Source organism: Vigna angularis, chromosome 4, assembly GCF_016808095.1.
Source record: "Vigna angularis cultivar LongXiaoDou No.4 chromosome 4, ASM1680809v1, whole genome shotgun sequence".
NCBI lineage: Eukaryota > Viridiplantae > Streptophyta > Magnoliopsida > Fabales > Fabaceae > Vigna > Vigna angularis.
The window spans coordinates 1128260-1182260 of record NC_068973.1 but is presented as its reverse complement, the minus strand read 5'-3'; the positions used below and the strand labels follow the sequence as shown (position 1 = coordinate 1182260).

Sequence of the window (54001 nt, the reverse complement as noted above, 5' to 3'; positions counted from 1 at the left end):
TAATCTAATTTCCAAATATTATAAAAACTATCTCATAATTTTATTTTCAAAATATTTCTATCAAACATATCAAAATTAAAAACTATACTATTTTTTGTAAATATTATATTATGTACAATGTTTTCAAAGTTCAGAAAAAAGTAAAGTCCTTATCTTAGGTTTTGAAGAAAAAACATCTCAATTTTTTTAATATTTATTTTAGGCCTAAAAAAGTGAGAAATTTGTTGTCCTTGATGTCTCAAAATTTTTATGATGTCTAAATAAATGAAGGTACAAAATTATATGTTGTAAAGTTAAGCTAGAATATTACTAAAATCGATCTAATTTTTTAAATGTTGTTATTGTGCAAAATATGTACTTTTCAAATAATAATTCACTAATATGTCATATTAATGGATTAAAAACATAATATAATCTATTAATATTGTGATACTTGGAAATTTAAAGATGTTATAAACAAATTTAAGGGAAATATCTTCCCACTAAAAAAAAAATTTATGGTTTGTGATACTCCAATTCAATTTAGGTTAAAAAATACATTATCAAAAAATAAAAGAATATTACTTTAACTCCAAATTAAAAATACTCACAATTAATTTTATTTTATTTTATTTAATCAAGTTTAAGTTAAAATACTTTATTTCAAAACTAATTACGTAAACATAATTTTTAAAAAAAGTGATGTTAAAGATAATTATAAAGTTTGTTATTTCAACTCCCAATACATATGTTATAATTTAAGTTTAGAAAATTTATTTTGGTTGAAGTAAAATTTAAATTATTTTAGTTAAAATCAAGTTAAACTTGATTGAAATATGACCAAATGAAATCTTTTTGTTGGTATTTGAAAAATATTTTTAAGATATCATGAATGAAGTGAGATTACATGGATTGAAAACTTTAAAATAAAAAATAAACTCTAACAAAATCTAGAGTTGAAAATTTTCAAAATCAACTTGTATTTTCCAGATCTTTGATATTTTAATAAGGGTGTAATTGGATTATTAGAGTTGTACCATAAGATCTTTGGATTTACTCAATAATAAGATCATTGGGAAAGCAAGCTTGTGAATGTAATTTAATACTTCAATTTTCAGTTTTATTTATGAACAACACACATTGTGTTCAAATTTGCTTCATAGATGAAAGTAATTTAAATTTAACTTTTAGATTTGTTTAGTTCAAAAATTTGTTATTATGTTTTTGTTTGACTTATTTAACTTTAGTATTTTATCATTTATTAAACACCAATCCTAACATATTAAAGGTTTTTTTTAATAAGAGTAGATGGTAAAAATACACGTGTTATAAGTATGCATAGATAAAAATTTGTAGCAAATAATTAGTATCCATAAATTTTATTATTTGTTCATAGCATATAACAAGTATTTTAATATTTCTTAATAAATAGATAAAACGTTGGTATCATACTATTCATATTTGTGAAAACAAAATAAAAATAAAAATTTAATTTATATTTTATTAAATTTAATTTAATTAAAATACAAATTTAATTTATATTTTATTAGATTAAATTTAATTAAAATTAATTTTGAATTTATATTATTTTTTTTATTTTATTTTAAAAATTTATAAAATATTTTTTTTAAAATATTCATATATTTTTTTAAATAAACATTCGACTTGCTAACGAATAATTTTTTTTTACATTGAATAGTACTTGACCCAACAATTTTCATCCCTAAATACGAGAAAAAGTGACAGAATAATATATATATATATATATATATATATATATATATATATATATATATATATATATATATATATATATATATATATATATATATATATATATATATATATATATATATATATAATATGATAACTATTATTGCAAGTTTTCATGATTAACACTAGTTCTAATTCATTCTAATAATGTTAATAATGTGATGATCATCATTATTGTTACTTTTTCGGTCATTTTTAAATATTATAATTTTTTTACTTTTATTTAAAAAAATAATAGTTAGTATCACTTTATTATTCATATCTTAGTTTTTAAAGTGATTTATATAGAGATATACACGTTTATTATAATATAAAAACGAAAAAAAAAATTGTAAATTTTGTAAATATTTATTTAAAGTTAAAAGCATTTATTACATTTGTACGCACTCTTCCAAGACAATGTTAAACTACACTTAGAAAGAAAGGAAAAATACAAATCATAATTAATATAATTAATGTTATCATTATTTCCATTCAATATCATTATTACTATAACTATTAGATAATTACTTTCACTACCATGAACATGGTATTATTAGGTCACTAACATTTATTATTATGATAATGTCACTTCTCAACTTCTTTTTCCTATTTATGTTATCACAAATTTCATAAGAATAATTTTATTATTTTTTGTTTGGACTAACTTCTCTACACACACCTTTAAAAGCAAAAAGAAACTAAAATCTAACAAAAACATTTTATACATTTTTCGATATTTTAAAAAGAGCCTTAAACAACTTGAAAAAAAAAAACCTATTTTAAAACACGTTTTTGATTTTGCAGCATGTTTTTGATGCATAAAATCATTAACATATACAAAATTGTAATAAGTTATACACAACGGTTTATTTGTGTTTATTCTTTTAATTTACAAGTTACTTTTAATTAACATATTTCTGTAATTTAAAAAGTGAAAAAAAAAACATTAGTGTTTTTATGATACAAACATTAGATTTAAGTTGTGGAAAAAAATTATCTTTTCAAAGTTTAAAGAAATACAAATTAAAGCCTTTGACAGCTTAAAAAAGGAAAAAATAAAGAATTGTACATTTTCTTTTTAAATAGCAAAAGTAAGACTTATGTTATAACCTTATGAATTCACTAAATTTATAGAACACGGTTAAATTGAAATATAACATATATTTAAGGTTTGTTTGGATAAATTTATCTATTATAATTATTAAAAAATAAAATTGTTTTTTAAAGTTAAAAGTAATTTTAATATGAGTTATCCTATATTTAACTGAGAGAAAAAAAATTGTATCTTATTCTCAAATTTGTTTATTGCAAGTGATTTATAAATTTGAAAAAGTGAGTTGCTTTACAGTGTTATTCTAATAAATAAATAAATTGATTTTTTTCATCACTTCCCAACTGTCACGTCCTTTTCGTTACAGATCATGGTATAATTGAAAATATTCTAAATTATTTTTTTGGAAACATTATTCTAATGGTTGTAATTCATTTTACCACAATTTGATGTGAACTTCTCTCTCTATTTATTTTTTTAATTTTTAACTTTGATTTGACTTTTGAAAAGTATAAGATGTTTTTCACCAAAATAACTTATTTAATCAATAATTAAAATATATAAAATAATAGAAACTAAAATTTAAATTTAATTAAATGATTTTGTAAAATAAAATCTACACCTAATTATTTATTAGAATTTAACTTTTATTCTAATGTGAAAATATATTTAAAATAACTAAATGAATACCACCTCTATCATATCACATTTGGCGTTAATATAGACAACAAAATCAACATATTTATATCACTCTATTATACAAAACATCATGTAAACTCAAAATTCTTTCTCATGACATCACCTTCCAATAATGGAGAAACAACACTTTATTCATGTTGTCCCGATTTTGTATATATTTTTCTAAATATTTATAATATTATATTAATACATTTGTTTATCCTTAAACTATAAATTTATAATCATGTATTAATTGTTGAAAATGTTTAAAAATAGTAAATAATTAATGAAATTATAAAGGAGAAAAATGATAATTTTTGGAAGCTAAACAAAATTATGAACATATAAAATCAGGTATAATTTTGTACCTAAATAAAATGTTTTTCCTAATGTTTTTGTACTTGTAGGTTAAAAATTCTAAATTACAAAAAATAACTAAATTATAGAGGTAGTAAAATGTGAGAAAAGATATTTATGATATTTATTTGAGAAAAGTTACATGTATATGTATTACATTTTTTTTATTAATTTTTATTATATATATATATATATATATATATATATATATATATATATATATATATATAAGCTAAATATTATTATTTTTAATATAACTCTGACATATTTTCTTATTTATCTGTTCATTTGTTCCTTATCAAATACACCATATAGTTTTAAATATTACTTTTATCTATCACAACTTTTTGCACTCTACTTACTATTAACTATCAAATATTTATGAATATTTTAAAATAGTAATTAATGTTTCACTCAACTGCCCTATAATCTTATAAAAAAAGACAACATATTTTCTGTGAGGGTCCATATGAAATAATACATTAAGTATGACTATTACATAATCATCATGAAAGTCAATAATCAGATAACACAAGCAAAAATAATAAAAAATCTAAGTGTATTTAGGTTACATTGTTATATATATCGTTTGTTTTAACAATTAAACAACAACTAAACAAGAAAAACCATAGTTAATATTTTTTTTCTCCTTTCAATACTAATCTTGTATAATAATAGGAAGATATTATATAAAAAATGAACAATTTTCAATCCAAAATTTTAAAACAATAAATTTATAAATTCTTTTATATAACTTTTATCCAATTTGAAACTTATACTAATTTGGATTTCGAATAAGCAAAAGTGTGTTGGATGTCCCGTGAATATGCAGAATGTTGCAGTAAAAATGGCAGTATGAGTGATTACAGAGGAAATGGTCCAGCAGATTCCAAATCATGATGAATCTTGTCCTGACAGGTCAACATACTCTCTGTGGAGCCACGAGAACACAGTTGTCAAAGAATCAACTTCATGGCAATTTCACCTTAGACACAGATTTCACTACAATACTTCCAACTTCTAAATTGACATAACAACTACTAATCTTTTTGTCTGCAGATGCATATCTACCACTCACTGCATTCTGCTAATGGTAACTTTCTTTTAAATGAACCTTATTCTCAATTTCTGTCTAAACCAATGTCTATTTCTACTCTTGTTCAAAGGGTAACTTCATCTTAACTTGGTACATTGTGGACAAACTCTATTTAAGGAAGCTTTCAGAAGAACTTTTGTTAGATTTATTTTGCATGTTTGGAGGCATGTTGGTATATGTTGATTACCATATCAGTAAACCAAATTTACTTTGAAAGTAAAAATATCATGTTGTAAGTAGTAGTACCTTCCTAATTAGGTGCTTTTCTAGTTTGTTTTATCATATGACCCTTAAAGTAAGTGTTTGGTTAAGTTTACCCTAAATAAGTGCTTAATTAGCTGTTAACTCAAACCCCAATTAAGCTTATGACTCTATATCCTTGGCATGTTGCGGTTTTTCAATGTTCACAGGACCACAGGTAAAAGGTACAGAAATCCAAGAACAATCTTACAACAGTGCCATCTCAAAGGATTGACCAGTTTGCGAAAAACTAAGAAGATAATAAAAGTTGTGTTGAGAATTCAATTTGAAAATGCATGTTAGAAAAATGTGAGTTGAATATTTTAACTTTCAAGGCCTTTAGCACAAAGTTTGTGCATGTCTGATCATGAAATGAAGCAGTAGTGGGAGCAAATAATTAAACCTAAGATGACATGACAACCTAGTTTTCCTACAGTATTCTTAGCGTGTACTAGATTTCACCTCTTTCATGTGATGTGTGTCTACTGTAGAAGCACGACACATTAATGATTGAACACAGGCATAGAATACATACACCTACACTTATGAACAAGTGTATGAAACCATGTACGAGAATTCAGCATGATAGAAAGTCGGCAATGAAAAAAACGTAAAGAGAAAGAAAAGGCTTGGTGATAAGGTACACGTGAAGTGGAGCACTATAATGTTAATTATTTTGGAACTTTTTCCACTGTAGGAAAGACAACGGTCTCTTTTTTGTCTGAAAGCAATAGAAGATTAAAGGGTCCAATGAAATTTGGAATCTTGCTAAAAACAGTCACGGGAGGAACTTGCTACCAGATGCTAAACTTCTACCTATAATCTAATCACAAACACAACTTGCATTAACTCCTCTCTCGTATTCAACACCAAAGTACTTATCAGTACTCCCACTTCCTCTTCAATTTCATCTTCCTCTCTCAAGACTGTTATCAGAGTTGGTTTCACGTTTCAGATGTGATTTTAGGAAGCTAAAAATCATAACTTTCGCGTTCTAAACGTGATTCTGTACCTCTGAACAGGTTTCCAAACACGCTAGATGAGATGTTAGACCTCAAAAACATATGGGTGCTTGTTTCTATCAACAGGTTCATTCAAGACACCTTGGAAGATGAGAAGACCAGGAATGGTCTGAAATTGAGATGCACCTCCAAGTTAAGGATTCAAAAGCAGGAGTTTTTTGAATTCTCTGAGCAGTCGGTGTTGTCCAATCTTTACTGGGGCATTGACAGCATTGAGGCCGCCATTGAAGCTCAACAGCCAGAAGATAGATCCTTCAGGCTAATGAACTCAGAACAAATGCTTCAGGTGCCAGCAATGCTTGATGAGGAAGAGGTCACAGCCACAATTCCAAACCGTTACTTGGTGTGCTGCTCCTACTTTTACCTCTCAGTGGTTAGGAAGCTCCAGGGAGATGAGTGGCAGGCAGCACTGCATTTTCTCCAAGCAGTGTTGGTATCACCAAGGCTTGTTTGGACAGAATTTGCAGCACAACTTTGCGAAAGTCTTTTCCCCCAATCGAGCATTCGCATGGTGCAGGGTAACTGCAGCAGTAGAAGTTTGGAATCTGTGTCTTCTGAAGATGAAATGGATGAAGCAATTAGGGAGGTGGCAAGGAGGTACAAGGAATGTCTGGTGTATTACCAGGTCATGCTTTATGGAGAAACTCCATGGTGGCGCAGTTATTGCAGCAAACAATCACCACGTTCTGTGTAAGATTAATCCTTGCTGTTCAACATTAATGCACATTCAAACAATGCTCAATAGGTGGAACCTGGTGTGTTCTGAAGTCCAATAGTTCGAGGAAAAAACTAGGATTTAAAACCTTACAATTCTTTGTTGTGGCTTAGAAAAGTGGCTAGATTTTTAGGCATTTAGCAAAATTCAAGTTTCTATTTGACGAGGACTTTTAGCCAATGTAATGTCTGTAAATACTCATGTGAACTCAATCACGTGAACTAGAGTTCCAAAACAGTACATTCCTCTCTCAAACACGTTTCAACCAAAAGAGGCAAAAATTATGCAGTAAAAGTGTAAACCACGTGAAGTTCTAAGACCTGAGAGCTAGACTTTAAGGCTATGTTTGGATTGATGAAAGGGGGTGGAATAGAATGATACTATATTAATTTGTGTACAATAGGATGGAAAATCTCCTTTTTTTCCTGCTCTGCAATTTGTGGGTGTGGAATGGAACCACTCTTTTCTTTCTCTTTTTTCATTCCATTGTAAACAGGCCCAAACAATGAGAAGGGGGGTTCTATTCAATTCCATTCTGTTCCATCCCTTTCACTGGCCATTAGGTGATTAATACAACAGTTCCATCTAAAATAGTACTATTCCAAAGACAAATGGTTGAGTTTGAAGAGAAACAGTAAGATTGCTGTTTATTTCAATGGTGAAATAGGTTGAAAAATGTTACATATTTAATGAATGTTATAGAATAATATCAGTCATAATCCATAATTGTTTTTCTAATAACTAAAGAAAGAATACAGATAAAAGAAGTAGGAATATCAATGGAAAGAAATACAAAACTGACATAAGATACTGTTTGTTGAAGTCCAGACATTAGATTTTTGGAATGGAACTGTATCATCTAAAATTAAGTTACTATTCCGAACAGGGATGTGCCAAATACTAGCTGTGTTTCTCCAACTTCAGTTCAACATGAATCAAGATTGAAAAGTTGCAATATGGTAAGCTTTGTTTTAATTTATTTCTATTACTGGCAATGACATTGCAAATTCATTTCAATTATATACAAGTGGAAACTTACAATGTTAGATCATAGATGCGTCAACAACTTCTCTTTCTTGTTCCCTTTTTATTTCCCCTAAATTCTGTGTCATGATATGCAGTATAAAAAAGTTCATCCTCTTGATTCTCAAGATGTGATGCATATAATGGAAAATGAATCAAATCAATTCATGGATATTGCTGAATACGAAGGTGATAAGAAGGCCCTTAAACAACTTAAGTCAGTTGAGTATCACGACAAAGAGATCCAAACAATTTCAAGTATCAAAGATATGATGATAGAGGTACACTCTAAGACACCAGTGTCAGTGGATGCATTCTATAAGGATTTTAGAGCCAGAAAGAACATGGTTAGTGATAACTTTTCAGAAAATTTCTTATTGACACGTAACCACTTCAAAATGTGTTTGTTCGTCAAATTTTGACCTTATAAGCCAGACAGAAGTTTTTTATTTTTTAACTCACATCTCTTCATATTCAGGAAAATGTGGATGACAGAAAAATTTATATACAGACCACAATAACTACAGCAGATGATCTACCACCAGAAATCCACAACTGGTTTGGCCCCTTAACAGTCTTGTTTTTCTCAAACTTCATCTCAGATCTAATGTAGTTCTTCACTATTATTGTTTATAGTTGTTTCATGGAATTTCATGTAATTGACCTTCGCAGGAAGCTACAACAACACTCTGGTTTGCCTCAAGCTCATCAACATCCTATTCAAGAACAGTTGGACATGAAAAACATAATTAAGCTTGATTCTAGTAGATTCAACAGGTCCATAGAAGATATTACTTTATCTATCTCAAAATACAGAGATAAAACTGGAAATACTCCCTTAAATTGTCTTGGAGAGGATGAATTAAATGAGGAAGCATTGAAGCCAAAAAAATTGTTCGATCATGTAACATTTACACCTGCTTGCAAACATAGGCCCAGCCAGAAAAATCAGGAAAATTCCGAGACACAAAGAGTGTATAGCCTATCAAAGTTTGATGAACTTTGTCCAAGCTCCAGAAGATATTCCCTGCAAGACTTGTCAGAACTGACTGAAAGGAGGATTAGAGAACTACACTATTCAGAGGTATTAGGAAAATGTGATGAAGAATATACTGTAGACATTGCATCAATTTATGAGAGCCTGATTAATTCATCCGGCGCTACTTATGCTTCCTTAAAGGATGTGATTTTGGATGAGCTGCTAATAGCTATCTCTACTTCCAAAGAGGAAAGAAAAATAAGGGCATCAGTGTCTATTCTGACAACAATAATTTCAAGGAACAAGTCAATCATAGAAGATGTCAAGAAGAAAGGTTTAAGGTTGTGTGATCTGGCAAGTGCTCTAAAACAAAATGTCCATGAGGCAGCAATTCTAATTTATTTGATAAATCCTTCACCTATAGATATAAAAACATTGGAACTTCTGCCAATATTAGTGGAGATTGTATGCACTTCAAATAGTTACAAGAATAGGCCAGAGTCACTTCTTTTGACACCTCATGCAGCATCCTTGATGATCATTGAAGAGCTAGTAACTTCATTTGACTATGCCACAAATAACATGCATTTGGCTACCATCAGTTCTCCTCATGTTCTCAGTGGATTTCTAGAAGTTGCCAGGAATGATAACCTAGAAGAATTTTTTTCTTTAACCACCATTCTTATAAAATGCATGCAATATGATGCCCAGTGCAGACAGTATGTATCACAGTTCACTCCACTTGCTCCCTTTATCCACCTTTTGCAGTCAGAAAATATCCGCGCCAAAAGCACGGCTCTTGAGTTTTTTCATGAAATCCTTTGTATACCACGGTATATAACTATGCAACCATATCTTCAATTCGTGTTTTATCTGAATGTAGTTGAGTAGTACTTGTAGCAAATATGTATTTAACAGATTGATCCAATGGTTTGTTCATATATTTGTTGCAATCCTTGTTCAGATAATTTTCAGTAACTCTTTTCAGTTCTTTTCCAGATCGTCGGCTATTAGTCTGCTGCAACGAGTACAGCAAGAAAGAAGCATCAATATTATGCAGACACTAATGCATTGTGCACATCAGTTACAACCTGATCACCAGCTTTTAGCAGCAAATATTTTGCTTCAGTTAGACATACTGGTAATTGCTAAAATTCAGAAAAATACAAGTCTACAGTTCATGAATTTCAATCACGAAACTCTTTCAATGGAACAAAAACATTAAGTCATATACAGGAATATTCCATTCCATTCCATTTCATTAATTTACACGATGTTCATAATTAATAATGAGCAACAAAAATATTGGCCAAAAGGAGGATATATCACGTGGATCTCACAAATTTTTAAGTTTGTAACTTTGAAGTCACTCAATGATACATTTGGTAAAGTCACTGAAACTCTTTCAGTTCTAATTGAAATTACTTGAAGTTTAGAATTTTATTTTCATGAACATCTTAGACTTGGATATATATAATTTGGCCAAATCACTCTGGTAAGATAATATGTGAAACTTGAAGCCTTTAATCACTAACTGAACAAAATTATACTGCAGAACTCTCCTGATAAAGGTGTGTTTAGAGAAGAAGCAGTGCAAATCCTTCTCAGGGCAATGACATCAGAAGAAAGCTCAGAGCAGATATTATCTGCATCCATTCTATCAAATCTGGCTGGTACGTATGCTTGGACAGGAGAGCCATATACAACTGCATGGTTGTTGAGAAAGACAGGTTTGACCTCTTCCTATCACCAGAATATGATAAGGAACTTCAACTGGTTGGATCCGAGTCTACAGGTAAGCTTCCTAAATGCTTTGTGTGTCTGAATGTTCAAAGTATATGCATGACAGCATGAACCGTGCTGTCTAACATGTTTAAGGATGTTAATAAATTTTATTACATGCAGGATACTAGCACAGATTTGTGGTGCAGTAAAATTGCAAAATGTATCATAAGCCTTGGGGATTCTGTCTTCCATACTTTAGATAGGGTTCTTAGAAGCAAGATAAAGAGGGTTTCTAGAGATTGCCTTGTAGCAATTGCATGGCTTGGATGTCATATAACAAAAAATCCAGACAGCATCAGTTATTCTGCATCTGAGATTATACTAAGTGGAGTTGAGCAGTTTCTGCATCCTGGGATGGAGTTGGAGGAAAGACTTCTAGCATGTATGTGCATGTTTAATTATGCCTCCGGAAAAGGTATTTTTCTCAACAAGGTCCATGTCATACCCTATTGATAAACACAAAATGGTTATAAACAAAGACATTTTGTACATGATGATTATATAAGTATGAAATCTTTGCTATATTTGTCTTTCTCATTCTTATGTTGCACTTGACACCACTCCAATGAGTGTTGTGTCAGAGGATTGACTAGAGAAAAAAAAATCACGTACTCTATTTTAAACAAAAAATGAATGAATGTATGAATGATAGAGTACTTCTTTGAATTATCAATTTTCTCCATTAAGTCAAACACTGCTTTTCATGTAGGAAAGCAAAAACTGATGCATTTCTCCGAAGGAGTAAAGGAATCACTAAGGCGCCTTTCAAATGTTATTTGGATGGCTGAGGAACTACATAGAGTAGCCGATTTCTTGCTCCCAAACATATCAGTGAGTACTGATTCATGTACTAAGTTTAACACTCTCATGAATATTCTATGACTACAGAATTTATGTAAATTTCACATAATTAACATAATTGATGCTCCACCATTGATTTAGTAAGCAAGAGATTTGGTTTATTCCATTAATATCACGACATTTTTAGGATTTTGATGCCAAAACTATGGTGCTAGCAGCCTAATGCCAACTTGATGGGGGGGGGGGGGGGGGGGGAGTTCTCATTATCAGCTCCATTTTAACTCAAAATATAAGGACTTTTGAAGCTAATAGAAAATAGTTTAAGTATGTAGCATTTAAGTAAAAGATACAAATGGGGAACAAGCTAAAGAATTATAGCAACTGTGGGGTAAAATAAACACAGTGAGGGTTGAAAAAGGACTAACGTAAAAGTAAATGAGTTATGATATTGGTCTTAGGAGCACATTCTTGAAATTCTTACAATCTTGCTACCTATTTAATTAGCATAGTTAGCACTAAATGATTTATTTTGTGGCATACCCAAATCATGATGGTGGTAAGAGCAGCGTATTTCTTGCGTTCACACACAAATCCTTGAGGCAGGTTGCAGCTTCAGTTTAGCAGTTTGCTCCCTCATCTACTTCAAGGGCTTGCTGTTCAGTGGGTATTCAGATGGAACAATCAAGGTAAAAAAGCACATGATCTGATTCGTGTGGTGCATGTTTAGTAACTATAGACTACATGCTAAATAATGTCATTACATTCATTGAGTCATAGGTTTGGGATATTAGGGGACACTCAGCAAGTCTTATATGGGACATTAAGGAGCACAAGAAGTCTGTGACATGCTTTTCACTTTATGAACCATCTGACTGCCTAATAAGCGGATCCCTTGATAAAACCATAAGGGTAAGATTACACCCTTTACAAGGTCACCACTTTCAATTTCTCTACCAAGACCTCTAGTAACAAAAATGAACTGATTATCTTATAATAACATACATAAAATAGGTGTGGAAAATGATCCAGAGAAAGCTGGAATGTGTTGAAGTTATAGCATTGAAGGAACCAATTCATCATTTGCGAGCACATGGTGAAACAATTTTTGCTGTTGCAGAAAGCCAGGGACTAAAGGTGATGCTTCAAAACTTTCCATGTATAGGCAGCAGACAAAATTTGGGACTGTTTGTTTTATCTTTTTCACCATTTGCAGCTAGTTAATGAATCAAGAGTGACCAGAGATATTCTCAAAGGTAAGCATGTGAAGTGCATGACGGTGGCTCAAGGAAAGTTATACATTGGATGCACGGATTCAAGCATACAGGTTAGTGTTTTGTTGTTTGACATACATTCTAGAACCACATAAACAGGTAGCATCACATGACATTTTGTTTCAGGAGTATTCCACAACACACAACCGCGAACTAGAGATCAAACCCCCTACAAGGAGCTGGAGGAAGAAAAGTAAGCCCATCAATGCAGTTGTAGCATATAGAGACTGGCTCTACAGTGCAAATAAGCAAGTTGAAGGCACAACATTCAAGGTGAGAATTGCAACCTTAGCTCAAGAAAAACCTTGACTTCTCCTGACATGGATGGATTACACAGGAATGGAAAAAAACTAGGAAACCAAAACTTTCAATTCTTACTGACAAAGGAGATAATGTGGTGGCCATGGAAGTGGTAGAAGACTTCTTGTACCTAATCTCCAGCTCTTCACCAAACAATATTCAGGTACCTAAAGAACTGATAGGGTTGCAAGATAATATGCTAGCATCAAATCATACCCGGAACTATATATTTTGGACCATTTGCTCTAATATAGTTAGATGGAATTGAACATATAATGAACTAATTTTGTTTTGCTTTCTTATTTCCCTTTTCTATAAGTACTTAAGTAGAACATCACACAAACATGCCAAAATTCCCAATAAAACATTGAATTTTCACCTTGATTTTTACCCCTTAAACAAATGACATCAAGAACTCCTTAATCTGAAATTACCTTCCCAAACCAGATATGGTTGAGAGGGGCACCGAAAAAGTTGGGGAGAATATCAGCAGGAAGCAAGATAACAAGCATCCTTGCAGCCAATGACATCATTTTTTGTGGTACTGAGACAGGACTAATCAAGGTAACAGCTCTTTGTATTTATTCATTTCAACAAACATAACGTTTGCATGTAACATTGTTCTCATCCAAACTCCTCAATTATATGATCCACAGGGTTGGATCCCTCTGTAGGAAGAGCAACTTGCTGTTTGTACATACATATCCTTTCAAGTTCCAACCCTTTGGCCAAGTATTACAACAAAGGATCTTTCATGCAGTCATGCTGTGATGCCATTGCAAAACTACCTTGTGATGCAGATAAGATTGCAACAGCCAAAGGCTTAGCTTAAGAACAAATTTTGCATCAGGGATGACTATAGCATATATATATATATATATATTAATATACATTTTGAGTGAAAACCAGTGTGAATAGTTTTGACTGTCTTCTGTGTACAGGAAATGTTGTATATCAAATACCAAGGTGATATTGTTCCTTTCAATCATGAGCTGGCAAATTTAGAGCAAGATGATATTCCTTTCAAAACATATAATCTCAAAGTCTATTAATTTGTTATGACATAACAAAGCTTAGAATTAAAACAAGTGCAATAACCCTGATACACAATATTAACTTTTTAATTTACTAATAACTGTAGTTTTTTAAAAGAATAAAGCATTACTTACTGAGAAAAAAAATTAGATATTTAAAATTTTCTTTTTTGTAAGAGTATTCAAATATGTAGTTTAGAATAAATTACATTATGAGGAAAACAGTGGTTAGTTGGTAAAACTTACTTATCGGAAAATCTAATTGAGATTTTATAAAATGCCTCCTCTTTAACATTTGCTAATATTTTCTATGAGCTTTTCGGAAAATTCAATATATTTCATATTTTAATATCAATTCATTAAATTCTATAAAAAAATTAAAAATCATAATAAAAGAAACATAATGTTATTAAATATTTAATCAGATGTATTCTTATTTTTTAATATTAAATATCTAGGAAAAATTATAATTATAATTGTATGCAATTAAAATTATATTACCAAATAAAATATCATAAAAACCAAAATATTTATTATTTTTTTAAATATTAATGAGACAAAATTGATAAAATTTTAAAAAATAAATAAAACAAATTATAAAAAACAAATATCAAGTTTAAAAATATTTTAAATTTCTCTTTACTTCTTTACTTTAAATTCTATTGAAACGTATTTTTATATAGTAATAACAAATTGTGATACATCATATGAATGAAATTGCAAAAGATAAAAACAAAATGTTAAACTAATAAGGATTGAAATTTAGTATAAATTTTTCAATTTTTGAATTAATCTATATTGACGATGATAAACAAAATTCATACCAAAAATATTAAATTATTATATTATAATAAATAAAATATTTTTATATAATTGCATGGATAAAATTAGACTAATAATAATAAATTAAAAAATTAAAATAATTATATAAAAAAATCATCAAAACAATATTTTATATTATAAAAATAAATAATAAATAAAGATATTAAAAAGAAGTAAAAGTTATTTTCCATTAAATCACATAAAACAAAACAAATGTATAACTAATAATACAATAAGATCAAAAGTATCTTAAATATCTAAAAAGTATTTTCAAATACCAAAATAATTGAACATGAAAATTGATTTAGTAAAACAATTTTTTTTGGAATTAAACAAAAGTCAATGGTCAATAATAAAAGAGATACATTTTTATTATTATTTACCAAATGAAGAATTCATGTGATTGAGTACTTAAAATTAATACACATATATTTTATATTAAAAAAATAAGTAAAAATATTACAAAGGAATAAAGATATTCAAATATGGAACATAAAAGTATTTGATTATTGTAATTGATAACTTAATTTGAATAATTTCATTAATACAAAACAAATAAAAAAATTAGAAGAAAGAAAAATGTGTAATAAAAAAATTATAAAACTAATATTAAGATACCTAATGTGATACTTTAATCATCTAAACTAAACAAAAAAGAGTAGTACTAAGAATAAGACAAATGGATACGAAGAAACAAAATATGAAAAAATTAAAAGTTTCATAAACCAGTGAGTTCACTTTTTTTATTTATTTTAAAGTAAGTAATTTGAATCCAAAACTTAACATTTTTGTTTTAATTCTTACACATATTAATTTTAATATCTTTTAATTTATGCAGGCAGACAATATTTTAATTCATTCTATCTCTTCACCGAGTAGATTTGTCAAAACAGGTTGATTCAAGGTATGAATCCAACAATCTGCAAAACAGATAATTATATCTAAAATAATTTTTGTTCAAATTGTTTTATAAAATAATTATTATATCTAAAATAATACTATTATTTTTAAATAATTATGAATAAAACTCAATCGACCCAACCAAGAACAAAAAAGAGTGTTATGTTTAACTAAGAAAGACGAGCTGTGGTGCCTAGCCAGCGGGGTTAGCAACACTCTCTTCCAGAGCGTTGTTTCTGTAAAACCCTAGACGGAAACCAGATGGAGGTGGAGTCCGTGGAGCCACAGTCCCTGAAGAAGCTAAGCTTCAAGTCATTAAAGCGCGGTCTCGATCTTTTCTCTCCCATTCACGCTCAGCTCGCTCCTCCAGATGCCGATAGGTTTCGCTTCTTTCTCTTCTTCTCGCTCTTTCCGCAGTCTCTCACACTCTAACACTGATTCGCGCTTCCAATTTTCTATTGCAGCAAGAAAATTCGCATTAGCCATAAGGTTAGTTAGTTTGTTAGTTAATTCGAGTCTTTAAAATGCTTGCGAGTTTCGTTTGATTTCGTTCAGTTTTCTACTAAAACCCTAAAGTACAGAGGTGAATGTGGATTTGCTATTGTGAATGTTTTCGTGGGTTTGAATGTTTGGATTGTGAACTGTGGTAGTTATGTTGTGCTGTTTGGAATGAAAATTAGGTGAGCGTGGAGTATGCTGGAATCAAAAGCACTGCCAATGAGCCTGCTCGTCAAGTAAATTCTGCTGCACAGGATCGCGCTCAGCAAGCAGGGTCTTCTAATGTTCTTGCTCTTCCAGGTGCCTTACTGGTCTAAGGATATGTGTTCGGCTATTTAGTTGTAGGATTGTTTTTGGATTGATTTTAGGGTGTTTATAGTTTCTTAGCCATTTTTTTTTGTATATGTGATTGAGTTATAGTTTCTTATGTCATTGCCATTGTCTGTATTGCACAATTGTGATTGTAATGTTGCTGTGTTGCGAGTGTGATTTTTTTACTTTGTAGGACCGGAAGTTGAGTTTATATTTTTTTCCTGGCATATTACTACTGTAGTATACACTAGTATATATTTTGGTTTTTGGGGATGAAATATGTATACACATGCTGACCCTAAGTATCAGGAGTTAGGAAAAATCCTTTCATAAGAAGATTTGTTGAGAACAAGGTTTCTGTGTTGTGTGTGATTTTTTAATGATGTCCTTGTTGTGATCACTGTTAAAAAGTGTTTATGAAAACAGATCATTTATAATTCTTGATTCTTGAGCCGATGCTTTTCTTCCCCCCTTGTTTGTTATATTATCATATACACAATTTTTACATTTGGGAGGTGTTTGGTATTCCTTCTTGTATATTATGTTTCTTACAACACTGCCTTGCCCCAAAATGTAATCTCCCTCTATTACTAGAAAATTTAGTGTGCCATCTGTAGTGTTTTCTGCATTTTCCCGCGTGTAATTATTCCTCCATAATTAGAGAATCATATTTAACAGGTCCCAGAGATTCCAAAGATTTTCAGAAAGGAGGATCGCAAAATGCCTTGGTTGTTGGTCCTTCTATGCCATCCACAGCACCGTAATAATATTTTCCTCCATCTTTTCATGAATTTTTTGCATCTGGACCCTTGGAGCTTCTTTTATTCACAAATAGTCTGTTTGGCTCATACTTATCAGATTCTTATATTTATAGTTCTTCAATTATTTGAAAATTTATTTGACATATTATATCATTCTATATAACAGGTAACATCTGAATTATATATTCTTCTTGCTGAAGTTTAATAATGAATGATAAGTCATGAATATCCTAAAATATTGTTTCAAGAACCTATGCAGTTTTCAATATCCCAAGAATTTGTTTACTTTGTAAAAAATGTCTCAAAGTTTGCTAATGTGACATTTTATTTTCATAAGAAAAATAATTGGGATTCCATGTTGGGAAATATACTGTTCCATTTGTCTTTTCTTTCATTTTTTATTTTAGCTTATATTCAGAGATTTTAGTACGATTTCTTGAAGTCACATGCATTGTAATTTTGTGCCATTGTAGAAAGGATAGCAATAGCTTATAAAATTGAAGCTTGAATTGTGTCTCACAGCATGCTATGTTTTTGAATTGTTATTATTGAAGACTTTTCTTTTTAATGTTTTTCTTCTTCCTTTCCTTTACAGGAATGATACTGGCTTTCAGAGCAAAAGTACAGCAATCATTTCTGCCTCTGGTTCTTCTGAGAGGTCCATGCTTTCTCTTGATGCTTTTTATAGTTTAACCGGATTCCAACAGAGTTAGTTTGTGACTTGTAGATCTCATTGTTACATTATATTTTTTAAGAGTGTAATGCTCATTTTGTTCGTTCTGTTCATGATCTTGTATTTTTTCTCTCAATATGTCTATGCATTTTCCTGCCAATGTAGGACTGGATGTATGTATTTAGGATTGACATTCGAACGGACATTTTGACTAAACTGATATGAGTTCTACATTACAGGAACTTATCTACATCTGCTTTGATGGAAAGAATGCCAAGTAAATGGCCACGTCCTGTATGGCATGCTCCATGGAAAAATTACAGGGTACAAACCTCAACCCTTTTTTGGTTATACTTAACATTTAATGATGTGTAAGTGGTATTGGTATTATTTATTTTCATTTTCATCCTCAGATTATGTGAATCAAGGAAAATTTAATTGGCCATGTATGGTGCATTAGCTTGTAGTTTAGCTGAGGAAGACCTCAGCTTAGTTCCATCATACTGTTGCCCCCTTTTTCTTGCAACTTGTGCAAGGTTACCTTGGATGTACATGCTCAGATAAAGTAGAGCAATACATAGAAAATCCTGGTATGTCATTTGTATATATGATATGTTGGACAATTCCATACAACGAGGGAATCTTAGAACTTATTTGCTTTTTTCTTTCATTTTTTTTAGTGAAAACAGACTACATCTACGAAGATGTGCTCACTAGAATTAGTTGAATTTAAATCAGAACATATTTCTTAAAGTTCATGGTTGTTTAGTTGAATTTGCAAGGTGTATTCTTATCACCACCCAATTATGGTTGTGATTACTTGCAAAGTGTATTTTTATTACCACCCAGTTATGGTTGTGATTACTTCAACAACTCTAATCTGGGATGTATCACTTATTTCAAGTGTATTCTTTATTTACAAATCTGAAGGTCAACTCTATTAACCATTGTTTGTGATGATAGAGAAATCTGAAGATGAAAGACCAACAAAATATAATCCTAGCTCAGTTTGTCAGGGTTGTGCCGCATGACAACCCATTATCTCTTTAATTCGTTTTAGATGGAGATATGTTTTTACAGATCACCCTTTGTTCATATAGATTGTTGTGAATGCGCTACATGGTAAAGAAGAATAATGCTTTAAATAAATTTGAAGCGTAGGAATGCAATTTTCTGGATATAGTTCTTTTTGCTGTAGGAATGCAATTTCTCAAGCATTTCTCAGCCATTCGAACTCTGGCACAATATCTAAAAATAATTGGTTTCTATGTTATTCTCTTGATTTGTTTAGCCTTTTGCTCTAATGTGGTCTGACTTACATCATTTAAATAGGCCTTTTAAATTGTAGTACCTTTGATATAGTTTTAGTTGAATGATCTGAACCTTGATGTTTTGTTTAGGTCATCAGCGGTCACTTAGGATGGGTGAGATCTATTGCAATTGATCCCAGTAACACATGGTTTTGTACTGGTTCTGCAGATCGTACTATCAAGGTATTTGATTACAAAAGGCATGTTATAGTTGCTTGTTATGAGAAGCTTGATTATAAGATGGGAAACTTAGTGGACCATGTTGAATTGTTAATTCTGTTGGTTACTTTCTTTATATTTTAGTGTCTCCTTTTTATAAATGTTTCTGGACTCAAATTTATATTTGCTGCCTATTTGTTTGTTTTTTTTTTTTGGAAATTAGAGCATCTTCAATGCCTTCGCAAAATTATTTTGACTTTTTTTAATTATTTATTTATTAAAACTATCGGTGGGTTTTGTTACCCTGAACATGCAGTTGAAGCTAAAAGTATATGATCTTATGTTCTATTCAAAACTTTAGATGTTTTTTTTTCGCTAAGTTATTCATTTGGGCAGATATGGGACTTGGCAAGTGGAGTGTTAAAACTCACATTAACAGGCCATATTGAACAAATTAGAGGTAATATACCAAGGTCTTATTGGTGGTGGCAGCAATTGTGAATAGGTTTAATAATAACAATGTCTTCTTTTAACAGGACTTGCTGTTAGTAACAGGCATACATACATGTTCTCTGCTGGTGACGATAAACAAGTTAAATGCTGGGACCTTGAACAGAATAAGGTCAAATCTTCATTTCAATGTTAATTTTTCTGGGCTAAATATTTCAGCAATTGCTGGAACTCCATCAAATAACTGGTTACTAAAATACTTGATATTGTGTGTAGGTTATTAGGTCTTATCATGGTCATTTGAGTGGTGTTTACTGCTTGGCACTCCATCCCACTATTGATGTTTTACTAACTGGTGGACGTGATTCTGTCTGTCGGGTATGGATTTTATTGACAGTTACATTATGGTTATTTTTCAAAGGTGCTATTGAGCAATAGAAAAATCATATTTATGCTTTGCTAATGCTAAATTTTCAGGTTTGGGATATACGTAGTAAAATGCAGATTCATGCCCTTTCAGGTCATGATAACACTGTATGCTCTGTGTTTACGCGGCCGACGGTATGCAGCTTCTACCATTGCCTATGTCATTTTTCTTTTTCTTGATATGTAGTTGGGACACAATATTGCATATTCTATATGCATGCTATCAAGTTTTGTACTCCGACATACTAATATCTGCAAGACTGGTATGCAGACTATCAGATTGTATGGTCCCCAGTTCTTTGATATGATAGATGTTAAAGCAAACTGTCATTAAGATTGATGTCTTAATTTTTCTTATGTTTTAACCTATTTTTACCTGCTCTTCAGAGTCCTTATTCTGCTTTTATTTTGTTTATAGGATCCCCAAGTTGTTACGGGTTCACACGACACTACCATCAAAATGTGGGACCTAAGATATGGTAATTTACGGATTTATTTTTTTCAAGTTCTTGCTCACCCGTCTAGTGATTATATGCACAGTCTGACATGTGATGCATTCATCCAGGTAAAACAATGTTAACTCTCACAAACCATAAAAAATCTGTTCGTGCAATGGCCCAACATCCCAAAGAGTATGTGTTTGACATCAGTTGTCTCTTGTAGAATGATAAGATATGTATTTAGTTAAATTTGTCTATTGTCTTCTCACTGTCTTTTGTTTTTTGTTGGCTGCAGGCAATCTTTTGCATCTGCTTCAGCTGACAATATTAAAAAGTTCAGCCTTCCAAAAGGAGAATTTTTTCACAATATGCTGTGAGTTCATAAACTTATTTTTACCAAATTTATGTTATTAAGGAATCATTAATTAATGCTTGGGTAGTTTGGAGGACAAAACGCAAAGACAGGAATATTTTGTTCATATCAGTTGTCTAAATATTCAAGCTCAATTATACTTCATGATAGATTTGATTGGAAATATATTACTGAAATAATGGATTCTTCTCGGTATTCTGTTTTATCTGCAGCTCTCAACAGAAAACTATCATCAATGCAATGGCTGTCAATGAGGAGGGTGTGATGGTTACTGGAGGTAAGAAAACAAGTTGAAAAAACTCTATTGGGAAAAAAGTTTAATAGAATAAATTCAACAAATCCGTGCCCAATTTTTCATGGCCATGATATTAGGGAGTAATGCTCCCTAATCTTGACTTGTTGCGTCATACTGAAGAATTTTCATGGCCATTAATATTTATGCCCTTTTTTTCTCCTGGTCGAAGGTGACAATGGAAGTATGTGGTTCTGGGATTGGAAGAGTGGTCACAATTTCCAGCAAGCCCAAACCATTGTGCAGCCCGGTATGCATTTTTGGCTGTTCTTGGAGGTTTAGTTGATGCTATGTAGTTCTATCCTACCCACGAGATTGGCAAGTCTAACATTCTATTTTCTTTCCTCTTTCCCCGACAGGATCACTGGACAGTGAAGCTGGTATTTATGCTTGTACCTATGATATTACTGGTTCAAGGCTTATAACATGCGAAGCTGACAAGACGATAAAAATGTGGAAGGAAGATGAGAGTGCCACCCCAGAAACCCACCCTCTTAACTTTAGGCCTCCTAAAGACATCCGTCGATTCTAGACATTCTCTTCGTATCTCATCTCAGGCTATTCATTCTGCCAATTCACAGATTGGAGGTTCTGGTCTAAATACCCTTGTTGGGGGTGATTCTGAGTTCTCTTTTAACAGCCTTTTGTCGTCAATTTTGTATCATTGGATTGCTTTTAAGGACTATTCCTACATAGATCCATGTGTATCTTAATAGCTTTGCAATTTAGTTGAATAGACTCTTTGTAGAATTGAATTGAGTCATGTAATTTAGTTTTGGAGAAGTTAAATGAGAGCTTTAGATGAAGTTAAAAGTAGTATATAAATCGATTTTAACTCTGAATTTTTTTAATTTATTTTTTGATACGTATTTGCTGAAAAACTTAACTAAATTGGCCACTGACGTTGTCCCAATATGGGCTTCTTCATTTGTATAAATCTCTGGCTTTTTATTTTGCGAGTTTGGGATGACCATAATACAGTGTCTGATTAATACCATTATACCGCTGTCGCCACTGATCTTGGCTGGTGGTGTTTATGTTTTCCATCCTTGTTGAACATGTTGAACGAGTTTATATTGTTTAAACTATCTCAAACTAGAGAAATACATCTACTACTCTGAAATATAGGGTTTGTTTTAATTTAATCTAGAAAGCATTGCAACTTAATTTGGCCACCAACTCTGCGAATGAGGAAGTTGAAGCGCTCTGAGCACTATACTAATTTGGTGAACAATTTTAGAAATCTTGAGCTTGAATTATTTTTTTTTTCAATGTGTCACTCGGTTCATTTTGTAGTTTACATGGACCTTTGTTTTTGAACTCATGTTGCTATTTCATAGCATCTGTAGATAGGAAATTACTCTTGTACGAAAAAAGTGACATCGTTTATTTAAAACAATTCTTAACGATGACAGTTAATACAGAACTTTTTTTTTTCAAATCAAATATTAATTCTTGGGATGGAATATAAGGTTTTATTTTTTGAATGTGTACAGCGATCTGTATCCTCAGTTTGTTCTCATAATATCCACTGGGTACGAATGAATTGTATCCCTCCATGCAGTGGAGGTGTCTGGCTTCATGTCACAAACACATTTCCACACTGCACTGTTACACTTGAATCCACTTCCAAAGGCAATTTGCCACACCCTGTCCCCACATTTCATCCTCCCTTTTGCTTCTATGTAGCTCAGCTCATACCAAATTGAAGATGATGAAATATTTCCAAACCTGTAGAGAGTCATGCTTGATGGCTCCACGTCCTGTTTCCTTAGCCTTAAGTTTCTTTCAACGGCTTGAATGATGGCTCTTCCCCCTGAATGTATGCAGAAATGCTCAAAAGCATGGTTGAAATTTGGAGTGTAGATGCTTATTCTTCCTGTACTCCACATTTTTCGACAAACTATGGAAAATAAATACAAGAATTGCTCCCTCAAAGGCAGAACCAATGGTCCTAGTGAAGCTATATTTTTCTTCAGTGCATCTCCAGACACATTAACTATGCTCTTTGATATGGATACACCTTCTTTGTCCTCTGGATCCACTTGTTGGTAAACACAGCCATGAGATTCATCATCCTGTGCAGTGATTGTTCTGACAATATGCTGTAGTTTATACTTTGCCTTGTGCCTATCTTGGACCCTACTAGACATCAATATAGCTGCTCCACCCATTCTGAAAAGGCAATTAGATAGCAGCATAGAAGGGATTTTACCAGTGTACCAATTCAGACTCAGCGTCTCTGTGCTTACTATTAAAGCTAGTGAGTTCTTGTGAACTCTCAACAAGTCTTTAGCTAGACTCATTGAAATTATTCCAGCACTGCATCCCATACCAGATAGGTTGAAACTCATGATGTTGCTCCTCATTCTGAACCTGTTAACCACCATGGCACTGAGAGACGGGGTGGGGCAGAAGACACTGCTATTAGTGATGAGTATGTCAATAGTTTTAGGGTTTATCTTGTTCTTCTCAAACAGGTTTTTTATCACTGAACACATGATTGTCTCGGCCTCCTCAAGGGCAAAGGAGAGAGCTTTGATTTTGGGTATCTGTGCAAGAGATGGAGAAATGGACGTTAGCTCACTGAATCCTGATTTGGCCATGATCTTGCATTGGAAAGCAACAGCCTCTGGGTCCATGTCATCATAAAATTGATTCTCTTCAAACATGGCCAGCGGTAGCCTATAAGAACTGGGTGGACAGTAGCAGTTGAAGTCTATCAAATAAATTGGTGTTTTTCTTCTGCATGCAGCGTAGAGGGTTGCAACACACGCAACCAAAAGCACTGCAAGACAATGACAAGGTGAGATAATAAGCTCAGTGACAGTGTTCATATGTTGTGTCAATATTTCCAATGAGCAACACAAACTGTGAGGTTCCATTTTCTTAGATTTGTTTTAGGCGTATGAGATTGATCTTTGTGATGTGATTATATGGAGTTATGAGATATTATGATTGTGGATGATGGTTTGGCATGAAAAGAGAGAGTCCAGTGGAAAAGGAAAATGTGGATGGAGCTTAGCATGCCATTCTTTCAGTGCTTTCATAAATAATGGCGTTGTGTCCGGTAAAATCATGTCATGCAAGTTGTTGTCCATTTTTATTCCCTTAAAAAGAAACATAGTCTTGTTGAATGACTTTCTAGTTAATCTAATTTTTTAATGGTATATTGGGATACAAAGAAAGAGACTATAGAAAGGCGAAAACATGAATAATTGTTCCTTAAGGTGAAAATTAAAGGAAATTCCTTTTATCTGTTTTTTAATTGAAATTTGACTTATTTTTTGTTTTCCTTAACTTTCTTAACTTGAAGCCAAACAAAGTACTAGGGTGGGATTGATGAAAGCTACATAAAAAAATATTATGATGTCCAATATTTGTATTAAAAAACATTTTTTCATTATTTAGAGAATCATCAACCTATAGTGATAACCTTACCTCTTATTTTTTTTTTCCTGAATCAACATACAATAATTCAATAAGTTACTTAGCTACATGCCTATCTTACCAACCAATAAAAAATAATTTACAAAGACTCTTTGTAAATTATAAGTACACACTAATCATTTACCAACAAATTAATAAAATTCCATGATACACTTAAAACTTTGCTAAGAATGTATTATGTACTCATCAGAAAATGAGTGTGAATTTGTCTTAATTAGCACATCCTTCACCACAACAACTTTGACTAAAATATTTGAGAGAAATGCTAACAACACTATCTTTCGAACCTGCTATTGATTAAACTTTATCTGAAATTACAAATTTTGCATGGGTTTCACTTCATATTTAATAATTATTTCTCCCAATGTATAGTTTTTAATGTTTGTATGTATTTTTAATACTCTCAATATTTAAGATTTCATTTATTTCACAAGAGGGTTGGGATGCAATACCAGGAAAAGAAAAGTCTCAAGTTTTTTTATAAAAAGAACCAAATATGATTACCATTATTTATATAATTTTTTTCTTAATTAGGATATTTATGTGATTTTATACACTTTTATTTTTCTTTTCAGTTGTATAGAATAGAACTAAACTAAAAGAAAGAAATATTTTCTATTTCTTTATTTCTTGTACTAAACCTAACATATACAACTCTTAAACGTATTGGTACTGTCCAAAAGATAATACTCATGTGAGTCAAAATCCAGAGGGATGAACAAGATGGAAGTAATGAGAATTGGTAAAACTTACAGTGAGAGGTTGGTAATGCTGCCACCTTAGGGTTTAGTTGACATAATCATCGGACTATGTGGTTTATTTTATATTAGGGTTTAGGGTTTTTGAGACTTTTGAGATTGATTGTCCCACCTTTACTAAGCAAAGTGAATGGCACAGATTTTTCATCTTAAGAGATAGTTGATTCGACTTACATGAAGAGTAATCATAGTTTATTTTACAGAAGCCCTTATGAAGCTAATAAAAACAAACAATTATTTCTTCAAAATAAAGTAAACAAAACACATACTTCTCTTTGTACGCAGCCTCAAATCTAAGGGTAATTTCATGAATTGGATACATCAGTAAAACAGGTTATTACAGATGATCAAAACCAATAGGAGAGTCAACCAGTCCAATTAGTGCATTCTAATCTCAAAAGTGGCCAAACTTTTACAGACAGAACCAAGCAAAACCTTTCAAAATTATTAGCTTAAGCAGCACAATGACATTTGATACCATGATAGTACAAGAAATCTCAATATCCAGCGTGGGCAATAAAAGTTTAATGTTTCCGTAAGAGGTTGATGAACCTAATGCCTAACAGATCATTAATTTGACGTTGGCTAGCTCCATTTGATGCAACAAGCCCTACTTCTGTTGTTGGCCAGATGATCAGAACAAATGCCATTTATTATAGTGAAAGTAAAAGGAACAAAGGGAAAATAAAAAATGATTGACGCTGTCATCACAATATAACTAGTTATGCAATTTTAAATATTATTCCTTTTTCTAGTAATTGGTCACTAGAAGGTCAAAAGTGAATCGAGAAGGACACAACAGCTATCACTGGGAATCCAGAAGAAGGTATGAGGGAGCAGCTCGACCAAAAAGGAGAAGAGGATTTCCACCACCAGTTACCCCAATGTACCTTGAATCTTAAGAACGTGCGATTAAGAGCTATGCCACCTGTCTTAGGCATTTCACCGAGACTTAAAAGTCCGTGGCAACTTAGAATAACTGTGACTCAAAAATTATGTCCAAAATGTTTTTTTTTTTCAGAGCTAACAGGTATGCTAAAAAGATGTAAGTGGATAATATTTTGGTGTTTGTACTTTGTGGAGAGATATGATATTACTTTGGTGCATAAGGTCCACCTTTCTCACACATCTTAGACACTTTCTTCTAAATCAGTACGATCATATGCTGATGGTCACTCAACCATGCAACCAAGAATTAACTCTACCAGTAGTCTCTGCAAGAGCACATACCACCTTCGAATTGGTGAAAACGAATTCGATCCCTCACAATTATCTCTCGGTTTAATATTTTTGATATGATTTTAATCCAGTTGTGACAGTCAAGACAGATTCGCAAGTTTTTAGAAATCCTGATTTTGGTTCCAGGGCTACTTTTCAGGACCCCATAGGCCAAGGCTAACTTCTCGCTGTGAAATGCTAAATTCTCCTCCTTTTCCTCTTCAGACACGTCCATCAAAACCAGATCCGTCAAGGGTGTGAATCCCTCCAACTTAGCTCTTTGGACCAAACCTTCAAGCACTCGGTATATTGATTTCATTTCTGCATGTGAATGATTAGCTGCATTGAATATGTGAATGCTGTCCCCTAATTCAATCCAACTTTTACCACGGTTTTTCCGAATCCCTCCCATTTTCATCCTCTGCCTCACCCTCTCAGCACTATCCCAGTTCTTTAAAGAGCAATACATATTTGACAACAGCACAAAGTCTCCACTCTCTAGGCGAGATATATTTGCAATCGCAACTTCACCAAGTTCTTTCTTTCTGTGTATTCTACAAGCACTCAAAAGTGCTCTCCATATAACAACATCAGGCTCCATAGGCATCGCCTTAACGAGAGCATAGGCTTCTTCCATTAGCCCTGCTCGTCCCAGTAGATCAACCATGGTTCCATAATGCTCCAGCTCTGGCTGAATCATGAAACGATTCTGCATCATATCAAAATACTCCCGACCTTCTTCAACCAATCCACAATGGCTACAAGCAGTCAGAATCCCAATAAAAGTAACAGAATCTGGCAGAACACTCTCTATCTCCATCCTTGAAAAAAGCAGAGTCACATCCATTACAAGTCCGTGAATTGCCAACCCAGTAATCATAGCATTCCAAACAGACACATGATCACGAACAACCTCCTCAAAAACCTGTCTTGAAACATCAATCCTACCACATTTAGCATACATGTCAATCAAAGCAGCACTCAATATATAATTCAGCTCAACCCTCTTCTCAACCATCAAACGATGCACCCACTCGGCATTGCAAAGAGCCCCAAGGCGTGCACATGCAGTTAACACAGCAGCAAAGGTGAACCCATCAGGCTCAACCTTGCAACCCAGCATCCTCCGGAAAAGGTTCAACGCATCCAAAAAGCGCGAGTTTTTGACGTAACCTCCAACCATGGTGTTCCAAGTGACTACATCTCTCACAGGCATTTTGACAAACACCTTCTTGGCAACATCACATTGTCCCCCTTTCATCAAACTGTCAATCACCAGATTCCTGCTGAAGAGGTCCAAAACCTTGGAGAAAACGCGAAGACCAATCTGGGGTTGGTGGCAACGAGCATAGGTTGATATGAGAGATGACACAAGAGAAGGGTAAGTGGCAAGGCCAAGTACAACAACTCTCGAATGGGTTTTAGTGGCAGTTTTTAAATCCATAGAACCTCTGCAGCTTAGGAGAACTCGGTGGAGTACTTCGGGATCTGGAAAAAAGAAAAAAAATTAAATGAAGGGTTTTGTAGGGTAAAAAATGCGATTTTGACAGTGCCCTTCAACTTGAAAGTGTGAAATGATAATAGCAGAGTGTGTGGGTACCTGTGGCTGTGACTGAACTGTGAAATGTTGATGATGAAGATGATGAGAGGGAATGAAAGGAAGAATGAACATTGTTCCATGATTTACCAAAACAACCAAACTTGTTACTTCTATGTCGACAACTTATCATCTTTGCATTTCATTCATCATCCGTGATTTAAGAACTTTTTTTGTCTTTTGAATGAACGGGTGTATTCTTGGGAGAAAATTAAGGATTAATGTCTTAGAACATCACATTGGTTTGACGTTGCAAACAATCTCATTATGAAATTATTGAAATTGGAACAACTGAAACTAATTAAATCAGGAGATCCACCAAATTAATAGGTTTCTTTTAAAAATAAATTTTAATCAATGATAAATTAAAAAAGTGTGTAGATATTTTTTGGGTCTTTTTTTTATTCTAAGATTGCAATTTTGTATGTAAATTATCGAATGGACAACTTCCTCAAATTTTTAGAACGTAGACCATCCGTGTTTGCATGACATTACTCGTATATATAGGCATGACATGACTTCAGGCTAAAGAGTGTGTTTTTTCTATAAGACTTTTGGATGAAAGAAGAGGTTGTGAGAACTAAATATAATTTTGATTATTTTTTTTATTTGAATTAAAGTAGCGTTAAAGTGACAATTTTAGTATAGTTTGATTTATATTGATGTAGTATTGCACATATTAAAAAAAAATCAAAGTTATGTTTGATTCACATAACTTTTCTTTTTACCTACAAATAGTATAAAACTAACCCGATTTTAATTTTAGAAATTCAAAGTCTTCCTAGTGAAATTGTGCAATGCATGATTTACTAATATTTATAATTTTTTTAAAAGTTGTCCATTTTAATAATTTATAAAAAAATTACACGAAAGTAAAATCCATTTTTTTCTCATTGTGTGTATAGTATATATTAATAATAGAAAAACAATTTATTTTAGTTATTATTTAAGTGGATTTATTATTTGCTTGATTGTTTTATAAATTTTATCAAAAATTCTATTTGAGGGGAAATGCACAAAAAGAATGGATTTTTTTAGGATATATGGGATACAGTATTGACTTCAATTAATTTTTATTTTTCAACTTTCTTTTTGTTAGTGTGCTTTACTTAAACCGATTACTTGTTAAAAATATTTATGTTTAAGTTAGTTCATTATCTAAATAGTTTAGTAATTAATGTTGCAATAAATGTATCGCAAAAGTTTCAACCAGTATACTTTTAATTTGTATTTATACATCTAATTAGGTCAGTCTCTTATTAAGTTTTTTTTATATTCTTTTAGTTTTATGTTATGATTTCGATTAGGTTTTTATTATGACTTTCTATTAGGTTTTCTATTATGATTTTCTCTTACTTGTATTTTTCATTTATATTCAATCATAATTCACTTTTTAAAATAACTTTGTTCTCATACTTTTAATAAAAAAATTCTCTTTAATTTTTCTCTCACTTGTTTTTTCTCAAATACTCATATACTATCAAATTATACACCTTCCATAGTTCTCATACTTACAATATAAAGATTTCTCTTTAAGTTTTCCCTCATTTGTGTTTTTCCAAGCATTCACATGGTATCAAAATTAAACACCTTATCCCTTTACCTTCTCTTTACAATTTCACCCATGATGTGTTCTACTTCTTCTGATCACCTTACAAATCAAGTCGATTTTGTAGGCTTGAGTTCTGCTAATATGATTGACACTGTTATTGATCTTTCTACTTTGAAGAATGACAAAACTGATGCCCTCTTTGGTTTCTCTAAAAAGCAATATGAAAATATATTCTTATCTTGTTACAAAAGTCACAAAATGTTTATTCTTCTACCACTATTAATCTTCTGATCAATACTTTCAAAAAATTGAAACAGTTAAAAAAAACATCTAAATTTCTCAACTTTCTTGTTTATCAAATTTCTCGATTTCTCAAGTATCTAAAAAAAGAACTTTTTACCAGTCTCTTAATCCTTTCAAAAACGAATAGTTTCAAGTTGGACCTGTTAGAATTCTAAATGTGAGTCTAAGTTCCGCATCGAGTGAAAAAATGATAAAGTAAAGCATTATATAAGAATGAAGACAGATGCATTTTTAAAGTGTCTTTCAACTATCTCAATATTCACTTTACTTCTCCCTTGATAAACCCAACATCGAAAGTCTTCTTGATAAGAGTTTCAGGTAAATGTGTTCAGCTAAGATTAACAACATTATTTCTTTAGGAAACATCCTCTTCTATAAACTTAATAGGACTTCTATATTTATCAAACATTCACTCAAAATCTTTTATTCAAAGTGTGAGATTTGAGTTATTTTAGAGAAGTGAAATATACTTGAATATAAAAAGAAAACACAAAGCAATGTAAAATCATTACAAAAAATTGAATAAAAAATTATAACAGAAAATCAAAACTGAAAAAATATATCAAAATATCTCTATCACACCCAAAGTTAGAAAAAAAAAATAAAGTGAAAACGTACAAATTAAATCACCGTGTGCAATTATTCACATGCTCAAAGTGGAAAGTCAACATAGCACTATTTTAAAAGTTAATTTGGAGATGAAAATACTACCAAAAGTGATATTTTCTATAGTGCTTTGTGAAAGGATTGCAATAGATTGCAGGGGCTAGTGAAAATTCTGCAAGGAAACATGGTAGCTATGAAAGAGTATTTAGCAAAGAAACTAGCGTAAGAAAGGTGATTGAACAAGTTATATATACAGAAAGGCGAAAAATAATCTCAAAAACAGTTCAAATGTATTTAAGTTTCTGATGCACAAATACATGTAATTGGATAATTCATATTATATATGTTTAAAGGTCAAAATGTTTTGTAATGATGGTTTAATGTTATATCTCAAATATTTTGTAGTAGCTAGTTTATGAGTTGGATAAATAACTAAGTATTTTTAGAAAAAATAATTTTAAAATAATTAATTGGTTAAAACAAATAAGATTTTCTCATCAAAATAAGTAGGAATTGGTTATTTTTAAAACAAATACGTAAAAAAAATAAAAATATAATGATTTGATTAAATAAACTCTTTTTTTAAATAAATGAACACAACATAATCAATCTGTTTTTTTACTCTTCCTTAACACTATTGTTTGTGCTTAGATTATGATATTCATTATGTTTAGGATTCACATTTAATAATTCAACATAATTTACGTTTTGTTTTTTATTTAATCCATGACTTTGGGTTGAATTTTTAGAAAGTACAAGCTTATGTTTAAAGTCCTTTAAACAAGAATCTACACACACTTTATCTATATATAGATATCCATCATCAACTTATTTTTATAAATGATAATTATTTTTCTTTCAAAGTTTGTGTGTGAAACGATGTCTTTCTTTTTTGTGAAATCATGACTTTAGTGCCACTTTCATGATGAAGAGACCGAAACAATATCTTTTACTACATTAATGTGAGCTTATATTAATGGTGTTAGGGTTGATTTATAAATATTTTAACTTTGTTAATGAATATCGTAAGAGAGATTTTAGGATTGTTCGTATGTTTCTATAAAAACTAATTATCGATGAAGCGGGGAATTTTTTTTTAGAATTTAAATTCGTTTTTTTTTTCAAATAGTATATTTTAAAATCTTAAGTTAAAACCTTGACTTTATGAAATTAAAATACATTGTTTGTTATAAGCTGAAATATTAATCTTTTTCTGTATTTTCTAAAAGTTTTCCTCATTTTTTATGATAATATTTATTTAATTTAACAAAACATTCATTATTAATGATATTAACATCTATTATTTTGTTTAGTAATTTTTTATGAGTTTATAAAAGTCTAAAAGCTTCCATAAAATACACCTAAATAGTAGTTAAAATGTAGGAAAAATGATGAGTAGAGTACAGAGAGTATAGTAGTGTAATTTTACTCAGTCTCCACTGGAAAAAGTAATGATATGATATGGACGGTGGAAACAAAAGGTATGTGATATGAGATAATGCGAATCATGATTACATATCAAATTTTCAACTATTTTTCTTTAAATATCACACACACTTTCCACTAACCAGTTACTTCTTTTATCACAAAACTATGCTCAAAACATTCTTTCTTTTTTCTCTCTACCACGTCATTGTCTTTAAATAGAATTAATATAGTTGACATTTACCCACAAAAGAGTATATATATATATATATATATATATATATAAAAGTAATGATTTCAAAATGAATTTAAATATCTGAGTTAATTTGGAGTTGAAGGTAAATTGCTTTAAAAAATAGTGTTTTTAATATTTTATTAAACTTATTTAAACTGTAAATTAAATATATTTAAGTTTGAAGGTGAGTTTATTATTATCCCATCAATAATAATTTTTTATAACTTTTTTGTTATAATTATTTATTATTTCTAATGATAATTTATTTTTTTAAAATACTAAAATGTTATTCAATAATATTTAAACAATTTATATATTTAATTTATTTGTTTATCTAATTATGTAGTTCACATTATAATTTTTAATTAATATCTTTGTAATAATACTTGGTAAAATAGATTAATACTTGATTATACTACTATACAAAAGTGAGTAGAATCATTTCACTTTGAATGTACTATAATATATTTATAAAATAATTTTGAAATATAAAATATTATTAAGTGAATTAAACCATTAACCCTCATATCTGATGAATCAAATAAAATTATTAAATTTTCAACTCACTAAAAAGTGGTATAAATTAAATTAATTTTTAAAACTTAGTAAGTGAAACTCATCTAAATAGGATTCACTCACCTCAACATTCTTATCTATAAGTCTTCATGTTCAAATTTAGAATATATTTTCATTCCTACTCGTATGAAAATTAAATATTTATTTATAACAGTATATATCTAATTTATTTTATTATAAATGCACACTAGTATTAAAAAATATTTAATCAGTTTTCTATTATATATTCATTATAAATGTCATTTTAAATACTTAATAACTTGATGAGAATTAGATGTTGTAACTATATTTTTCTTGGTTCCTTCAATTCAGTTGGAATATAAAAGAATTTTACAAATTTGATAAAAAAAAAGGTTTCATTGCTTTCACATTTCATCCCACAATGTTCACCAGTGTAAATACAGAAAGAATAAAACTCGAGAACTCTAAGAAGAACACGTTCATAGCTATGTAGGTTTTCACACGATCGAATACGCAAATTCCAAATTGGTGAGAGGTAATAATGATGAATAACGTAACATGGCACTTCACCATAGTATAAATTCTTCATCTACACATGCAAGACAACCTAAGATTACCTAACAACAGACACTATCATGAGTTTGAAACATTCTATCATGTTTCTTCTGATTGCTGCAATGTCTATTCCACAAACCAAAGCTCAGTTAGGGTTTCTCAGTGGTCTTCTTGGTTCCGTTAGTAACATTCAAGGGACTGTGTTTTGCACTTCCAAGGATAATGTGTCTGTCAAAGCTCCTTCAAACCCTGTTTTTCCTGGTAAGCCCACAAATTATTTATTCATATATATGCAAATTTTTCTTAACTAATGTATTCTTTATATGTAATCTTTTGTTGTTAAAATAATTTATTTCGTTTTTCTTTTTGCAAAAAACATTATGTTTATAATAAAAAAAATATTTGAAAAAGATATATGTAGTTTTATTATAAAAGCATTTACTATATGTATTCCACAAATGAAAATAGTATTAGTATGTTAATTATAAAAATGCATGTAAAGAAGTTCAACTATCCAAGTATATACAATGCACAATGTTAGAAAATGTGATATAATGAAAGAGAAATAATACTTTGATACATTCAAATTCTTTATATTCATTTGATATTCATTTAAAAAATATAAAAATTTATTTATTTCTATAATAATTTATGTATCATATTAATATAAATGTGTCATTTTATCATAGTGAAAAGAAAGTATGCAATGTTTCAGATGCTGAAGTGCAACTAGTTTGTGGAGAAAAGGAGTTTTCAAAAGCTACAACTAATGATGATGGAAAGTTTTCTATTATGATGGATCCATTGTTGTTAGATATTTTTTCATTGCTGAATGGTTGCAACTTAGTGGTTGACACTCCTCTCTCCAATTGCAACACAAAGCTTCCTTCTTCAGGGACACTCATTTCAAACCTAAGCATTGTTGGGATCAATCGTCTTGCAACTCGAACTATTGCTAAGATTATTCCCTCCGGATTTCACTATGTGCCCTCCACTTAATAATTATGACTAAATTATTAAATGTATACCATGACAATTAAGTACTTTTAATTAAATAAAGTCATGTTATGTGTCATTAATTTCTTTTTTTTTTATAAATAAATATAAGTTTAAATTGTTTCTTAATAATAAATAAAGAGGTTTAATAGGTTTTATTAAACTATTTTATAATAAACGCTACAAACGGGGTTTGACAGCCACGGTGTGTTTGCATCCGCTGTTCCCGTGTACCTTTCAACACACACGCTTCCGTTTGCAATATATATTTACTTTAATATATCTTTTTTTTAACACATTTTATTTCTTATTACATCTTTTTTTACTTTATGTAGAAAAAAAAATTGTATGTTCATGTTCCAAATAAACGTCAAAACTCGTCCTAATATTTAAATCTCTTAAATAATATTCTATATTTAAATAAAACAACGTAAATTATATATTAAATTTAAAATTAATATACACATTAATTAATATATTAATAATAAATGTTGGCTAAGAAATAAAATTATGGACAAAAAAATAACATTATCACCTTTGTTTCTGTCTGTATGCATAAAGATAATTTTATTTTCTTAATTATAAATAAAAATGAATGTACTATCTACTGTTAAATATTTTACTCTTTTAAAATATGAAAGACGAAGCAAACTCATATATAAAGAGGTGCCAAACAAACCCTAAGGTGTGTTGCGCCCCCATACAGAGAAAGAGTTGATAGGTGGTAGCTGCTGCGGAAGCGTCCTGCGGCAAACACCTTTCGCAGCAGCAAGAATCCAACCCTTCAAATGGCACAATCTATCTCACAAGCCAAACGCGCCCTTGCCTTTGCCGTTAACCGGTTTGTTCCACCCACATGCAAGAAAGAAAAAAAACCGTTGCTGTTTCTTGCATGTCCCCATGTTTTTCTCATTTTAAATTTGCAATACATATTTTATCATATGAAATAAAAATAGTAATTCAGCACGTAAGTTAATCAATTTCTTTTTTTTATATTTATTATTTATTATGGTGTTATGTTCACTGGTACAGGCGAGGGTACGCAGTGGCGTCTGGTGTTGCTTCTTCGTCCTCGGTGAGAGGGGGTATGAGCGGAATAGAAAAGGGTGTGGCAAAGAATGGTTCAGGCCCATCGGGGGCCTCATCGGCTTGGGCCCCAGACCCAGTGACGGGATACTACAGGCCCATCAATCACAGGGATGAGATTGACCCGGTGGAGCTCCGAAAGATGCTGTTGAACCACAAAAGCAAATCATCGTAGAGAGAGGGAACACAAACATAACACAACACAAACCTCGTTTCAATCAAATCTTGTGTTGTGTGGTTTTATCTATGTCTGGAATCTTCTTTTATCCTTTTCATGTATCATGAACAAATAAACAAAGTAGATTTGGTTTTTGTTTGGCTTTTACAATTATAAACATTATCGTTTCTGTCTGTGTTTATTTTTTGTTACTTGCTTTCAAGTTATTAAGAGATCTATATTCTTTTAATTTTTTTTATGTCATTTTTTAATTTTATTCATACTTTACAACCTTATATATGTTCTTTATTTGAAAAATAACTATTATATACAGTTTTTTAGCTATTCTTACAGGAGTATATATTGTTTAAAATTGTAATATTTAAATAGAATGAAAGTATGAATATAAAAATCTGATTGTCTTTCTTTAACAATGATAAACAATTTAGACAATTCACCTGACGATAACTTATAAGATTAATAATTACTAGTTTTGACGGACAAAAACCTTAAATTATTATATTTTTAAAAATTTAAAAACACAACGTGACTTCTAATGAATTATAATATTGTGGAGTGAGGTTAGAGAAACTAATATTACAAGAAAAGTTATTCAATAGTAATTAATTTTGTCAATCAAAATAATTAATGGTTATATTAATTAAGTTACATATCATTTTATAAATTAAAAATTATTGATATTTTTTATTATGAATAAAAAATTATAATTAATATGTGAATTAAAATCTAAATTGAATTTTAAAATTAAATATTACTTAATATTATTTTTTTATCAGTAAAAAAATATAATAGATATAATATAATACTTATGGGATATTCTAATATAGATGTGGCCCACTCTATAAGAGAAATATATACATAATTAAGAATGCAGGGATGCAAAGGCCCCAAAAACAAAAAAGAAAAAGTTGTTTATTATTATTTAATTTAAAATTATAGATTAATTTAGATATTATTACCTTAATAGTTAATATAAGACATTAATTTAGACTCTAATCAACTATAATTTTTTTATCCAGAGATTACATTAAATATCAATAATTTTTAATTTAGAAAGTGTATCTAAATTAGTAAATATGGTGATTAATTATTTTTATCTCTAAAGTTAATGATTTTTTCAATGTAAATTAGATAAAGTTGATAAATAAACAGTAAGAAAAAGGATAGCTGGACTTTTTATTTAAATAAATTATTGTACATTTTGTTGACTGTATATTAAAATAATATATTTGAAGTAAACATATTATTTTATTTAAAACCTGGAAACATCAGTTATGTTAAAAAATTAACAGTTAAAATTACAGTTATTTTAAAAAATTTGTATGAAACAAAACTAAAATTCTCATAAAGCATCGAAAGATTAGTACTATAGTGGAACAGTATGCAAATTTTGGGATAATCTTTTGGGCTTATATTAGTTTGTTAGTACCTTGAAATTTAACCACTGATTGCAATAATATAATAATTGTTGCAATTATTAGAATGTAATGTAATATGAAAAAGTCAATTGAATTAGTCCAAAACTTTCATAGCTATTATTAGTCTTGAAATTTTTTAGAGACAAAAGATTTATCTTAACTATAAAATTAAAGATACAGAAAAGAAAAACTATTTGTTTTGTATTTAGTCTATTAAAATTAATATATATATATATATATCTATCTATATATATATATATAATACTTTTTATAGATATCATTAAGTGTAATTGACTATTCATTTCTAATTTGATGTTACAAATTTCTATCAATTTTTATTGTATGACACTTTTATTTATATGATGTAATGTATCAACAGAATCTAAAATATTATAAATTTTTCTAACTCTATAATCAAATTATCCATCCTTATACTTCTTGTATATGAAGCATTATATTATTTCAATAATATCACTTTTGTCATTATTATCCTATTTTGTACACATTAAATTTTATGTATTATTCCTCAAATCAACTTATTTCACAATTATAAATAATGAATAAAAGAAATTAGTCAATTATAATTCTTTCTCAAAAAAATATTGGACAAATATATTCATAATATACTATATTGATATACGGATAAAACGAGTACAACAACAATGTTGAACGAGTTTATTGAATAAAAGAGTCTTACATTAATCTATTCAATCATTAATTTATATTTTTAATTGTCAATTCTATATATTTCTTTCGTACTCTTTATACTTTTAGAGAATCTATTATATTTTTTTCACGTATTTTATTTTTTATTTTTTAAAAAATTTACTATTTATATAATATATTGACTTTTTAAACTTATAAATTATTTTTAAAATTAGTTTTATTTAAAACTTAATTAGAGACTTAAAGATATTTATTATTATTTTCTTAATTTTTAATTCTCTTAATTTTTAAAATTAGTTTACTAGACTATATTATTGTTATAGGTAGATGTTAACGCCATTTAATATAATACGAAAAGATGCAAAAGTATATTCGTTTAATATTATAATCAGTAATTAACGTACACCTAAAAGATGACTAATTGGATTATAATCTTTCATGCAACTGATTTCACCCATACATTCAAAATTTTCATCTAATTTTAAGCATGCATTACCATTCACGGTGAAATTAAGGTTGATAATGTATTTCCAATAAAAGAACTCTAACTGCATTTGTGTCCTTATCAAATACTTTGAGGAAGAAAATACATGCTATATGATTTGCAACATAAGGTCCAATATTTTTACTTTGCTATTTATGTAAATAAATATATTATATAGTCTATTGAAAATTAAAAAAAAAGGACCTAGAAAGTACAAACAATATAATTTGAAAAGTTGCGTTCTATTTCTGAGCCCAATTTCCCAAGGACACAAGAAATGATATAGCAAGAAAAAAGTACTGGGCCCAATGGGCCCACACACTACATGTTCTAAATAGTAAAGAGTGTTTCATCTTACACCTCCAACATCTTATCCTGCATCTCCAAAAATTCCATTTTTAATCTTCTGACATCTGCACCTTCAACTTTTCTAAGAATTTTATTTTTTAATAAATATATTTTTATTTTCTTCTCTCTTATTAAAGACACTTTAATAAATATTTTTTTAATTTTTTTTCTTTTCTATTAAAGTCACTCTACACCACCTTAATAATAATTTAATTTAATTTAAAATTTAAATATTATTTAATATAATTTTATATTTTAATAATTATTAAAATATGATTTATATTATAATAATAGTTATATTAAAAAATAATAATTAAATAATTAAAATAATAATAATAATAAAATAAAAAATAAAAAAAATGAAATAATAATAATAATAATAATATAAAATTAGATTTGACATATTAATATATATTAAAGTATATTAAAATATTAAAATAAATTAAACAATTATTAAATTTTAAATAAAAACAAAAAATTTAAATATGCTAACAGTTTTTTTTATTTAAAATTTAATAAATATTTAATTTAATTAAAAATTATAATATTATTTATTATATTTTTATATTTTAATAATTATTAAAATATAATATATATTTTATAATAGTTTTATTAAAATTACTAAAAATAATAATAATAAAAATAATAATAATAATAATAAAAATAAAAATAATATTTAAAATCACATTTTATATATTTAAATATGTTAAATTATATTAAATTATTAAATTAAATTAAATAAGAAACAAAATTTTAAAAAAAATATCCATATTCGATTCATATATTATCGGATTTTTATATCTGATTAACAAATTTTAAATTTATTTTTATTTAAATTTTAATAATTATTTAATTAAATTAATATTTTAATATAATATAATATATTTAAATATCTTTAATGTGATTTTGAATATTATTTTTATTTTCATTATTATTACTTTTATTTTAGTTATTTTATTTTACTTTTTTTAATAAAATTATTATAGAATATAAATAATATTTTAATAATTATTAAATTAGAAAAATATAATAAATAATATTATTATTATTAATTAAATTAAATATTTATTAAATTTGAAATAAAAAACTATTAACATATTTTACGGTATCTAATAAGTTTTTAAAAATTTTGTTTTTATTTAAAATTTAATAACTGTTTAATTTATTATAATATTTTAATATAATTTAATATATTTGAATATATTAAATCAAATTTTATATTATTGTTATTATTATTTTATTTTTTATTTTTATCATTATTACTTTTGTTTTAGTTATTTGATTTTTATTTATTTAATATAATTATTATTATGATATAAATCATATTTTAATAATTATTAAAATATAAAATTATATTAAATAATATTTAAATTTTAAATTAAATTAGATTATTATTAAGATGGTGTAGAGAGACTTTAATAAAAAAAAGTATTTATTAAAGTACCTTTAATAAGAGAGAAGAAAATGAAAATATATTTATTAAAAAATAAAATTTTAAAAATATTGGAGGTGCAGATGTAAAAGGATTAAAAATAAAATTTTTGAAAATACAGATGTAAAAAAATTAAAAATGGAATTTTTGAAAATACAGATACGTTGAAGGTATAGGAAGAAACACTCCATAGTAAATACACCAGTTTAGAAGGCCAATAACATCAAAGCATCAAACAATGCTAACATTGATACAGAGACTATGACTTATAACAAACAAAACTTTCAATTCTCACAATAAAAAAATTTATTTCTTAAATATATATTTATACCAACAACCAACTAATATATTTATGAGAGTGTCACTGTTATAAATACACGCTTCTTTTTTAATATTAAGAGTGTGTCCATTATTGGAATAAAAAGAAAATATGTCAATAAAAAGAAAAATATAATAATTTCCTTTATATAATTAACATGCTTCGTTTTACGAATTGACATATTAAATCAAACTCGGCTGCATTAATAAGTAGAGTTCATAACTCAATAAACTCAAATATAGTGTAAAATAAAACTCCATTAGTCAAATTTTACTTAAAAATAAAATATTTAAATAAACATGTTAAATTTAAATCATTTATAGTCTTCTATATATAATATGTCTTAAGTAAGTAAATAAATAAATAAATTATAATTTTAAGTAAGCTATTTTCTCTATGCCTCGAGTAAGAAAACAAAATGTAAATATAAGGTGATAAAAGAAAAAAAAGTAAAAGCATAAAATAAATAATAAATGACCATTTTCTCTTTATCTTATAAATAGAATAGGTTGTGTCTTTGAAGCAGCTTTTTCTGTGTCTTGTTCCATTTATGTACTTTTTGATCGAGGCAATTGTCTCGATCATATTTTCCCACATCTTATCTTCCCAGATATTCATTGTATATTACCATCCATCAACATCAGTGTTTCCCATTTCAATTATAATCAATAATATCAATATTTTCACCTTCTTTTCTTCTTCCAAATATTTACTTTTCTTCATATTATCTTAATAACCACTCCTTTATTTATCTAATGCACAAGATAAAATTTAACTTTTAAGAGATCAAATATTCTAAATATGTAAATTATACTAAAAAAGTTTTTGTACTATACGAATATCACACGATATTGATCGAAATAACATGTTTAAATATGGAAAAGACCACGTAGTTAATTTAAACAGGTAAATAATCAAATTTAAATAAAATTAGATTATGATTACATTAATCATGACTAAAATTTTATGAAAAAAAATCATAAATACAAATTAAATATATGATTGTTGAAAAAAACTATAAATATAAATTAAGACTTTTATTGAACGTTTATTACAACATTTAACCAATCAAACCTAAATTAACTCTAACATCAAAATACTTCTAACATGTACTTCCAATTGAAAAACTGTTAAAAAAACAATAATAAAGCAAATAACTTTAAAAGAAAATAATTTCTATTTAAATATTAAAAATCTGAAATCAATTAAAAATAAAATAAATTTATATTATATAAATGGATGTATATTTTTCTAAAAAAACTTATTTTCTAAGATTAAAAACTTATCTCTTTTTGCTACGTTTGAGTATTCATTGTGAAAAGATACGTGGAAGATTACATATAAAAATAAGATAATGTAAACCTCACGTACAATAAATATAAAAAGAAAATAAAATTAAGAAACCTTAATTTTTCTTTATGAAAAATTCTCACTTGAAACAGTAGAGTTTTATACATGAGATTGTTGACACATGAAATTCCTTTAAGAAAATTCTGAAAAGCTTTTGGGATTGAGTGATGAGAATAAAGTATTAGGGTTTATATACAGCTGTGCAGATGGATGAGTGATGAGAAAATGTTAAAAAAGAAGGGAAGAAGTGGCACTATAATAAATGTGAGAAACAGTGAATGGAAGATCTTGTTGGTGAATGAAATCTTGGGACCACTGAAACTTCATCTCCAACCATGTTCATGTATTTGACTATTCAGGAAAACTATGGTCAGATATATGAAGAAAATTTTATTAAGAACTAAAATATGAAGAGAATAGTCGAATCCAAAGGGAAAAATCAACTTGCTTTTCACACTGCTTATAACATGGCCATTAGTAATTCTATATATCTTTTCCCTTCTCCATGCATCACTCAAACATGTGAATGCATGTGGATAATGATTCTAGACAAGCTATCACAAATCACACATATCATATACCAACCGGATAATGATACATTGACAACATTTTTTTTACAACATTTTAACATTATCTACGTGTCATTCTGTGATTGGTCCAAAATTACTCCACAATCAATAATAATAACCATAAACACCAACATGGACTAATCACAGAATGACACATAGATAGTGTTAAAATATTGTCAAAAAAATGTTGTCAAAGTATCATTATGCATACCAAATTTTCTACTGAGAAATGTTTTTAGTATCAGAATGGTTAAAGCTACGAATAACAACGAATTGAGTATGAATAATATTTACTCCTTCTTTTCGACTTGATCTCTAACAAAAGAATTATCCATTATTTGTTTTGTTATCTGTTATATATTTGTTTAAAAAATACCTACAAAAATTTATAAATTTGTAGTATCTATAAATATTTCTGAATATTTAAAAAATAAGTATTTTATAAATTTTTAAAATAAAACATAAATAACATTATAATAAAATATATAAAATATTATATAAATTAAATTAAATATAAATTCAAATTTGATTTTCTTTAAATTTAATTTTATAAAATATGAATTAATTTCAAAATACCTATAGTAAGATAATAAATACTCGTAACACGAATATTTTTATCAAGTTTAAAGGATTGATTTAATGTTTAATTATTGGTTTGATGTTATTATATTTATGATACTAAAAACTAAAAGGATAAATATAATTTTAAATTCCTTTTTACATTAAAAGTCCCATTAAACTCAAATAAAATATATCGTTATACTTAGGGATACTTGATAATTTGCAAGAACATCTATTAATAATAATATAAAATAAAACATAACTAATATAGTTTAAGTTGATTTTTTTTAATGAAACTATTTTGTATCAAAGTATTTTCCTTTTGATAGTTTTTTCTGATTTTCTAACTGATACTTTTTTTTCTAATAAATTATAAGAATTACCCTACCATCTTAGGAAAATGTCGATAAGAAAACCATATTAGAAAAAATATAGCCATGTATATGATTAAGATCTCTTAGATTTGGAGATGCTCTATTAGTCTCTCTCATTGCGTCTGCACCGGTGAAACATGAACAGTGATTTTGCAGAAACTACAGTTACGTGTCTTTGTCATGACATTGCGTTACAAGAAGATCGAGATGGAGGTAGCAAATAATACCAACAAAAAGGTATGAAAATGTTATTTTTTTAACTACATAAAATATGGTGGCATAAAGGGTACAGAAAGAGAATTTCATAGTCTATCATCGATGATCATAAAAAGAAAAAAAATCACTCAACTAATCATAATTATTATGAACAACAATCCAGTGTCATAAACAAAGAAAAAGAAAGAATGTGCGGGAAAATTACAACTTGAAAGTGTTACAATATTATATTAACGAAGATGAACAAGAATGCAAATGTATATAGCATAAACAAAAAATAATATGCCTGCAAAACACCACTTTTTTTCTGCATAATCTGAGTTCAGCCTCTAACAGTGAGCAAAGAAGGAATGGCAGATAAGTTTGGCGTGGCGTTCTTATCAGAAGCATCTCTCTTAGAAGAAGAAGAAGAAGATCCTTTGGTGGTGAAAGCTCTAATGGGGCTAGCGAATGCCCATCCCCAACTCCTTCCTCTGCCATCATCCACGGTGGAAGAAACCCAAGAAGAAGAATACGCAGAAGAAGACGAGGAAGTCACGGCGAAGCCACCGAAGATTCCACCACACCTCACTCTTTCCTTCATGCAATGGTTCACAACACCACCAGCACCAGAAGAAGAAGAAGACGAAGAAGAAGCTGAAGAAGCAGAAGCTACAACCTTATGTTTTCCTTCGCGATGAGACTCGACTCTCCTGAGAGTGCAGTCGCCGAGACCAGAAGAGATCCTCTCGAAGAAATCAGCAGAGAAGCTCCTGCTACCACACCCAACAGATCTAGATCTCGAAACCTTAGAGGATGAAGACCTGAAACACTTTTCCTCTTCCATAATCACGTGATCACTCTTTCTCTGGGTCTGTCTCTGCTTCCCATTTGGGCTCTTTGCGTCCTTCGAAGAAGGATACAGAAAAGACCAAAAACCGTTTCTTTTCCTGGGACTGAAAAAGTCGTGGTCATGGTGAATGAAGTGGCTGTGACTCCTGGTGGATGTGACAGTGGACTTGCTGCGCTTGAAAATTATGTTACCCGAAGAGGAACAGTTGGAGGTGGTAGAGGGCTTCTTGTTCTTGGTGCTGAGGCTGTTGTTTTTGTTTTGTACGAGGAAAGGGATGCGGGAGCGAGTGTGGTGGTTGGTTTTGAGTGAGAGAGGAGGAGGTGGTGGAGTGAAAGAAAGAGAAGGAGAAGGAGAGGAAGAAGAAGAAGAAGAAGAAGAAGGAGGAGGAGGAAGAGAAGGGAAAGAAGAAGAGAGAAGCTTGCCTAGTTTTTCTTGGAGACAGAAGGCACAGATGGCACCAGGGTTGGTGGTGTTAGTGTGGTGAGGGTGATGAATGCATTGCATTCCATCACCAACTTCATTGTTGTTGTTGTGGCATGCACCAAGCTTTGCTCCTTCTTCCATGTCTACAGTACTGTTGCTTGATTCTGGTGTTGGTTTTGGTGACAGGTGGAAGGTGTGTGTGAGAGAGAGAGAAGAAAATGGCACTGAAATTTGGTGTTAGAAGAAGAGAAGAGAGAGATATGTAACGAAGCTGTGGAAGTGAAAGTGGGAGAGTCCCCAGAAGCACGTGGAAGACTGACTTCAAAGTGTGTAAAATATTGCAAATGAGACAACCCGTGCCAGACCCTACCACAACCAATAACTCTGTATTAACACTTTGAAAATATTTTATATGTAAAAAAAAATTGCATGAAAAAGATTATTACACATTACAAAATTTTCAATAGAAAACGCCGTGCTATTTTAAATAGGTGCTATAAATAAAAACACAGAATAATTGATACACTAAAGTAATAATGAACATTTGTCTTTTTTATATTTTTTGAAATATTTTTTTTACGTAATAGAATCAATAAATAGTGTAAGATTAAAAAAACAATGTTTATTAAAAAAATTTGGACTAACAGACAATACTATTTTTAAAAAAATTGTCTATATGTGATTGGAGGACAACACTTGTTTTATCCACTAATAGGGATTGTTTTTTTTAAATAAATGTTGTTTATCGTTAAATATTAATAAATGGTGTTTTTTAAAATAAACGTTATTTATTTATCTGTCATTAATAGATAATATTTTTTTAAAAACGTTATTTATGATAAAGAAAACATTGTTTATGATTTTTTTTAGTATTGTTATAGGAAGAATCATATGTAGGTATAAGTCCGCTAATAATGGGATCAATTTGGCTGAAACTTAACGGTGGTAAAATTATCAAACTTAGTGAGTTTAGTATTATTATTATTATTTATATTTTAACTTTAGACTAAAGAAATAAATAGGTCAATTTGACGTATGTACACAACAATAGAGCAGGACTACTTACAGATGTAACTCATAAAAAATTTATATTATTTCGTTTCATTTGTTGCTCTATTTCTTATAAATATTAAGATTGATAAGAGGTATTGTAGAATGATGGGATATACTTAATTAGTATATGACGTTTTATGTTGTCAATGTTTATATGACTTTTAAACATTTATTGTAAAAAGAATCAACAAATTTATCATACTACGTAATTTACTTATCTATTAGTACATAACAACTCCTCCTAGTTTGTAAATAATTTTTTTTTCTGATTCATTTAATATATGCTTTCAAAATATTTTAATTTATTCCAAAATCTTTATTACTTTAAATTAGGAAAATGTCCTTGAAGAAAACTATTTTGAAAAGTTTTATTCGAAATACTAGTACGTAATATATAAGAACGTTTTTTAATTAAAAGTGTTATTAAAATAGAATAATTTTGTGGTGAAGATGTTTTAATAATTTATTTAGAAATTATAAATGACAAGCACTAAATATCATTAGTGTTAAATTAACCTTTCACGTCACACACGTTCGACTTCAAGAAAAAAACAAAAATGAAATATTAAGTGATATTTTTATAAATAATTAGAACTTTTTTATGTTAACATACAGTTTGATATAAATGTTAAGTTCTAAGTCATACTTTTAACATTTTAATGTAAAATTATTTAAATTAAGATTCTTAATTTTTTTTTCTTACAATTTCTGCCCCTTGTTTTCTCATTCATTCGTTGAGGGAGTGTATTTTTTTTTAAATATATGTAAATTTGAAAGGGCCACAAATATAGAATTTAATAAACTAAAACAATTGTTGTTGTATGAGTGTTTAGTGAATGGTATATGTTTTTCTCCAATTCCATGGAGTTTTTATGAATTAAGCTTAATTAAAGTATGTGGTTATATTGCTATTATAGTATTGAAATTTACTGTGCTATCGTTTTTGGAAATCTCAAACGTAATAATCATTAGTTATCATTAGTTCAGTTAAGGAAAAAAGATACCGGTTGATTTGGTTCATAGGCAGCGGTTCCTGAATCGAGGCATATACGGGTGAGGCAAAAAGTTTATTTTTTTTTGCCTCGATTGTGAACCGAGGAAGTATTGTGGACTCTACTGTCTCGATTGAGACCTGAACCGAGGTAGTAGAGTGTTTTTTTTGTGCTTTTGCACCAGCCTTTCTCCGCCGCATCTTCCCTCTCTCGACCATTCCCGTTGTAATTCACCTCCCCTTGTTCCGCCTCATACTCAAACCCCAACCCCATCACCTCATTGTCAACACCATCCATAGCAGTCCCAAAATCCCCATCCCTAAAAACGTCCTTCCAACTCCACTGCCAAAGGTACGCCACAGGATTACGCACGTGGTGCACCGAAAAGCAATCGACTTGAACTTCTTCTCGCGAGTCCGCATCTTCGCCAACGAACCGTCCGCCACCATCTCCCCGTACTTGTCGATTAGGGTTTTCCCCTCGGCCTCAGTCCATTTCTTCTGCCTCGGAGGAATCATCGGGAACCAAAACCTCCTCTTCCGCCACCATTTCTCCTCGCCATCAGTCCATTTCTCCTCGGCCTCGGTCCATTTCTTCCGCCACCATCTTGCGCAATCCTCCTCTTCTTCTTCCCCCACCTCCTCCGTGAGCACCAAAACCTTTTCCGATAGCGAATCTGATTGCATCGAGAACGCCAAGATCAAGCAAGTTGCTTTAATTTTTTTTTTCACCTTTTCAATCCGCAAATTTAACCTAGCAGTTAATCGAATGACCTCTACGAAAATCTAAAAAAAATGAAAAAGAAGAAGAATGAAGCTCGCTTACCCTTGCCGGTTTTGGAATTGGAATTACAGGAGCGTCGTGACTTTCCTTGAAAGTTGTCGGCCACGTCGACAGACGACGGAGTCGCAGGCACTGCGAGGGAGACGGAGGCGGAGGCACAGAAACGGCGACGAAGATGTTGGTGCGAGCGAGGAGCAGAGGCGCAGCGCAAGAGAGAAAGATTGAGGCGCGAGAGAGGGAGGCAGAGGTGCGGGGCGGCGAGGGAGAAGAAGAAGTATTGTGTTCGTGGAGAGGAAGAACTGGCTGGGGGTGTTCGTGGAGAGGAAGGAGAGTTTGCGTGAATAGGAAGAAGAAAATTGTTCCTATGAAAAGTCTGAGTTGGCAGAGGGTTATACGCTTCGGTTTCCCTGCATAACCGAGGTAATAGCCCATTTTCAAAAAGTTTGTCAGATGAAAAGTCTGACTTGCAGAAAAGAAAAGAGATTTCAGTAGGGTTAGATGTCTCGGTTCCCCCTATAACCGAGGTAATATCCCTCTTACGCTTCGGGTCCCCCTCAATCGAGGCATATAAGTTCGTAATAACTACGAAAAGGCCACCGCGTATTGATATGTTTCGGTTAACATATAAGGCGCGTTAAAATCCTCTTTTTTTTACTAGTGAATACATTAATATTTACATTGATTTTGTTCTAATTTACTTTTGTTTATAGTTTTATTTTTCATATTCTAAGATTTATTGTATTTTGGTGGTTTTACTATTTACACGATTATTCAAATTGTGATTTTCATAACACTATAATTAGTTACTGTATGTAAATTAATATTTGTATTTTTTTTTATTTCAAGCTTTTGATTTACAAAACCAATTAAATTTTAAAAAATAAACACACACACAAAAGCTTACGTTGGATCGGTTGAGAATCCAAGTGTGAGTCTAAGTCTCTCATTGGATATAAATGAGAAAGTAGAGCACTGTATGAAGATGAAAGACACATTAACTCGTTGCCTTAAGGTTTTTGGTAAAGAGTGGTCTCAATTCCTTATATGGTTAGGCTCTAATGGTATTGGTGTTTGTGTCTCCCCGGTGAACCCCCCTCGATAGACTCAACAATGGTATCAGAGTCGATTGTTTATCTTGGTGACCGGCTTAGACGATTATAATGATCCTTGTACCGAAAGTCTTCGTGACAATATTTAGGTATGCAAGTCACGTTAAGATGAACGGCCCTTGAAAGGGCTACTCGTGGTTGTGGTTGGTTGGGAATGCTTCCGCTAGAGGGGGAGTGTACCTATGTGGATGAATGACCCTTAGAAAGGGCTACTCGTGGTTATGGTTAGTTGGGAATGCTTCCGCTGGAGGGGGAGTGTACCTATGTGGAAGAGATTCATCCTTGAGAGGGAGATTGTTGGGAATCCAAGTGTGAGTCTAAGTCTCACATTGGATAGAAATGAGAAAGTAGAGCATTATATAAAAATAAAAGATCCGTTACTTTAAGGTTTTTGGTACAAAGTGATGTCACTCTCTTATGTGATTAAACTCAGATCTCACTGGTATTTGTATCTTCCAGTGAACCTCCTTCTTATTAGATGCAATAAGATATCATTATATTTGACGTAAGTTTGCGTTAAATATTTTGTTTAATGTAAATCTACGTCACTCACTCATATTCACATCACATTCTTACATGATATTAAAATATCATATATATATATATATATATATATATATATATATATATATATATATATATATATATATATATATATATATATGACATAAAACATCAAATCTTTGATAGTATATAAAAAAAATTCATCCTTAATAGTTCATTTATAAAGTTTTTACAATTTTATGGAGCACTTAAAAAAGGGTATTATTATGGAATGAAAAAGAAAGTTAATTATTGATTATATGACAACTTACTTGTAATAATTTAGTAATGAGTGATTGTTGAACAGTTTCCATTCCAAAGAAAAAGGTGGAATTGTTTGGCATTGTAGGTGGTGATTAATTTGGCAAAGTAGATCCAAAAGCAATAGACAAATGGAAGAAGGAGATGGTAATAACTCATAATATCATGGTGATGAGTTTGATATGGCAATCGCAGAAACAAGTTTGCATTATTAAAATGATGGCATGAAGATGAACTCCCCCACCAATCAATGCACCCTAATTCTTCAACATCGATATCCTTTTTATTTTTTTCTTCTCGATACAACATCTATGTCAAGTTGATAGGATGTGAACTCTACCTTTCAACTACCTCTATTCAAAATATATATATAATAAGATGAAAAAATAGTATTTTATTGTTTTTAGTTGTAAGGTTGTATATAAATAAGATATTTTTTAATTCTTTTATCAAGGATTTTTTTTAATTATATTCTCTCTAAATATGTGAGATGATTATTTATTTATATAAAGAACACCAAATATATGAAAAATAGGTTGATCTTAATTGATCATAATTTTATATTGAGTGTTTTTTTTTTCAGATTTAAAAACAATGATATCACGGAATGTGGAATACTTATGTCATAAGAAGATGGAGTAAGTACAAGAATATATGAGAAGAGAAATAAAAAAGAAGAGATTAAAAAATAGCATAAAAAATATGATAGCAGAAATATATAAAAGATTGGAAAAGAATATTAAAGATATATTTCTCTCAGTATTTTCTCAAATTTATTTGTAAATAAAAATGTAAAAAATATATTTAATTTCTTTCAAAATGAAATTCCAATTTGTTAGTTTATAAGAATAATATTAAGAAAATAAGGGTCTTGTTTGGAAGTGACGTGTTCTCATCTTTATTCTCTTCCATCTTTTGTAATATGTTGTTATTGATTTGTTCCACTAGTTCTTAGATTTTTAATTTCATGGTTGAACCATTCCTAAAACATGTGGTTTCAATGAATCATATGTAATGTTTGATTCGGTTTTTGTGATTAAATTTGTTTCTGGTTTAGGTGTTCCATGTAATGTTTTTATTTTCTTTTCATAACCATGGTAAAGTTGAAGAAAAGCATCGTTAATTTCCATCAGAAACATGTTGGTCTCTAATCTAAATTTTAGTTGTTCATGACAAGTTAATTTCAATCTCTATTTTCTGTTACAAAATTTTTAGTTAGAAATTGCTTTTACTACAAATTGGGAAGTTTCTTTTTAGTTTCATGTGTTCTGGGTTAATCTTAGTTAATAATGATTGTTAATTAATGCATATAAAATATTATATATAATAATTTTTATTAATTTTTGGATTAAACATGTTTTTTTTTCTCTATATTATTAAACATATTATTATACGAAATTGAAAATAATCTCTATACAAAACTTTGAAATTAAAAATAACAATTTTAGTCTTGATTTTTGTTAATTTTTAAATTAATTTTTTATTTTCGTTAATTATGTCAGCTCTTACTTTATACTCGTATGTTTTTTTATTAATTTTCTTCTCCGTCAACTCTTGATTACTTGATTTAATTTAGATTTATTTTCTTTCCAAAATACTCTTAAATAAGAATTCCTCATTGGACCCTAACATAAAATTAAGTGTTCAAATTTTTCGCGGATAATATTTTAGTATTGTGTTTAAGAACTGTAATAGAAAAGCAAATTAAAATTACTTTAAATTATTCAAGGCCCAAACATATATTGAAGAAAAATAAGAAATGTGCTATTTTTTTGGTGAATCATACTTAAGCACGACATTGATTTTCATATTGTATTTTTTGAGAACTCGTCCAATGACACTTTATTTTTGGTAACACGGAGGAAAAATACTGTATTTTTATTCTTTAAAAAGACTAATAATATACATTCTTTTAATATATATATATATATATATATATATATATATATATATATATATTTATAAAAGAAAAAAAAGTGTATTAATTTTTTTACCGAAATTAAAATAAATATTTTGAGGAATGTAAACTAATTTTACTCCCAAATTTTAGTTTCCATAGTTACTCATTATTGATATAAGATATCGAAAATGGACTCATTTTAACATCTAGGTAAGCCTATGTTTGTTTCGTTGACTAACAAATTCATAGGCTTTTAATCCTAATTTAATAGCTGATGAACCCTAACCAACCCACATTTCTCTTTTTTGTGTCACCTATTGTCTTTAATTATTTTGGCCAGGTGTAATTTCAGTCTTTTTCTTTTGGAGAGAGAGAGATATTTCTAGTAAAATCAAATTAAAATAAATAAATTTTATTAAAAATGTGTGTTCAATTATGTATTTGTAAATTGAATATAAATGTTTGGGTGATTTCTTCATTGAACCAAAGAAAAGTTGGTGAAGTTTGGGTGATTTTAGCTTTGCTTTTTCTCTTTCAGATGTTGCCATCTAAAATCTAGAAAACACACGAGTGAAAAAGGACCTTTCTTCTTTCTATTCAATCTTCTCATATTTTATATTATCTTTGCAAATTAAGATAAGTAATGTCTTTTGGTTTATACTCATATGCTCCAAACAAATATTAGGTTTGGTAATTAATGATGTTATAAGTTCAAAAAATCATAAATATTATTATAATAAATTTTTAAGTAATTATTATATTTTATTAATAAGTAAATTTTATTTTAATTCAATTATATAATAAAATCAATTTTTAAAATGAGATTTGATCAAACGGTAAATTTTTTAATAAATATTTATTAGAAACATTTGGTAATTTTTAAGTAATTGTTTATTTTAATTGTCTTTTCTATTCATATTGTTAAGTTTAAAATTTTATTTAAAGAAACTTAATCCATCAACGATATATTAATTGAATAATTGGTGTCTAATTAGTGGCTATAATAGCTCTCTAATACAAAATATCTTGGCTCAATGATTAATCACCTCACATTTTTAAAGAATATCTAAATCGATAATAACATTAGAAAACGATTAAACTAAAATTGAGAATGATATGAGTTTACTTTCAAGGTCAATGCATGTTATATACATATGTAATAATATAAATATATGTGACATTAATACTTGAATTTACTAATTTTATTTATTACTATTGTCAAAATATCAAGAACATCATGACTAAATCATAAAAGACTAAAGATAAAATTAAAAAGGAAGAGATTGGAAAAGAAGATAATATTGAGTTTGTAGTTTCTGAAAATAATTCATAGTATCTGTAAAAATTTGTAGAACCAATATTACTAACAAAATATTGTAAGTGAAATAGTGTTAATAAACTTAAAAAACAAACTAATATTTCAATAGGAAACTCTCTTGTTCTAATTCCAAATTTGTCGAATTCTACTAGTTAAAGTATTATTTATTTTAGAGATAGAATTTTATTACAATTTCATCTTTATAAGACGTTTCAAATAAAAAAAAATATTTAAACTACTTTAACTTCTAACGTAAGATTATTAGGTACAGTAAGTAAGTGTGCTTGTGTTTCTTACTATACTTTATATAAAAATATATTTCATTTTATTTCTTTAATAATACATTATGAAAAAGAAAAAAAAAATTTAAATTTTTATAACCTGAAAATTAAAAACGACTTTATATTATATAATTTAAAAATAAAAAATATTTTTAAATTGTGTGATCTAAAAATACAAAACAATTTTTGGATTATAATTTAAAAATTATTTTTAACTTTAAAATTACTTAATTTTAAAATTATTTTTAACTTTTAAATTTTAAATATATATATATGGAGGTGCAGAAAGAAGCTACCATACTCTAAACATATAACCCTAAGGCCTATATTGTTTGGCCCAAAATCTACGCACGTGAAAGTGGTGTGCTTCGTGTAACTTAAACACAATTAGCAAAACACATTGCAAAACTCTGTTTTATAATCACCAGGATCACGTACTCAAATTCAAGTTTCTAACATTTTTCACAATTTAAAAATAAATCAATTTAAATAAATAAATAATAAATATTATTATATTATTTGTAGCTAAATTGTCAGTAATATTAAAATATTTACGAATATGTATACACATGAATACTGTTGTGGATTGTTTCGTGATCTTTGCTCCTCATTAAAATTGATTGGAAAATTAATTTACATATGCTTAAATTAAAAAATGATACGGAAATGAATATAGAGGTTAAATTTCATTGAAAGTGAAATGATTCATAAAAAAAAATGTAAGGTCCTGGAAAACTGTATGGGCCATTGGGCCTTATGTTCTGGGGCAGC

At 29.4% G+C, this 54001-nt stretch overlaps 7 protein-coding genes across 7 annotated transcripts; 4 read left to right on the top strand and 3 right to left on the bottom strand.

Annotated features, from left to right (window-relative positions):
* Positions 1-5920: 5920 nt before the first annotated feature.
* Positions 5921-14040, top strand: LOC108321067 (putative E3 ubiquitin-protein ligase LIN-1). Its single transcript, XM_052876759.1, has 17 exons — positions 5921-6868; positions 7780-7852; positions 8015-8263; positions 8395-8474; positions 8589-9728; positions 9895-10036; positions 10451-10690; positions 10801-11095; positions 11390-11511; positions 12048-12167; positions 12259-12390; positions 12493-12615; positions 12695-12805; positions 12879-13025; positions 13090-13215; positions 13500-13616; positions 13709-14040. The coding sequence occupies exons 1-17, from the start codon at positions 6201-6203 to the stop codon at positions 13724-13726; spliced, it is 3903 nt and encodes a 1300-aa protein (XP_052732719.1). The 5' UTR covers positions 5921-6200; the 3' UTR covers positions 13727-14040.
* Positions 14041-15951: 1911 nt separating this feature from the next.
* LOC108321045 (protein pleiotropic regulatory locus 1) lies at positions 15952-22344 on the top strand. Its single transcript, XM_017552685.2, has 17 exons — positions 15952-16188; positions 16273-16297; positions 16489-16606; positions 17297-17378; positions 17975-18037; positions 18292-18376; positions 19453-19545; positions 19918-19981; positions 20058-20143; positions 20248-20349; positions 20449-20532; positions 20816-20876; positions 20963-21029; positions 21133-21210; positions 21423-21487; positions 21675-21752; positions 21862-22344. Exons 1-17 carry the CDS (start codon positions 16070-16072, stop codon positions 22032-22034), a joined length of 1443 nt encoding a protein of 480 aa, XP_017408174.1. The 5' UTR covers positions 15952-16069; the 3' UTR covers positions 22035-22344.
* Positions 22345-22541: 197 nt separating this feature from the next.
* LOC108321068 (probable 3-ketoacyl-CoA synthase 21) lies at positions 22542-24830 on the bottom strand. Its single transcript, XM_017552711.2, has one exon. It carries the CDS (start codon positions 24385-24387, stop codon positions 23011-23013), a length of 1377 nt encoding a protein of 458 aa, XP_017408200.1. The 5' UTR covers positions 24388-24830; the 3' UTR covers positions 22542-23010.
* A 1098-nt stretch (positions 24831-25928) lies between these two features.
* On the bottom strand, positions 25929-28781 carry LOC108321089 (pentatricopeptide repeat-containing protein At5g50990). Its single transcript, XM_017552732.2, has 2 exons — positions 28529-28781; positions 25929-28416 (listed from the first exon to the last, which is right to left on the bottom strand). Exons 1-2 carry the CDS (start codon positions 28656-28658, stop codon positions 26912-26914), a joined length of 1635 nt encoding a protein of 544 aa, XP_017408221.2. The 5' UTR covers positions 28659-28781; the 3' UTR covers positions 25929-26911.
* Positions 28782-33781: 5000 nt separating this feature from the next.
* LOC108321111 (phylloplanin) lies at positions 33782-34813 on the top strand. Its single transcript, XM_017552760.2, has 2 exons — positions 33782-33999; positions 34454-34813. Exons 1-2 carry the CDS (start codon positions 33819-33821, stop codon positions 34735-34737), a joined length of 465 nt encoding a protein of 154 aa, XP_017408249.1. The 5' UTR covers positions 33782-33818; the 3' UTR covers positions 34738-34813.
* A 595-nt stretch (positions 34814-35408) lies between these two features.
* LOC108321108 (late embryogenesis abundant protein Lea5) lies at positions 35409-36132 on the top strand. The gene is made up of 2 exons (XM_017552757.2): positions 35409-35575; positions 35767-36132. Exons 1-2 carry the CDS (start codon positions 35523-35525, stop codon positions 35993-35995), a joined length of 282 nt encoding a protein of 93 aa, XP_017408246.1. The 5' UTR covers positions 35409-35522; the 3' UTR covers positions 35996-36132.
* A 7716-nt stretch (positions 36133-43848) lies between these two features.
* LOC108321106 (cell wall protein RBR3) lies at positions 43849-45298 on the bottom strand. The gene has a single exon (XM_017552754.2). The coding sequence runs from the start codon at positions 45129-45131 to the stop codon at positions 44058-44060; it is 1074 nt and encodes a 357-aa protein (XP_017408243.1). The 5' UTR covers positions 45132-45298; the 3' UTR covers positions 43849-44057.
* Between the last annotated feature and the right edge of the window lie 8703 nt (positions 45299-54001).

Coding starts and splice junctions, on each gene's coding strand:
- LOC108321067 (XM_052876759.1), top strand. CDS start 6,201: ATGTTAGACCTCAAAAACATATGGGTGCTTGTTTCTATCAACAGGTTC. Junction 8,264..8,394: donor TTAGAGCCAGAAAGAACATG/GTTAGTGATAAC, acceptor CTTCATATTCAG/GAAAATGTGGATGACAGAAA. Junction 10,037..10,450: donor TGCTTCAGTTAGACATACTG/GTAATTGCTAAA, acceptor ATTATACTGCAG/AACTCTCCTGATAAAGGTGT.
- LOC108321045 (XM_017552685.2), top strand. CDS start 16,070: ATGGAGGTGGAGTCCGTGGAGCCACAGTCCCTGAAGAAGCTAAGCTTC. Junction 20,144..20,247: donor GGGACCTTGAACAGAATAAG/GTCAAATCTTCA, acceptor TATTGTGTGTAG/GTTATTAGGTCTTATCATGG. Junction 20,533..20,815: donor CTGTGTTTACGCGGCCGACG/GTATGCAGCTTC, acceptor TTTTGTTTATAG/GATCCCCAAGTTGTTACGGG.
- LOC108321068 (XM_017552711.2), bottom strand. CDS start 24,387: ATGGAACCTCACAGTTTGTGTTGCTCATTGGAAATATTGACACAACAT.
- LOC108321089 (XM_017552732.2), bottom strand. CDS start 28,658: ATGATAAGTTGTCGACATAGAAGTAACAAGTTTGGTTGTTTTGGTAAA. Junction 28,417..28,528: donor CAGTTCAGTCACAGCCACAG/GTACCCACACAC, acceptor TCTTTTTTCCAG/ATCCCGAAGTACTCCACCGA.
- LOC108321111 (XM_017552760.2), top strand. CDS start 33,819: ATGAGTTTGAAACATTCTATCATGTTTCTTCTGATTGCTGCAATGTCT. Junction 34,000..34,453: donor TTCAAACCCTGTTTTTCCTG/GTAAGCCCACAA, acceptor GCAATGTTTCAG/ATGCTGAAGTGCAACTAGTT.
- LOC108321108 (XM_017552757.2), top strand. CDS start 35,523: ATGGCACAATCTATCTCACAAGCCAAACGCGCCCTTGCCTTTGCCGTT. Junction 35,576..35,766: donor CTTGCCTTTGCCGTTAACCG/GTTTGTTCCACC, acceptor TCACTGGTACAG/GCGAGGGTACGCAGTGGCGT.
- LOC108321106 (XM_017552754.2), bottom strand. CDS start 45,131: ATGGAAGAAGGAGCAAAGCTTGGTGCATGCCACAACAACAACAATGAA.